This window comes from Pinus tabuliformis, chromosome 2_1 (assembly GCF_031772625.1).
Source record: "Pinus tabuliformis cultivar Carrire ecotype Pingquan chromosome 2_1, CPIR1, whole genome shotgun sequence".
Classification (NCBI taxonomy): Eukaryota; Viridiplantae; Streptophyta; class Pinopsida; order Pinales; family Pinaceae; genus Pinus; species Pinus tabuliformis.
Window position 1 is genome coordinate 88,787,075 of NC_142299.1, and position 72,089 is coordinate 88,859,163.

The window sequence follows — 72,089 nt, forward strand, 5'->3', positions numbered from 1 at the left end:
TTTTCATCCTTCTGCTCGCAGTAGGTTTCCCACCAGTCCTTGACGTGGGGGCTGCTTTGAGAAGAGCAAAAACAATCTTTTCCCGACTTGAAAATTCATGAACAGAAAAATACCCATCTAGCAGATTTAACCATTTATCTACGGCATCTGCGTCTATTTGACCCTCGAATATGGGGATTTCAAAATTAACTTGTACCTTGAAGGGTGTGGCATTTCCAGAGTCGCTGTTGGAAGCCGATGCGTCGCCTCTGGGTAGCCGCTGAAGGATCTGCGCAAAGCTATCATCATCATCGCGTTCCGTTGCGCTCGAGGGCTTCTTCGAGCAAGATTTTGATAGGATCTCCTGCCCCCTCGTCTTTCTTCTCATCCGCCATGGGAGGCCGTCGGGATTTTCGAGGCCGGTCTTGCAAAGGTTCGACCAGTTCAAGCCCTAACTCCTTATATCCCGACCTCGTTGGGGACATGCAAAGAAAAACAGAGAAAAAGCAGACCGCTCTGATACCACTGATCCGGATTTAAACAGGAACGCAACAAATTACAGAGATAACCATAAATACAGAGATGCGATAACCATAAAAATAGAGATGCAGCGGAAATAATACTTCATTTCATTACTGTTACTGTAAAATATTGAAATATGCTTACAAACAGAAATGGAAAGAAACCAGCTAGGGCGATGGTAGCTTATCTCTGAGAAGAGATGTGGCGGCTACATGCCTCTGAACTGTTCCGAATTGTATTACAATGAGGCTCGAAGGCCTATTTATTGTTGAGAAACAATGGAAAACCCTTCACATACCGAAACCTAACCCTAGAAGATGAAACGCCAAATTGTGGGCCCCGTTTGGGTAAATTGGTACATCAATTTTCCCGGGGTCGTAACTTTGGCATACGATCTCCGTTTGACGCGTACGATAGCTCGTTAGAAAGATCTATCCGAGTACTACCACTTTGGGGGGCAACATAGGGCTCGGTCGCCCCAGAATTCCAAAAAAAACGTCGTTTAGGGCCTCAAAACGGCTCCGGAAGTTCAGGACCCGAAAAAACTGCTAAAAATAGTAAACTGTGCTACAATTAAGGAAACTGAAAATGCTGAGAAAGACAATGGTGGGGGTCCAGGTGGACCTGGCAGGTGGCCACCAATATCCACCTGGATCATTCTCCCCCCTTAGGAAGCAATGGTCCCCATTGCGTTGAGTTCCTCCATCTGCTGAACTTGTCCTGCAATCTCTGATGTGTCCAGTGATGGTGGGAAGCATGGTCGACGATGGTCCACATTGAACATTTGGTGCAGGCGAAGGAATGGAGGAATGATGTGCTCAAAGCATTGTTCCCCATAGCCTTGGTACTGCTGTAAGGACCATGTCGGTGTGGTCTGAGCTTCTGATGGGTTCTGGTAAGGCGTTCTTTCTGTCGATGCCACCAGACATTGTTGCCCACCTGAAACTTGTGTGGTACCCTTTGGGTGAGGAGAAGTTGTTCCTGTGTTCTGTCATGACCGTATCCCTTTTCTGCTGCTGCTGCGTGGAGGAACCCTTTGCAGGGGTCATGGATGTAGCAACGATCTTCCCCTTATTTTGGAGTGAACCAGACAGATGAATTTCCTGGTCTGTGATATGAGCTTGCTGCCTTTCTTGGTAGTGATCAAGGATGTGGCAGTAGGTGGGGCTACCTCTGGTATCCTGTATAATGAATTATTCAAAGAAATAATGACAGCACGAGGCCTTGACTCATACACAGCATGTCGCCTCCATAAGTATGGCTGGCCTAATAGTACATCACAAACATCCAGAGGTGTAACATCACACAATACCTCGTCTGTGAAGGGTTTGATGCTGTAGGGAAGGCGGCACTGCTGGCGAACTTTCAGATCTCGTCCTTCATGAAGCCACCCGATACTGTATGGCTGTGGGTGTGGTGTAGTCGGTAGGCCAACCGCTTCACGACCTCTGCTGAAACCAGGTTCTTTTGGCTACCACTGTCGACAATGAATTGCAGCGGTGAACCCTTCACCCACATCTGTGAGTGGAAAAGACGCTCCCCTCCTCTGGATCTTCGGGCTCATTTTTCTTGATCTTGGCAGTGGCAACAGTGGCGCTGGGATCCGCATCAATGATCTGCTTCCCTTTGCCATTCCCTTGTCGGGTTCTGGCTCAGGGTCAGAATATGCATCTGATTCGGAAGCCTTCAACTCGGCCACCAACGACTGCTTGGTCCGACACTCACTTGTGTTATGAGTGGGACTCTTGTGGAACTCACACCACTTTCCTGTGTCCTTCTTCGGTTTCGTGGTGTTGTTCTTTTCTTGTGGCTTCGACGGGTTATCTTGGGTCACCCCGCCTTGGCTTTGTCCTTTGGGCTTCGGATTTGTAGATCCAAAGTCTCGCTTCTTCTGTTTGAACTTTTGCTCGATTTTGACAGCGTATCGGTATGCTGTGCCGAGTGAGGAGATGTTCAAGAACACCATCTCTTCTTGGATGTATTTGTGCAGGCAGCCGCGGTATTTGAGTACCAGATGCAGCTCAGAATCTTTGATACCCAACTGTGTGCGAAGGGTATGAAAAATGTTTGTGAACTCCGGCACATCTTGGTCTCGTCCCTGTCGCAGTGTGGTCCATTTGATGTATTTGTCCTCATAGCTTCCGACAGGGTAGTACTGCTCTTTGATGGCATCCCGGAAGTCATTCCAAGTGGGTGCGGCTGAAAATAGTGAGCCTGTATTTTCATCCTTCTGCTCGCAGTAGGTTTCCCACCAGTCCTTGACGTGGGGGGCTGCTTTGAGAAGAGCAAAAACAATCTTTTCCCGACTTGAAAATTCATGAACAGAAAAATACCCATCTAGCAGATTTAACCATTTATCTACGGCATCTGCGTCTATTTGACCCTCGAATATGGGGATTTCAAAATTAACTTGTACCTTGAAGGGTGTGGCATTTCCAGAGTCGCTGTTGGAAGCCGATGCGTCGCCTCTGGGTAGCCGCTGAAGGATCTGCGCAAAGCTATCCATCATCGCGTTCCGTTGTCGCTCGAGGGCTTCTTCGAGCAAGATTTTGATAGGATCTCCTGCCCCCTCGTCTTTCTTCTCATCCGCCATGGGAGGCCGTCGGGATTTTCGAGGCCGGTCTTGCAAAGGTTCGACCAGTTCAAGCCCTAACTCCTTATATCCCGACCTCGTTGGGGACATGCAAAGAAAAACAGAGAAAAAGCAGACCGCTCTGATACCACTGATCCGGATTTTAAACAGGAACGCAACAAATTACAGAGATAACCATAAATACAGAGATGCGATAACCATAAAAATAGAGATGCAGCGGAAATAATACTTCATTTCATTACTGTAAAATATTGAAATATGCTTACAAACAGAAATGGAAAGAAACCAGCTAGGGCGATGGTAGCTTATCTCTGAGAAGAGATGTGGCGGCTACATGCCTCTGAACTGTTCCGAACTGTATTACAATGAGGCTCGAAGGCCTATTTATTGTTTGAGAAACAATGGAAAACCCTTCACATACCGAAACCTAACCCTAGAAGATGAAACGCCAAATTGTGGGCCCCGTTTGGGTAAATTGGTACATCAATTTCCCGGGGTCGTAACTTTGGCATACGATCTCCGTTTGACGCGTACGATAGCTCGTTAGAAAGATCTATCCGAGTACTACCACTTTGGGGGGAACATAGGGCCTCGGTCGCCCCAGAATTCCAAAAAAAACGTCGTTTAGGGCCTCAAAACGGCTCCGGAAGTTCAGGACCCGAAAAAACTGCTAAAAATAGTAAACTGTGCTACAATTAAGGAAACTGAAAATGCTGAGAAAGACAATGGTGGGGGTCCAGGTGGACCTGGCAGGTGGCCACCAATATCCACCTGGATCATTCCTCCCCCCTTAGGAAGCAATGGTCCCCATTGCGTTGAGTTCCTCCATCTGCTGAACTTGTCCTGCAATCTCTGATGTGTCCAGTGATGGTGGGAAGCATGGTCGACGATGGTCCACATTGAACATTTGGTGCAGGCGAAGGAATGGAGGAATGATGTGCTCCAAAGCATTGTTCCCCATAGCCTTGGTACTGCTGTAAGGACCATGTCGGTGTGGTCTGAGCTTCTGATGGGTTCTGGTAAGGCGTTCTTTCTGTCGATGCCACCAGACATTGTTGCCCACCTGAAACTTGTGTGGTACCCCTTTGGGTGAGGAGAAGTTGTTCCTGTGTTCTGTCATGACCGTATCCCTTTTCTGCTGCTGCTGCGTGGAGGAACCCTTTGCAGGGGTCATGGATGTAGCAACGATCTTCCCCTTATTTTGGGAGTGAACCAGACAGATGAATTTCCTGGTCTGTGATATGAGCTTGCTGCCTTTCTTGGTAGTGATCAAGGATGTGGCAGTAGGTGGGGCTACCTCTGGTATCCTGTATAATGAATTATTCAAAGAAATAATGACAGCACGAGGCCTTGACTCATACACAGCATGTCGCCTCCATAAGTATGGCTGGCCTAATAGTACATCACAAACATCCAGAGGTGTAACATCACACAATACCTCGTCTGTGAAGGGTTTGATGCTGTAGGGAAGGCGGCACTGCTGGCGAACTTTCAGATCTCGTCCTTCATGAAGCCACCCGATACTGTATGGCTGTGGGTGTGGTGTAGTCGGTAGGCCCAACCGCTTCACGACCTCTGCTGAAACCAGGTTCTTTTGGCTACCACTGTCGACAATGAATTGCAGCGGTGAACCCTTCACCCACATCTGTGAGTGGAAAAGACGCTCCCCCTCCTCTGGATCTTCGGGCTCATTTTTCTTGATCTTGGCAGTGGCAACAGTGGCGCTGGGATCCGCATCAATGATCTGCTTCCCTTTGCCATTCCCCTTGTCGGGTTCTGGCTCAGGGTCAGAATATGCATCTGATTCGGAAGCCTTCAACTCGGCCACCAACGACTGCTTGGTCCGACACTCACTTGTGTTATGAGTGGGACTCTTGTGGAACTCACACCACTTTCCTGTGTCCTTCTTCGGTTTCGTGGTGTTGTTCTTTTCTTGTGGCTTCGACGGGTTATCTTGGGTCACCCCGCCTTGGCTTTGTCCTTTGGGCTTCGGATTTGTAGATCCAAAGTCTCGCTTCTTCTGTTTGAACTTTTGCTCGATTTTGACAGCGTATCGGTATGCTGTGCCGAGTGAGGAGATGTTCAAGAACACCATCTCTTCTTGGATGTATTTGTGCAGGCAGCCGCGGTATTTGAGTACCAGATGCAGCTCAGAATCTTTGATACCCAACTGTGTGCGAAGGGTATGAAAAATGTTTGTGAACTCCGGCACATCTTGGTCTCGTCCCTGTCGCAGTGTGGTCCATTTGATGTATTTGTCCTCATAGCTTCCGACAGGGTAGTACTGCTCTTTGATGGCATCCCGGAAGTCATTCCAAGTGGGTGCGGCTGAAAATAGTGAGCCTGTATTTTCATCCTTCTGCTCGCAGTAGGTTTCCCACCAGTCCTTGACGTGGGGGGCTGCTTTGAGAAGAGCAAAAACAATCTTTTCCCGACTTGAAAATTCATGAACAGAAAAATACCCATCTAGCAGATTTAACCATTTATCTACGGCATCTGCGTCTATTTGACCCTCGAATATGGGGATTTCAAAATTAACTTGTACCTTGAAGGGTGTGGCATTTCCAGAGTCGCTGTTGGAAGCCGATGCGTCGCCTCTGGGTAGCCGCTGAAGGATCTGCGCAAAGCTATCCATCATCGCGTTCCGTTGTCGCTCGAGGGCTTCTTCGAGCAAGATTTTGATAGGATCTCCTGCCCCCTCGTCTTTCTTCTCATCCGCCATGGGAGGCCGTCGGGATTTTCGAGGCCGGTCTTGCAAAGGTTCGACCAGTTCAAGCCCTAACTCCTTATATCCCGACCTCGTTGGGGACATGCAAAGAAAAACAGAGAAAAAGCAGACCGCTCTGATACCACTGATCCGGATCTTGGGAGGAACGCAACAAATTACAGAGATAACCATAAATACAGAGATGCGATAACCATAAAAATAGAGATGCAGCGGAAATAATACTTCATTTCATTACTGTAAAATATTGAAATATGCTTACAAACAGAAATGGAAAGAAACCAGCTAGGGCGATGGTAGCTTATCTCTGAGAAGAGATGTGGCGGCTACATGCCTCTGAACTGTTCCGAACTGTATTACAATGAGGCCCGAAGGCCTATTTATTGTTGAGAAACAATGGAAAACCCTTCACATACCGAAACCTAACCCTAGAAGATGAAACGCCAAATTGTGGGCCCCGTTTGGGTAAATTGGTACATCAATTTCCCGGGGTCGTAACTTTGGCATACGATCTCCGTTTGACGCGTACGATAGCTCGTTAGAAAGATCTATCCGAGTACTACCACTTTGGGGGGCAACATAGGGCTCGGTCGCCCCAGAATTCCAAAAAAAACGTCGTTTAGGGCCTCAAAACGGCTCCGGAAGTTCAGGACCCGAAAAACTGCTAAAAATAGTAAAGTAAACTGTGCTACAATTAAGGAAACTGAAAATGCTGAGAAAGACAATGGTGGGGGTCCAGGTGGACCTGGCAGGTGGCCAAAATCCACCTGGATCATTCCTCCCCCCTTAGGAAGCAATGGTCCCCATTGCGTTGAGTTCCTCCATCTGCTGAACTTGTCCTGCAATCTCTGATGTGTCCAGTGATGGTGGGAAGCATGGTCGACGATGGTCCACATTGAACATTTGGTGCAGGCGAAGGAATGGAGGAATGATGTGCTCCAAAGCATTGTTCCCCATAGCCTTGGTACTGCTGTAAGGACCATGTCGGTGTGGTCTGAGCTTCTGATGGGTTCTGGTAAGGCGTTCTTTCTGTCGATGCCACCAGACATTGTTGCCCACCTGAAACTTGTGTGGTACCCTTTGGGTGAGGAGAAGTTGTTCCTGTGTTCTGTCATGACCGTATCCCTTTCTGCTGCTGCTGCGTGGAGGAACCCTTTGCAGGGGTCATGGATGTAGCAACGATCTTCCCCTTATTTTGGGAGTGAACCAGACAGATGAATTTCCTGGTCTGTGATATGAGCTTGCTGCCTTTCTTGGTAGTGATCAAGGATGTGGCAGTAGGTGGGGCTACCTCTGGTATCCTGTATAATGAATTATTCAAAGAAATAATGACAGCACGAGGCCTTGACTCATACACAGCATGTCGCCTCCATAAGTATGGCTGGCCTAATAGTACATCACAAACATCCAGAGGTGTAACATCACACAATACCTCGTCTGTGAAGGGTTTGATGCTGTAGGGAAGGCGGCACTGCTGGCGAACTTTCAGATCTCGTCCTTCATGAAGCCACCCGATACTGTATGGCTGTGGGTGTGGTGTAGTCGGTAGGCCCAACCGCTTCACGACCTCTGCTGAAACCAGGTTCTTTTGGCTACCACTGTCGACAATGAATTGCAGCGGTGAACCCTTCACCCACATCTGTGAGTGGAAAAAGACGCTCCCCCCCTCTGGATCTTCGGGCTCATTTTTCTTGATCTTGGCAGTGGCAACAGTGGCGCTGGGATCCGCATCAATGATCTGCTTCCCTTTGCCATTCCCCTTGTCGGGTTCTGGCTCAGGGTCAGAATATGCATCTGATTCGGAAGCCTTCAACTCGGCCACCAACGACTGCTTGGTCCGACACTCACTTGTGTTATGAGTGGGACTCTTGTGGAACTCACACCACTTTCCTGTGTCCTTCTTCGGTTTCGTGGTGTTGTTCTTTTCTTGTGGCTTCGACGGGTTATCTTGGGTCACCCCGCCTTGGCTTTGTCCTTTGGGCTTCGGATTTGTAGATCCAAAGTCTCGCTTCTTCTGTTTGAACTTTTGCTCGATTTTGACAGCGTATCGGTATGCTGTGCCGAGTGAGGAGATGTTCAAGAACACCATCTCTTCTTGGATGTATTTGTGCAGGCAGCCGCGGTATTTGAGTACCAGATGCAGCTCAGAATCTTTGATACCCAACTGTGTGCGAAGGGTATGAAAAATGTTTGTGAACTCCGGCACATCTTGGTCTCGTCCCTGTCGCAGTGTGGTCCATTTGATGTATTTGTCCTCATAGCTTCCGACAGGGTAGTACTGCTCTTTGATGGCATCCCGGAAGTCATTCCAAGTGGGTGCGGCTGAAAATAGTGAGCCTGTATTTTCATCCTTCTGCTCGCAGTAGGTTTCCCACCAGTCCTTGACGTGGGGGGCTGCTTTGAGAAGAGCAAAAACAATCTTTTCCCGACTTGAAAATTCATGAACAGAAAAATACCCATCTAGCAGATTTAACCATTTATCTACGGCATCTGCGTCTATTTGACCCTCGAATATGGGGATTTCAAAATTAACTTGTACCTTGAAGGGTGTGGCATTTCCAGAGTCGCTGTTGGAAGCCGATGCGTCGCCTCTGGGTAGCCGCTGAAGGATCTGCGCAAAGCTATCCATCATCGCGTTCCGTTGTCGCTCGAGGGCTTCTTCGAGCAAGATTTTGATAGGATCTCCTGCCCCCTCGTCTTTCTTCTCATCCGCCATGGGAGGCCGTCGGGATTTTCGAGGCCGGTCTTGCAAAGGTTCGACCAGTTCAAGCCCTAACTCCTTATATCCCGACCTCGTTGGGGACATGCAAAGAAAAACAGAGAAAAAGCAGACCGCTCTGATACCACTGATCCGGATTTAAGCAGGAACGCAACAAATTACAGAGATAACCATAAATACAGAGATGCGATAACCATAAAAATAGAGATGCAGCGGAAATAATACTTCATTTCATTACTGTAAAATATTGAAATATGCTTACAAACAGAAATGGAAAGAAACCAGCTAGGGCGATGGTAGCTTATCTCTGAGAAGAGATGTGGCGGCTACATGCCTCTGAACTGTTCCGAACTGTATTACAATGAGGCTCGAAGGCCTATTTATTGTTGAGAAACAATGGAAAACCCTTCACATACCGAAACCTAACCCTAGAAGATGAAACGCCAAATTGTGGGCCCCGTTTGGGTAAATTGGTACATCAATTTCCCGGGGTCGTAACTTTGGCATACGATCTCCGTTTGACGCGTACGATAGCTCGTTAGAAAGATCTATCCGAGTACTACCACTTTGGGGGGCAACATAGGGCTCGGTCGCCCCAGAATTCCAAAAAAACGTCGTTTAGGGCCTCAAAACGGCTCCGGAAGTTCAGGACCCGAAAAACTGCTAAAAATAGTAAACTGTGCTACAATTAAGGAAACTGAAAATGCTGAGAAAGACAATGGTGGGGGTCCAGGTGGACCTGGCAGGTGGCCACCAATATCCACCTGGATCATTCCTCCCCCCTTAGGAAGCAATGGTCCCCATTGCGTTGAGTTCCTCCATCTGCTGAACTTGTCCTGCAATCTCTGATGTGTCCAGTGATGGTGGGAAGCATGGTCGACGATGGTCCACATTGAACATTTGGTGCAGGCGAAGGAATGGAGGAATGATGTGCTCCAAAGCATTGTTCCCCATAGCCTTGGTACTGCTGTAAGGACCATGTCGGTGTGGTCTGAGCTTCTGATGGGTTCTGGTAAGGCGTTCTTTCTGTCGATGCCACCAGACATTGTTGCCCACCTGAAACTTGTGTGGTACCCCTTTGGGTGAGGAGAAGTTGTTCCTGTGTTCTGTCATGACCGTATCCCTTTTCTGCTGCTGCTGCGTGGAGGAACCCTTTGCAGGGGTCATGGATGTAGCAACGATCTTCCCCTTATTTTGGGAGTGAACCAGACAGATGAATTTCCTGGTCTGTGATATGAGCTTGCTGCCTTTCTTGGTAGTGATCAAGGATGTGGCAGTAGGTGGGGCTACCTCTGGTATCCTGTATAATGAATTATTCAAAGAAATAATGACAGCACGAGGCCTTGACTCATACACAGCATGTCGCCTCCATAAGTATGGCTGGCCTAATAGTACATCACAAACATCCAGAGGTGTAACATCACACAATACCTCGTCTGTGAAGGGTTTGATGCTGTAGGGAAGGCGGCACTGCTGGCGAACTTTCAGATCTCGTCCTTCATGAAGCCACCCGATACTGTATGGCTGTGGGTGTGGTGTAGTCGGTAGGCCCAACCGCTTCACGACCTCTGCTGAAACCAGGTTCTTTTGGCTACCACTGTCGACAATGAATTGCAGCGGTGAACCCTTCACCCACATCTGTGAGTGGAAAAGACGCTCCCTCCTCTGGATCTTCGGGCTCATTTTTCTTGATCTTGGCAGTGGCAACAGTGGCGCTGGGATCCGCATCAATGATCTGCTTCCCTTTGCCATTCCCCTTGTCGGGTTCTGGCTCAGGGTCAGAATATGCATCTGATTCGGAAGCCTTCAACTCGGCCACCAACGACTGCTTGGTCCGACACTCACTTGTGTTATGAGTGGGACTCTTGTGGAACTCACACCACTTTCCTGTGTCCTTCTTCGGTTTCGTGGTGTTGTTCTTTTCTTGTGGCTTCGACGGGTTATCTTGGGTCACCCCGCCTTGGCTTTGTCCTTTGGGCTTCGGATTTGTAGATCCAAAGTCTCGCTTCTTCTGTTTGAACTTTTGCTCGATTTTGACAGCGTATCGGTATGCTGTGCCGAGTGAGGAGATGTTCAAGAACACCATCTCTTCTTGGATGTATTTGTGCAGGCAGCCGCGGTATTTGAGTACCAGATGCAGCTCAGAATCTTTGATACCCAACTGTGTGCGAAGGGTATGAAAAATGTTTGTGAACTCCGGCACATCTTGGTCTCGTCCCTGTCGCAGTGTGGTCCATTTGATGTATTTGTCCTCATAGCTTCCGACAGGGTAGTACTGCTCTTTGATGGCATCCCGGAAGTCATTCCAAGTGGGTGCGGCTGAAAATAGTGAGCCTGTATTTTCATCCTTCTGCTCGCAGTAGGTTTCCCACCAGTCCTTGACGTGGGGGGCTGCTTTGAGAAGAGCAAAAACAATCTTTTCCCGACTTGAAAATTCATGAACAGAAAAATACCCATCTAGCAGATTTAACCATTTATCTACGGCATCTGCGTCTATTTGACCCTCGAATATGGGGATTTCAAAATTAACTTGTACCTTGAAGGGTGTGGCATTTCCAGAGTCGCTGTTGGAAGCCGATGCGTCGCCTCTGGGTAGCCGCTGAAGGATCTGCGCAAAGCTATCCATCATCGCGTTCCGTTGTCGCTCGAGGGCTTCTTCGAGCAAGATTTTGATAGGATCTCCTGCCCCCTCGTCTTTCTTCTCATCCGCCATGGGAGGCCGTCGGGATTTTCGAGGCCGGTCTTGCAAAGGTTCGACCAGTTCAAGCCCTAACTCCTTATATCCCGACCTCGTTGGGGACATGCAAAGAAAAACAGAGAAAAAGCAGACCGCTCTGATACCACTGATCCGGATTTTAAACAGGAACGCAACAAATTACAGAGATAACCATAAATACAGAGATGCGATAACCATAAAAATAGAGATGCAGCGGAAATAATACTTCATTTCATTACTGTAAAATATTGAAATATGCTTACAAACAGAAATGGAAAGAAACCAGCTAGGGCGATGGTAGCTTATCTCTGAGAAGAGATGTGGCGGCTACATGCCTCTGAACTGTTCCGAACTGTATTACAATGAGGCTCGAAGGCCTATTTATTGTTGAGAAACAATGGAAAACCCTTCACATACCGAAACCTAACCCTAGAAGATGAAACGCCAAATTGTGGGCCCCGTTTGGGTAAATTGGTACATCAATTTCCCGGGGTCGTAACTTTGGCATACGATCTCCGTTTGACGCGTACGATAGCTCGTTAGAAAGATCTATCCGAGTACTACCACTTTGGGGGGCAACATAGGGCTAGTCGCCCCAGAATTCCAAAAAAACGTCGTTTAGGGCCTCAAAACGGCTCCGGAAGTTCAGGACCCGAAAAACTGCTAAAAATAGTAAACTGTGCTACAATTAAGGAAACTGAAAATGCTGAGAAAGACAATGGTGGGGGTCCAGGTGGACCTGGCAGGTGGCCACCAATATCCACCTGGATCATTCCTCCCCCCTTAGGAAGCAATGGTCCCCATTGCGTTGAGTTCCTCCATCTGCTGAACTTGTCCTGCAATCTCTGATGTGTCCAGTGATGGTGGGAAGCATGGTCGACGATGGTCCACATTGAACATTTGGTGCAGGCGAAGGAATGGAGGAATGATGTGCTCCAAAGCATTGTTCCCCATAGCCTTGGTACTGCTGTAAGGACCATGTCGGTGTGGTCTGAGCTTCTGATGGGTTCTGGTAAGGCGTTCTTTCTGTCGATGCCACCAGACATTGTTGCCCACCTGAAACTTGTGTGGTACCCCTTTGGGTGAGGAGAAGTTGTTCCTGTGTTCTGTCATGACCGTATCCCTTTTCTGCTGCTGCTGCGTGGAGGAACCCTTTGCAGGGGTCATGGATGTAGCAACGATCTTCCCCTTATTTTGGGAGTGAACCAGACAGATGAATTTCCTGGTCTGTGATATGAGCTTGCTGCCTTTCTTGGTAGTGATCAAGGATGTGGCAGTAGGTGGGGCTACCTCTGGTATCCTGTATAATGAATTATTCAAAGAAATAATGACAGCACGAGGCCTTGACTCATACACAGCATGTCGCCTCCATAAGTATGGCTGGCCTAATAGTACATCACAAACATCCAGAGGTGTAACATCACACAATACCTCGTCTGTGAAGGGTTTGATGCTGTAGGGAAGGCGGCACTGCTGGCGAACTTTCAGATCTCGTCCTTCATGAAGCCACCCGATACTGTATGGCTGTGGGTGTGGTGTAGTCGGTAGGCCCAACCGCTTCACGACCTCTGCTGAAACCAGGTTCTTTTGGCTACCACTGTCGACAATGAATTGCAGCGGTGAACCCTTCACCCACATCTGTGAGTGGAAAAGACGCTCCCCCTCCTCTGGATCTTCGGGCTCATTTTTCTTGATCTTGGCAGTGGCAACAGTGGCGCTGGGATCCGCATCAATGATCTGCTTCCCTTTGCCATTCCCCTTGTCGGGTTCTGGCTCAGGGTCAGAATATGCATCTGATTCGGAAGCCTTCAACTCGGCCACCAACGACTGCTTGGTCCGACACTCACTTGTGTTATGAGTGGGACTCTTGTGGAACTCACACCACTTTCCTGTGTCCTTCTTCGGTTTCGTGGTGTTGTTCTTTTCTTGTGGCTTCGACGGGTTATCTTGGGTCACCCCGCCTTGGCTTTGTCCTTTGGGCTTCGGATTTGTAGATCCAAAGTCTCGCTTCTTCTGTTTGAACTTTTGCTCGATTTTGACAGCGTATCGGTATGCTGTGCCGAGTGAGGAGATGTTCAAGAACACCATCTCTTCTTGGATGTATTTGTGCAGGCAGCCGCGGTATTTGAGTACCAGATGCAGCTCAGAATCTTTGATACCCAACTGTGTGCGAAGGGTATGAAAAATGTTTGTGAACTCCGGCACATCTTGGTCTCGTCCCTGTCGCAGTGTGGTCCATTTGATGTATTTGTCCTCATAGCTTCCGACAGGGTAGTACTGCTCTTTGATGGCATCCCGGAAGTCATTCCAAGTGGGTGCGGCTGAAAATAGTGAGCCTGTATTTTCATCCTTCTGCTCGCAGTAGGTTTCCCACCAGTCCTTGACGTGGGGGGCTGCTTTGAGAAGAGCAAAAACAATCTTTTCCCGACTTGAAAATTCATGAACAGAAAAATACCCATCTAGCAGATTTAACCATTTATCTACGGCATCTGCGTCTATTTGACCCTCGAATATGGGGATTTCAAAATTAACTTGTACCTTGAAGGGTGTGGCATTTCCAGAGTCGTTGTTGGAAGCCGATGCGTCGCCTCTGGGTAGCCGCTGAAGGATCTGCGCAAAGCTATCCATCATCGCGTTCCGTTGTCGCTCGAGGGCTTCTTCGAGCAAGATTTTGATAGGATCTCCTGCCCCCTCGTCTTTCTTCTCATCCGCCATGGGAGGCCGTCGGGATTTTCGAGGCCGGTCTTGCAAAGGTTCGACCAGTTCAGGCCCTAACTCCTTATATCCCGACCTCGTTGGGGACATGCAAAGAAAAACAGAGAAAAAGCAGACCGCTCTGATACCACTGATCTGGATTTTAAACAGGAACGCAACAAATTACAGAGATAACCATAAATACAGAGATGCGATAACCATAAAAATAGAGATGCAGCGGAAATAATACTTCATTTCATTACTGTAAAATATTGAAATATGCTTACAAACAGAAATGGAAAGAAACCAGCTAGGGCGATGGTAGCTTATCTCTGAGAAGAGATGTGGCGGCTACATGCCTCTGAACTGTTCCGAACTGTATTACAATGAGGCTCGAAGGCCTATTTATTGTTGAGAAACAATGGAAAACCCTTCACATACCGAAACCTAACCCTAGAAGATGAAACGCCAAATTGTGGGCCCCGTTTGGGTAAATTGGTACATCAATTTCCCGGGGTCGTAACTTTGGCATACGATCTCCGTTTGACGCGTACGATAGCTCGTTAGAAAGATCTATCCGAGTACTACCACTTTGGGGGGCAACATAGGGCTTAGTCGCCCCAGAATTCCAAAAAAACGTCGTTTAGGGCCTCAAAACGGCTCCGGAAGTTCAGGACCCGAAAAACTGCTAAAAATAGTAAACTGTGCTACAATTAAGGAAACTGAAAATGCTGAGAAAGACAATGGTGGGGGTCCAGGTGGACCTGGCAGGTGGTCACCAATATCCACCTGGATCATTCCTCCCCCCTTAGGAAGCAATGGTCCCCATTGCGTTGAGTTCCTCCATCTGCTGAACTTGTCCTGCAATCTCTGATGTGTCCAGTGATGGTGGGAAGCATGGTCGACGATGGTCCACATTGAACATTTGGTGCAGGCGAAGGAATGGAGGAATGATGTGCTCCAAAGCATTGTTCCCCATAGCCTTGGTACTGCTGTAAGGACCATGTCGGTGTGGTCTGAGCTTCTGATGGGTTCTGGTAAGGCGTTCTTTCTGTCGATGCCACCAGACATTGTTGCCCACCTGAAACTTGTGTGGTACCCCTTTGGGTGAGGAGAAGTTGTTCCTGTGTTCTGTCATGACCGTATCCCTTTTCTGCTGCTGCTGCGTGGAGGAACCCTTTGCAGGGGTCATGGATGTAGCAACGATCTTCCCCTTATTTTGGGAGTGAACCAGACAGATGAATTTCCTGGTCTGTGATATGAGCTTGCTGCCTTTCTTGGTAGTGATCAAGGATGTGGCAGTAGGTGGGGCTACCTCTGGTATCCTGTATAATGAATTATTCAAAGAAATAATGACAGCACGAGGCCTTGACTCATACACAGCATGTCGCCTCCATAAGTATGGCTGGCCTAATAGTACATCACAAACATCCAGAGGTGTAACATCACACAATACCTCGTCTGTGAAGGGTTTGATGCTGTAGGGAAGGCGGCACTGCTGGCGAACTTTCAGATCTCGTCCTTCATGAAGCCACCCGATACTGTATGGCTGTGGGTGTGGTGTAGTCGGTAGGCCCAACCGCTTCACGACCTCTGCTGAAACCAGGTTCTTTTGGCTACCACTGTCGACAATGAATTGCAGCGGTGAACCCTTCACCCACATCTGTGAGTGGAAAAGACGCTCCCCCTCCTCTGGATCTTCGGGCTCATTTTTCTTGATCTTGGCAGTGGCAACAGTGGCGCTGGGATCCGCATCAATGATCTGCTTCCCTTTGCCATTCCCCTTGTCGGGTTCTGGCTCAGGGTCAGAATATGCATCTGATTCGGAAGCCTTCAACTCGGCCACCAACGACTGCTTGGTCCGACACTCACTTGTGTTATGAGTGGGACTCTTGTGGAACTCACACCACTTTCCTGTGTCCTTCTTCGGTTTCGTGGTGTTGTTCTTTTCTTGTGGCTTCGACGGGTTATCTTGGGTCACCCCGCCTTGGCTTTGTCCTTTGGGCTTCGGATTTGTAGATCCAAAGTCTCGCTTCTTCTGTTTGAACTTTTGCTCGATTTTGACAGCGTATCGGTATGCTGTGCCGAGTGAGGAGATGTTCAAGAACACCATCTCTTCTTGGATGTATTTGTGCAGGCAGCCGCGGTATTTGAGTACCAGATGCAGCTCAGAATCTTTGATACCCAACTGTGTGCGAAGGGTATGAAAAATGTTTGTGAACTCCGGCACATCTTGGTCTCGTCCCTGTCGCAGTGTGGTCCATTTGATGTATTTGTCCTCATAGCTTCCGACAGGGTAGTACTGCTCTTTGATGGCATCCCGGAAGTCATTCCAAGTGGGTGCGGCTGAAAATAGTGAGCCTGTATTTTCATCCTTCTGCTCGCAGTAGGTTTCCCACCAGTCCTTGACGTGGGGGGCTGCTTTGAGAAGAGCAAAAACAATCTTTTCCCGACTTGAAAATTCATGAACAGAAAAATACCCATCTAGCAGATTTAACCATTTATCTACGGCATCTGCGTCTATTTGACCCTCGAATATGGGGATTTCAAAATTAACTTGTACCTTGAAGGGTGTGGCATTTCCAGAGTCGTTGTTGGAAGCCGATGCGTCGCCTCTGGGTAGCCGCTGAAGGATCTACGCAAAGCTATCCATCATCGCGTTCCGTTGTCGCTCGAGGGCTTCTTCGAGCAAGATTTTGATAGGATCTCCTGCCCCCTCGTCTTTCTTCTCATCCGCCATGGGAGGCCGTCGGGATTTTCGAGGCCGGTCTTGCAAAGGTTCGACCAGTTCAAGCCCTAACTCCTTATATCCCGACCTCGTTGGGGACATGCAAAGAAAAACAGAGAAAAAGCAGACCGCTCTGATACCACTGATCTGGATTTTAAACAGGAACGCAACAAATTACAGAGATAACCATAAATACAGAGATGCGATAACCATAAAAATAGAGATGCAGCGGAAATAATACTTCATTTCATTACTGTAAAATATTGAAATATGCTTACAAACAGAAATGGAAAGAAACCAGCTAGGGCGATGGTAGCTTATCTCTGAGAAGAGATGTGGCGGCTACATGTCTCTGAACTGTTCCGAACTGTATTACAATGAGGCTCGAAGGCCTATTTATTGTTGAGAAACAATGGAAAACCCTTCACATACCGAAACCTAACCCTAGGAGATGAAACGCCAAATTGTGGGCCCCGTTTGGGTAAATTGGTACATCAATTTCCCGGGGTGGTAACTTTGGCATACGATCTCCGTTTGACGCGTACGATAGCTCGTTAGAAAGATCTATCCGAGTACTACCACTTTGGGGGGCAACATAGGATTTAGTCGCCCCAGAATTCCAAAAAAACGTCGTTTAGGGCCTCAAAACGGCTCCGGAAGTTCAGGACCCGAAAAACTGCTAAAAATAGTAAACTGTGCTACAATTAAGGAAACTGAAAATGCTGAGAAAGACAATGGTGGGGGTCCAGGTGGACCTGGCAGGTGGTCACCAATATCCACCTGGATCATTCCTCCCCCCTTAGGAAGCAATGGTCCCCATTGCGTTGAGTTCCTCCATCTGCTGAACTTGTCCTGCAATCTCTGATGTGTCCAGTGATGGTGGGAAGCATGGTCGACGATGGTCCACATTGAACATTTGGTGCAGGCGAAGGAATGGAGGAATGATGTGCTCCAAAGCATTGTTCCCCATAGCCTTGGTACTGCTGTAAGGACCATGTCGGTGTGGTCTGAGCTTCTGATGGGTTCTGGTAAGGCGTTCTTTCTGTCGATGCCACCAGACATTGTTGCCCACCTGAAACTTGTGTGGTACCCCTTTGGGTAAGGAGAAGTTGTTCCTGTGTTCTGTCATGACCGTATCCCTTTTCTGCTGCTGCTGCGTGGAGGAACCCTTTGCAGGGGTCATGGATGTAGCAACGATCTTCCCCTTATTTTGGGAGTGAACCAGACAGATGAATTTCCTGGTCTGTGATATGAGCTTGCTGCCTTTCTTGGTAGTGATCAAGGATGTGGCAGTAGGTGGGGCTACCTCTGGTATCCTGTATAATGAATTATTCAAAGAAATAATGACAGCACGAGGCCTTGACTCATACACAGCATGTCGCCTCCATAAGTATGGCTGGCCTAATAGTACATCACAAACATCTAGAGGTGTAACATCACACAATACCTCGTCTGTGAAGGGTTTGATGCTGTAGGGAAGGCGGCACTGCTGGCGAACTTTCAGATCTCGTCCTTCATGAAGCCACCCGATACTGTATGGCTGTGGGTGTGGTGTAGTCGGTAGGCCCAACCGCTTCACGACCTCTGCTGAAACCAGGTTCTTTTGGCTACCACTGTCGACAATGAATTGCAGCGGTGAACCCTTCACCCACATCTGTGAGTGGAAAAGACGCTCCCCCTCCTCTGGATCTTCAGGCTCATTTTTCTTGATCTTGGCAGTGGCAACAGTGGCGCTGGGATCCGCATCAATGATCTGCTTCCCTTTGCCATTCCCCTTGTCGGGTTCTGGCTCAGGGTCAGAATATGCATCTGATTCGGAAGCCTTCAACTCGGCCACCAACGACTGCTTGGTCCGACACTCACTTGTGTTATGAGTGGGACTCTTGTGGAACTCACACCACTTTCCTGTGTCCTTCTTCGGTTTCGTGGTGTTGTTCTTTTCTTGTGGCTTCGACAGGTTATCTTGGGTCACCCCGCCTTGGCTTTGTCCTTTGGGCTTCGGATTTGTAGATCCAAAGTCTCGCTTCTTCTGTTTGAACTTTTGCTCGATTTTGACAGCGTATCGGTATGCTGTGCCGAGTGAGGAGATGTTCAAGAACACCATCTCTTCTTGGATGTATTTGTGCAGGCAGCCGCGGTATTTGAGTACCAGATGCAGCTCAGAATCTTTGATACCCAACTGTGTGCGAAGGGTATGAAAAATGTTTGTGAACTCCGGCACATCTTGGTCTCGTCCCTGTCGCAGTGTGGTCCATTTGATGTATTTGTCCTCATAGCTTCCGACAGGGTAGTACTGCTCTTTGATGGCATCCCGGAAGTCATTCCAAGTGGGTGCGGCTGAAAATAGTGAGCCTGTATTTTCATCCTTCTGCTCGCAGTAGGTTTCCCACCAGTCCTTGACGTGGGGGGCTGCTTTGAGAAGAGCAAAAACAATCTTTTCCCGACTTGAAAATTCATGAACAGAAAAATACCCATCTAGCAGATTTAACCATTTATCTACGGCATCTGCGTCTATTTGACCCTCGAATATGGGGATTTCAAAATTAACTTGTACCTTGAAGGGTGTGGCATTTCCAGAGTCGTTGTTGGAAGCCGATGCGTCGCCTCTGGGTAGCCGCTGAAGGATCTGCGCAAAGCTATCCATCATCGCGTTCCGTTGTCGCTCGAGGGCTTCTTCGAGCAAGATTTTGATAGGATCTCCTGCCCCCTCGTCTTTCTTCTCATCCGCCATGGGAGGCCGTCGGGATTTTCGAGGCCGGTCTTGCAAAGGTTCGACCAGTTCAGGCCCTAACTCCTTATATCCCGACCTCGTTGGGGACATGCAAAGAAAAACAGAGAAAAAGCAGACCGCTCTGATACCACTGATCTGGATTTTAAACAGGAACGCAACAAATTACAGAGATAACCATAAATACAGAGATGCGATAACCATAAAAATAGAGATGCAGCGGAAATAATACTTCATTTCATTACTGTAAAATATTGAAATATGCTTACAAACAGAAATGGAAAGAAACCAGCTAGGGCGATGGTAGCTTATCTCTGAGAAGAGATGTGGCGGCTACATGCCTCTGAACTGTTCCGAACTGTATTACAATGAGGCTTGAAGGCCTATTTATTGTTGAGAAACAATGGAAAACCCTTCACATACCGAAACCTAACCCTAGGAGATGAAACGCCAAATTGTGGGCCCCGTTTGGGTAAATTGGTACATCAATTTCCCGGGGTCGTAACTTTGGCATACGATCTCCGTTTGACGCGTACGATAGCTCGTTAGAAAGATCTATCCGAGTACTACCACTTTCGTACGATAGCTCGTTAGAAAGATCTATCCGAGTACTACCACTTTCGGGGGCAACATAGGGCTCGGTCGCTCCAGAATTCCAAAAAAATGTCGTTTAGGGCCTCAAAACGGCTCCGGAAGTTCAGGACCCGAAAAACTGCTAAAAATAGTAAACTGTGCTACAATTAAGGAAACTGAAAATGCTGAGAAAGACAATGGTGGGGGTCCAGGTGGACCTGGCAGGTGGTCACCAATATCCACCTGGATCAGAACGACTGATTACTAGGAGGTACATTAGAGGGTAATTGGAGTTGCTATTGTGGCATTGACTGGGGAAACTGCCTGTTAGCACTTGAAATTTCACCTCAGGCTGAGAAAGGTAAACCTCAAGGCTACATCAAACCATTCAGCCTCGTAGCTAGCCCTACGGGGCAGGAGAAGGCTCTCTCCGGTCAATCTCAGTAGATCTTCAATGGGATGAGATGACCAACAAGGTAACACTGATATTAGGCTAGTAAACTGATTAAAAAGGTTGATTTGGGTTTCTTAGGGTTTTTGGTGGCAATTTGAGGAGCTGCAATTTAGGATGCGGGGATTTGACACAGTTTCTGCAGGGGGGTCTTTGGGGCGAGGTAGGAACCTGTATTGATGCCTTTAGTTGAAGTGGATGATTAGAAAAGAAAGAGGAGGAGCTAAAGAGAGCAAAAAATGACTTTGAATTCTCTTTAGACAGCAGAAAACATAGAAATTAAACAAATTTAAAAGCAGAGCATGGCAGGCATGAATTCATACTTTAACACCTCATTTTTTTAATATGCAGAAGTAAAGAAAGGAGATGAAGCACATAAACACACTTACAAGTAGATTAAGATAAACATCATCAACACATGAGTCCACAAGAATCCCAAAGATGACTGCAAAACCCTGGTCTTCCTTAGCCAAAAATTGCAGAGATACAAGTGAATAATACAATGATAGCTTCTCCCTCAAGAGTCCAACCATGAAAATGAACAAGAAAGTTCATTATATAGATGATCTAACCTCTTTCCCTGCCTCCATGGGTCGAGCTCACTATCCTAGGAGCTGTTTGAACCACTTCTAAACTAAGCACTACAAAATAGGCAGTCAAAACAACTTGCCTCTATAAACTTGGAAACCAGTTCATACAATCAATTTTTACCCTTTACATGAAAGAATCTTCTAGAAGAGTTAAACAAGAGTAAAAGTACCCAAAAAGTGTCACAATTACATCCAAGAGGACAACCATCAACCTCAAAAAGTCAAACTGGAGCCAAACTGCGTTTTCTGGGCTAAACTAGTCAAATCTGGCAAAATTTCCTCAACGGGTCGTGCACATTTTCTCAACGGGTCGCGCACTTTGGAGCTCTGTTTGGAGGCCATCCCGGTGTCAGAATTGGGTGCAGGATAGCTCGTTGGAAAGGTCTCTGAGTCTACTTTCCAACCCAACTAGAATTTTTGGAGGTCATTTGACCAGTAAAAAGTCAATTCTCCCAAGACTGCTTCTGCAACTCAAAAAAGGGGCAGAAAGTCAAATTTTGCCTGTATTTTGACCTTTTGGAGGCCCAAAACCCCATAAAAACTCAAGTCCATCCATAAGCATGTGTAAATTTGCATGAAAAATCTAGAAATGTTGAGTTTTTGCAAAAGGGAGCTACGATGACAAAGGGTCTCACGGGGGTGAGACCCATTGAGAAGCCAAAACCTGTAAATTTCCAAAAAATACCAAAATTACCCAAAATTCTCAAAAAATTTTAGGATTTGTGCTGTAGCTGATGCTAGTGAGTGCCATGATCTTTGATGGATGCCTTAGCCAAGATACAGAGTGGATTGGTCTTCTTCCTTCGCCTAAGAGCCTCGGACAACCTCCTTTGGAACATTTTCATCTTGGCTTTGCATTCATGCATCCTTGCCCAATAGTGATTCTTCATGTTTCTCAGCAGCTTTTTCTCTTGGTTGGCCTTAGCCAAAAGCCTCTCCGAATGGGCATTCTCCTGAATGAGCATCGACTCTCGGTCAGCAGGCAATGGATCACCGAGTCTTCTACGGTTCAAGACTCGGTCGCTACGAATCCTCCATAGCTCATCAAGTGCCTTCTCCTCCTCTAACTGTTTGTTCCGCTGCTCCAGGTAAGTAATAGTCCATTGGGCACCCTCAAGTCTCCTCTGTAAAACATCATTTTCAGCCCTGAGATGCTGAATGATCTCCTTCGCCTCTTGGCTAGGAGAACTGGCCTCAAGATCAATCACCAAATCCTCATGAATCATGGGCTCTTTTCCCCTCTGTAGTACCTGTGCTGGTGAAGAAAGCGAGGCCCCTTCCACCTGATGTGGAGATAACACTCGTTGAGCTGAAGATGAAGGCGAGACCCCTTCCACCTGATATGGAGATAGTACTCGCCTAGTTGCTGCAAATAAGGCCCTTGGGCCTTTCTGATAAGTGACCAAAGGAGTGGAGCTGACATGTCGGGTGACCGGAGCATCAGGCTGCTGAGAAGGTCCTCCCTCCTCATGAACAACCTCAGGGGGTGAAAGGGATAACCTTGAGAGCAGAAAAACAAAACCCTATCTCTACTTGCATTTTGACATTTCTAAAGCAAATATACATGAACTTCTCATTTCAACTTGATGGCATTAAAACACATTTCCCATGCTCATTTTTCTCTATCAAGCAAAATACTTTGATGATCAGAGGCCTAACTGCAACCTTGAAGAGATTTGGGGTCATTTGGCAGCTTACTGGCAAATTTCTGTGGAGAAATCCCCAACGGGTCGCGCCCCTCCCAACGGGTCGCGCACGTTGCTTTTCTGAACTGCGGAAGAGCTCTCAACGGGTCGCGCACCACCCAACGGGTCGCACTTTTGCAGGAGTCTTTTGGAGGCCTTCCCAGTGTCAGAATAAGGTGAAAGATAGCTCGTTGGAAAGGTATTTGAATCTACTTTCCAAACCAACTGGAATTTTTCAATTTGGAGTTTATTTGACATGTCAAAAATCAAATCTCCCAAGACTGGTCAAAAAGTGCCAAATGAGGCTGCCTCAAGGAAGAGTGCTGTTGCAGTCAACTTTTGAATGCCTTCCTCAACCCCAAATTGAGCTCATGATAGCTCATTAGAAATATCTTTGTGTCTAGTTATCATTTTACCCATCAAGAAAATCATTTGGCCAACCAAGCTAGGAGAAAACTTGATTTTCCCAAGGTCACTTTAGAGGTGTCTTTGATTCTCCTGAGGCAACGGTATTCTTGACATTTCTCTCAAACCATGACACCTGTGAAAACAGTGAAGGAGGTGTTTCTTCCATGGCATGTTATGGACAAAAACCTCTTTTAGTTTCCCAAAATTCATCTTTTATTGCTCTGAAACATCTTTTGAGTGAAACTTGTCCCGATGTGTGGAACAAGGGATTTTGCCGAAATGAAGCGAAATGAAGGGGATAGGGGGCTTCTAAATTCTTGGGGAAATTTTTGGGAGTGGGGAGGGATGTTAGGAAGTAGGGGAAAGTGTAATCTCAGAGATTGAGCGAGGGGAAGGGGTCAAAAAGGGCAAAACACAGGCCAAACCTAGAAAATTGCCACATTGTAGCTAGAAACTAGGGTTTGTGCAAAATGAGGAATTTGGCGGATCTAAGGGATGGGAAGTGTTTGATAAGGTAATTTAAGGATAGGGGAAGGTGTATGAACATCAGGATACAAGTTTTTCCGATGATTTGACCATCCAAGAGAAATTGCCTTCAAAACCCTAGGAGAGGGAAATGACCTTGCCTAGGCACAACTGAAGCATGAATAAGGTGTAAAATGACTCATTCGACACTGACATGATAATGACAACCCTCTGAATGATGATAGGCTCAGCTGAATGATGACATGGACTGACATTTGGGCAAACCCTAGACCTAATGCCTAGTGACCAAATTTTGCTTGAAGACTCACTGAAATGACAAAATTTGACCTTGACACTCTGAGACCACTTTGTAAGAGCATATTTGATCACTGTAGGAAGGCTGGAAATACTAACACTAATATTGGCTCCAATGGGGATGGTAGCTCCTTGGAGGTGCCAAGAACCTCAGACCTCTGGGAGAGCAGACCAGTGCTTGCAACCATTGGGCGATGGAGTCATTATTTCGGCAAACGACACAAGACTTTGACTCATTTATTGAATGAAAACTTGACTGAAAACTGACTGAAACTTAACTGGAACTTGACTCAAACCGACTCGATAGCAAACTGAAATAACTTGAAAAACTCACTCAACAGACCAAACACAAATGACTCATGACCGACTTAAAACAAAACTTTACAAAGCTTTTGGAAAAACGGCAGCAATCCATCAAGATTTGGAATCATGATGACAACCACCTGCATACTAATGAAATATGTACAATCATGTATAATGAGCTTTCCAATGTAACCAATCCAGCAGATGGCTACATAACAAATTTCTTCTCTTGCTTATCTCGAGCAGGCGAAACGATGAACCTGTAGGCAACTCAAAATAACCACTGAAACCAAAGCTTATGATAATGAACCAGGCAACATTTATCTTTTCTAATGCTTGCAGAAAAATGCCAAAGGGATCTTGATAATCCTGAAGCACTACCTTGTTTGGAGATCCAGCTGCAAAAATATAAGTACTCGCTTCATTCTGATTTGAAAGAACAGTGGGTTGCTGATTGATAGGAAGGCACAAAGAAGTATAAGCTTCTGCCATATGAGTGTTGGCTGAAAATTCCTTGACCGTGAGAAATTTTGACATATTGTCTCTCTCAAGCTTATATTCCTCAATTTCATGGTCTAGGTCATTCTTAAACAGAAAACAATCCTCAAGATCATCAAACATGACAACCTCATCATCTTCATGAAAGAAAATATTATCTGTTTGCTGATCTATAAAACTAATTACAACACTGTCATCATTTTCAAAAGAGGAAGAAGTTTCACCAACACTTTCGTGACCATGTGCACACTGCCAATTTGCTTTAGCTTGGGTTGTAGCATGACCTTTCAAAAGCTGATCTATCTCCTCTTCAGACAAAGGAGATAAGACTTTCTGTTTCCCTTTGCTCAAACAAGTCTTGTCTTCTTGAAATAACATTTCAAAACATGAAAAATCTGAATGACAATCCTGATCTTCTGAAACTTGGAAACATTGTTGATCATCTTCATATGACATGGCAATCAAACTATCCAAATTATGATTGAAAGAAGAGTTTTCACTTACTTGAACAAAGATCTCATCTTGCTGTTCATGAGCTGGCTGAATGACCTCCTCATGAAGATCTAGTTCCGGTGAGGTGGGAGCACTTAGATTTGTAACTTCGTTTTCTTCATGCCAGCTGATCTCAACAGTCGAGTTCTTCTTTATAGGATTCAACACAAGGTATTCTTGGTCACCATGATCTGAATTTTGATCTGAAATAGCTAAGTTGACTGCATTACATTCTAAAATTGAATCTTGGCTACCTTGAACGCTGTCTTCTTCTGTGGGCAGATCTGAAACAAGCTCTTCTCTTTCATCAATTACAACCATATGGCCATCTTCAACCTGCTGATCTTGACAAGTATCCTCTAAGATTTCTATGTGCTGCTGAAACGGCTTTTCATACAGGGTTTCCATGATCTCTTCATCCATGAAATTATCATCTTCATAAAACTTCTCAAGGCTTTCAATAAAACTATAGGCATGCTGGCAACAGTCTTGAACTAAATTTAATGATGGATAAGAGTCCTTATATCGTTCAATGAACATAGCATGAAAATCCTTTAAACAGTAAATACAAGCAGGCAGCAAACTTTCATACCAAGATTGAGCTTTACCTTCCAAAGTGGCCAAGAATATCTTCATCAAGCAATCTTCAAGAAAATCGACCTTCAACTTGCGAATATGCATGTGAAATCTAACTAGATGTAAAGCAGCATCCTTCTTACCATCATCATTAAATGTAGGCAGATTCCTTGACCAATCTACCTTGGGAATCTTATTTGGAAAACCTGGAATGTGATCTCGGCTCAAGGGAGCATATCTTCTTGCAATCCGATCCATCTTGAAAAGCTCAAAGCTACTGATCTTCCTGCAGTGAAGTCACCATGAAGCATAGGTTGCTGAATTCTTAAGTGAAAAGACTCGCCAGTGAATGATTTCAGCCTTGTCAGTGTCTGATCGTTGTCCACTATCAACAATCAGATCTGAACTTGATACATGTACTGGGGTAAAATGCAAATGAAGTGATGTATTCACAAGCTCATGGAGATTGACTGAAGCAGCGTTTATCTACTAACGCTGATGTAAAACAAGAGCGTTTTCGAAGGCTACCTGGCATATCTTCAGGCTTCGTCTAAGACTTATGAAACAAACACATCAATCAACAGACAAGTTTGTTCTCCCCAGTATGGTCGCCAGTATGTTAGCGCTTGAAATTTCACCTCAGGCAGAGAAATGTAAACCTCAAGGCTACATCAAACCATTCAGCCTCGTAGCTAGCCCTACGGGGCAGGAGAAGGCTCTCTCCGGTCAATCTCGGTAGATCTTCAATGGGATGAGATGACCAACAAGGTAACACTGATATTAGGCTAGTAAACTGATTAAAAAGGTTGATTTGGGTTTCTTAGGGTTTTTGGTGGCAATTTGAGGAGCTGCAATTTAGGATGCGGGGATTTGACACAGTTTCTGCAGGGGGATATTTGGGGCAAGGTAGGAACCTATATTGATGCCTTTAGTTGAAGTGGATGATTAGGAAAGAAAGAGCAGGAGCTAAAGAGAGCAAACAATGACTTTGAATTCTCTTTAGACAGCAGAAAACATAGAAATTAAACAAATTTAAAAGCAGAGCATGGCAGGCATGAATTCATACTTTAACACCTCATTTGTTTAATATGCAGAAGTAAAGAAAGGAGATGAAGCAAATAAACACACTTAAAAGTACATTAAGATAAACATCATCAACACATGAGTCCAAAAGAATCCCAAAGATGATTGCAAAACCCTGGTCTTCCTTAGCCAAAAATTGCAGAGATACAAGTGAATAATACAATGATAGCTTCTCCCTCAAGAGTCCAACCATGAAAATGAGCAAGAAAGTACATTATATAGATGATCTAACCTCTTTCCCTGCCTCCATGGGTCAAGCTCACTATCCTAGGAGCTGTTTGAACCACTTCGAAACTAAGCACTACAAAATAGGCAGTCAAAACAACTTGCCTCTATAAACTTGGAAACCAGTTCATACAATCAATTTTTACCCTTTACATGAAAGAATCTTCTAGAAGAGTTAAACAAGAGTAAAATTACCCAAAAAGTGTCACAATTACATCCAAGAGGACCACCATCAACCTCAAAAAGTCAAACTGGAGCCAAACTGCGTTTTCTGGGCTGAACTGGTCAAATCTGGCAAAATTTCCTCAACGGGTCGCGCACATTTTCTCAACGGGTCGCGCACTTTGGAGCTCTGTTTGGAGGCCTTCCCGGTGTCAGAATTGGGTGTAGGATAGCTCGTTGGAAAGGTCTCTGAGTATACTTTCCAACCCAACTAGAATTGGTGGATTTGAAGGTCATTTTCCCAGTCAAAAGTCAGTTCTCCCAAGACTACTTCTGCAACTCAAAAAAGGGGCAGAAAGTCAAATTTTGCCTGTATTTTGACCTTCTGGAGGCCCAAAACCCCATAAAAACTCAATTCCATCCATAGGCATGTGTAACTTTGCATGAAAAATCTAGAAATGTTGAGTTTTTGCAAAACGGAGCTACGATGACAAAGGGTCTCACCGGGGGTGAGACCCGTTGAGAAGCCAAAACCTGTAAATTTCCAAAAAATACCAAAATTACCCAAAATTTTCAAAAAATTTTAGGATTTGTTCTGTAGCTGATGCTAGTGAGTGCCATGATCTTTGAGGGATGCCTCAGCCAAGATACGGAGTGGATTGGTCTTCTTCCTCCACCTAAGAGCCTTGGACAACCTCCTTTGGAACATTTTCATCTTGGCTTTGCATACATGCATCCTTGCCCAATAGTGATTCTTCATGTTTCTCAGTAGCTTTTTCTCTTGGTTGGCCTTAGTCAACAGCCTCTCCAAATGGGCATTCTCCTGAATGAGCATCAACTCTCGGTCAGCAGGCAATGGATCACCGGGTCTTCTACGGTTCAAGACTCGGTTGCTACGAATCCTCCATAGCTCATCAAGTGCCTTCTCCTCCTCTAACTGTTTGTTCCGCTGCTCCAGGTAAGTCATAGTCCATTGGGCACCCTCAAGTCTCCTCTGTAAAACATCATTTTCAGCCCTGAGATGCTGAATGATCTCCTTCGCCTCTTGGCTAGGAGAACTGGCCTCAAGATCAATCACTGGATCCTCATGAATCGCGGGATCTTTGCCCCTCTATAGTACCTGTGCTGGTGAAGAAAGCGAGGCCCCTTCCACCTGATGTGGAGATAACACTCACTGAGCTGAATATGAAGGCGAGACCCCTTCCACCTGATGTGGAGATAGTACTCGCCTAGCTGCTGCAAATAAGGCCCTTGGGCCTTTCTGATAAGTGACCAAAGGAGTGGAGCTAACATGTCGGGTGACCGGAGCATCAGGCTGCTGAGAAGGTCCTCCCTCCTCATGAAAAACCTCAGGGGGTGAAAGGGATAACCTTGAGAGCAGCAAAACAAAACCCTATCTCTACTTGCATTTTGACATTTTTAAAGCAAATATACATGAACTTCTCATTTCAACTTGATGGCATTAAAACACATTTCCCATGCTCATTTTTCTCTATCAAGCAAAATACTTTGATGATCAGAGGCCTACCTGCAACCTTGAAGAGATTTGGGGTCATTTGGCAGCTTACTGGCAAATTTCTGTGGAGAAATCCCCAACGGGTCGCGCCCCTCCCAACGGGTCGCGCACGTTGCTTTTCTGAACTGCGGAAGAGCTCTCAACGGGTCGCGCTTTTGCAGGAGGCTTTTGGAGGCCTTCCTAGTGTCAGAATTAGGTGCAAGATAGCTCGTTGGAAAGATATTTGATTCTACTTTCCAAACCAACTGGAATGTTTCAATTTGGAGTTGACTTGACCTGCCAAAAATCAAATCTCCCAAGACTGGTCAAAAAGTGCCAAATGAGGCTGCCTCAAGGAAGAGTGTTGTTGCAGTCAACTTTTGAATGCCTTCCTCAACCCCAAATTGAGCTCATGATAGCTCATTAGAAATATCTTTGTGTCTAGTTATCATTTTACCCATCAAGAAAATAATTTGGCCAACCAAGCTAGGAGAAAACTTGATTTTCCCAAGATCACTTTAGAGGTGTCTTTGATTCTCCTGAGGCAACGGTATTCTTGACATTTCTCTCAAACCATGACACCTGTGAAACAAGTGAAGGAGTTTTTTCTTCCTTGGCATGTTCTGGACAAAAAACTCTCTCAGTTTCCCAAAATTCATCTTTGATTGCTCTGAAACATCTTTTGAGTGAAACTTGTCCCGATGTGTGGAACAAGGGATTTTGCCGAAATGAAGCGAAATGAAGGGGATAGGGGGCTTCTAAATTCTTGGGGAAATTTTTGGGAGTGGGGAGGGATGTTAGGAAGTAGGGGAAAGTGGAATCGCAGAGATTGAGCGAGGGGAAGGGGTCAAAAAGGGCAAAACACAGGCCAAACCTAGAAAATTGCCAGATTGTAGCTAGAAACTAGGGTTTGTGCAAAATGAGGAATTTGGCGGATCTAAGGGATGGGAAGTGTTTGATAAGGTACTTTAAGGATAGGGGAAGGTGTATGAACATCAGGATACAAGTTTTGCCGGTGATTTGACCATCCAAGAGAAATTGCCTTCAAAACCCTAGGAGAGGGAAATGACCTTGCCTAGGCACAACTGAAGCATGAATAAGGTGTAAAATGACTCATTCGACACTGACATGATAATGACAACCCTCTGAATGATGATAGGCTCAGCTGAATGATGACATGGACTGACATTTGGGCAAACCCTAGACCTAATGCCTAGTAACCAAATTTTGCTTGAAGACTCACTGAAATGACAAAATTTGACCTTAACACTCTGAGACCACTTTGTAAGAGCATATTTGATCACTGTAGGAAGGCTGGAAAGACTGACACTAACATTGCCCAGGAGGAGAAGGTCCCTGCTAATTTGGAGCCCACGAGGAACTCAAACTAGCTTGAGGAGCCCATTGCCGCCAAGGTGGAAACTGGTATTGGGATCACATGGGTGGATAAGGCATGGACTGGGGACCCATATTAAAATTACTAAAATATTGAGATGGATCCAGAAACATACCTTGATTTCCCATTGACGGCCAAGGTTGCCATGGCTTTTTAGGTCCCATAAAGTACAACTGCTCCATCTCTTCGCCTGTCCCTTGAAAAACCGCTTTCAGTCCTGGCAAGGATGGGCATGAACTTGTCGCATGATTCAACTCACAGATTGCACACTCCTCTACAGAGTTTAATGGACATTCCCTCTGTGGGTGTTTCTTCCTGCACGTTGGGAAAAATACAGCCATAGTTCTTTCCAATTCTAGCTGTTTCTGTTTTACCTACAACATGTCTATCTATTCAGACAAGGTACTCAAGATATCAGTCCTCAGGTTGTCCAACAGATTTCCAATTTCTGCTTTTGTGACACCTCCACCAGATATTTTTGTTGATCGAATCCCCTGTTTATTCCTTGCAACTCCCCTTGAGCACTGGATGCACAACTCGCAGATGGTGTCAAAGTTCTCCTTTGATATATCTCCCTTTCCGACTATATTTAACAATTCCAAAGAGTCCTCTCAAAAGGCCCGGAGAAGGATAATTTTCAAAATGTCCTTATCCAGGTCAGAGTGACCTGATCTCTGCAATGTGTATTTAAAGCGTTCCACACAGTCTTCCATATTTTTGTCCTCTTTCTGTGTAAACTTGAAAAGTTCTTCCTTAATATCCTGTGATTTACAGTAATCCTGGTACTTCTCCAAGAAAGTAGTTTTCATCTCCTCCCATGTTGTGATAGTCCTTCCCCCAAGACCCATAAACCACCGCAGGGTTGTCCCTTTTAGCGTAGCAGGGAATATTTTCAATTTTTAAGCATTCGTTATATAATCATATCCCTGACACACAATGTCAAATTCAAACAAAAACGTGTCGGGGTCTTCTGAAGTAAGCCCATGGAAGCTGGGTAAAGCTGTTAAAGGAATGGGCTTTGTTGGTGCGCCAGTCCCAAGATCCCCAATTGGGAAGTCAATAGTAGAGGTTGTAGGTGCCATGAATATCCTCCAATACTCACTGGGGATTTCAGTAGGCTCTGCAGGAAGGGCTCTTATCACAGGGGTTTGAGTTTCCTTAACAACGCTCCCTCTATCCCTTGGTGATAGGAATGTCCCTACAAATTCTTCCTTCCTGTCACAATGGCTTGACCCTTCAAACCTCCTTTCTGCAACTTCTTCTTCCCTACTGGGATGGATCGTTTCTTCAAATGTTTTACTTGAAACTTCTTCTTCTTTTGTTACGAGCAACGGTAGCCCTTTATCAAGTGTACTGCTGCTTGTCTCTCCGGCTACTGGAAGGATCTATTGTATCGAATCAGTAGGGGGTGCTGTGAACAACACTAGTTGATCTACACTTTGTCCGTTAGATCTTGTTCGTGCACCTGGTCTCACTGCTGCACGGGAAGATGCCTCCGATTCATCTTTTGCAATGATTTTCTGGATATAAGTATTCCTTCCCAAATCCTGTCCTCCCTTCTTTGAGGCTCTCCCTCTGCCCCTCTTAGTTGGCTCTCTATTCATAGAAATTGATATGACAAAAGATGTTGATACCAAATCACAGTGACCAAGACTTAGAGTAGGGCATCAAAAGACCATTCCCTCCCCAAGACGAGAGATCACGTTGAAAGGAAAACAACTAACAGAAAAGAAAACAGGAACCTAGGGTTCAGGGCCTGGAGCAGGGCGTCAAAGGACTCCTCCCTCCCCAGGACAAGAAGCCAAACAAGAAAATAACACACATGTGAGGAAACCTAACACTTCAAGACCTGAAGTAGGGCACCAAAGGACCCCTCCCTCCCCAGGGTAAGAGATTGGGTTTCTCAAAACTGAAACAACAAAAATGTTGGAAAAATCTAAGCTTAGGGCCTGGAGTAGGGCGTCAAAGGACTCCTCCCTCCCCAAGACAAGAGATCGGCACTAATAAAAATAGGAAAATAGTAAAAGCACAAAACAAAATAAATACCTATGCTCAGGACCTGGAGCAGAGTGAGAAAGCTTGTTCTCTCCCCAGGACGAGAGATTGACCCTCTGGTTGATACAAATCGTGTCTTGCACCTTGTTAGCCTCCCCGGCAATGGCACCAAAATGTTGGTGTCCAGGTATGAACAATTTATTCACCCCCTTTCCTACATTAACTTATCAATCCAGGTGCGTATTCTTTTCAAGGTAACACACAAAGTATATGCAGGGGAAAGGTTACAATCTGTCATCGACCAAGGGTTCGCGATTACGAAATCAAAGCATTGTTGTAACAGAGATAAAAACTAATGACGGAACTGAAAAAGGCATTCACAGTAATTTAAAAAAATCTGTAACAACAATCAATAAATACACACAACAATGAACAACACACATAACAGGAAAATACGCAACACCTGATCAGAAGAGCGGGCCCAACTCTCTGATCAGGGTTGCGTTACTCACGGCGAAAGATAGAACAACAAAAAGGGTTGTACTTTATTAATCTGAGAAATGTTGTTACAATATAGATCAAGGTCTAGCTAACCCCTCGTACAGGAATGAACCGTCTTTTATATAGTACAAAAGGGAATAACATCTCTCCCCAAAACCTGGAAACTATATGCCCAAAGATATACATCAGTTCAACACAGCACCAACGCCGAGAGAGCAAGAACAGAAATGATCCAAAACGGGTTGAGAACAACTGCAAATTAGTTATGTTGTTTCATCATGGTCGATCTACTGTTGTGAATCGCGGAACTGCTGTGATATACCATGAAGTCAACGCCTGTGCTCCAGAATCTACGGTCATAACATGTTTTAGTGGTTCGCATAGGCAAAACCCTCATGACTCTACTTCATTAATTAAATATTCCAAGAGACAAAGAAAAGGGGAATTACCTCATAGTTTTAGCATAGTAAATACTTGTGAATGAATACAAAAAGGATGAAAAGAGGAGTGGAAATGCAGGAAAAGATAGGCCAGTTTGGTGCCCAACAAAAATCACTAAAATTTTACAAAGACTATATAAAATCATTGGAAATTTGAATATTTTTCACAAAAATATTGCCAAACATTTTGTATTATGGATGTTAGAGACTAGTAAGGTTCACCAAGGTTTATAATTTTTTTTTTGTTAGGTAACATGAGTCCTGAGATGACTGGTACACCTAAACTGTGGCCTGATGAGCCACAACCTAGGGGTCTAAGTTTTCAAAATCACATGGGGAGCACACCCTGCCTGGGCCACACCAACCCTTCGCATGACTAAATTTTTTCCAATGTAGTTTTGAACCAGTGAGATTTTCACCACGAATTTTCTTAATAGAGAACCTTGTCACCATTTGTTTTATGCCTTGTGGGAAAGGTTTATAAAAATTAGAATAAATTTCCAGCCTTGAAATTTTCGCTACAAATGGTAGGGTATATGAGCAAGGTACGCCAGTCAGGTCCACCATAAGTGGAGAATGACATCATCAAGTGATCCAAGTGGATATTGGTGGCCACTTGCCTATTCCACCTAATTTGTTTCTTTTTTTATAGCAGCATTTACTATTTTTAGTAGTTTTTCGGGTCCTGAACTTCCGAAACAATTTTGACCCCCTAAACAACTTTTTTTTAGGTCCACAACAAGCCCATAGTTACAAGCAAGGGCTTGTGACATACAGAGATAATATGACCAAATTAAGACCCCGGGAAGATGGCTGCCCAACTAACCCCAATTTGGCCCACAAACTCTTGGTGTTCCATCTCCTGGGGTTAGGGTTCTAGTTTTTTAACATGAGTCCTAAGATGTAACATGAGTCCTGAGATGACTGGTACACCTAAACTGTGGCTTGATGAGCCACGACCTAGGGTCTAAGTTTTCAAAATCACATGGGAAGCACACCCTACCTGGGCCACACCAACCCTTCGCATGACTAAATTTTTTCCAATGTAGTTTTGAACCAGTGAGCTTTTCACCACGAGTTTTCTTAATATAGAACCTTGTCACCATTTGTTTTATGCCATGTGGGAAAGGTTTATAAAAATTAAAATAAATTTCCCTCCTTGAAATTTTCTACGTCAGTTAGGTCCACCATAAGTGGAGAATGACATCATTGAGTGATCCAAGTGGATATTGGTGGCCACCTACCTATTCCACCTAAAATCCCAGTCAATTTCATCTGTTTCTTTGTTTATAGCACCATTTACTATTTTTAGCAGTTTTTCGGGTCCTGAACTTCCGGAACAGTTTTGACCCCCTAAACGACATTTTTTTAGGTCCGCAAGAAGCCCATAGTTACAAGCAAGGGCTTGTGACATACAGAGATAATATGACCAAATTAAGACCCCAGGAAGATGGCTTCCCAACTAACCCCAATGGGGCCCACAAACTCTTGGTGTTCCATCTCCTGGGGTTAGGGTTTTAGTTTTTTAACATTTTCCCTTGTCGTTCAATAATAAAAAGGCCCTTGAGCCTCATTGTAACACAGTTCAGAGGCATGTAGGTGCCACATCTCTTCTAAGAGATAAGCTACCATAGCTCGAGCTAGTTTATTTCCATTTCTGTATGTAAGCATATTTCAGTTCTTTAATATTAATGCAATGAAGTTTTATCTCTATTGCCTCTCTGTGTTTATATGTATATCTTTATTTTGTTGTGTTATTGCATAAGTCTGGACCAGTGGTATCAGAGCGGTCTTCTCTTTCTCGTTTTTTCTTTGCATGTCCCCAACGAGGTCAGGTTATAAGGAGTTAGGGCTCAAATTGGTTGAACCTTTGCAAGACTAGCCTTGAAAACCCCGACGACCTCCCATGGCGAAGAAAAGAAAGATGAGGGGGTAGGAGATCCTTTCAAAATATTGCTCGAGGAAGCCCTCGAGTGAAAAATGAGCACGACGATGGATAACTTTGCCTAGATCCTTCGACAACTACCCATAGGTGACACATCTTCATCCAACAACCACTCTAGAGGCGCCACTCATTTTAAGGTATAATTTAACTTTGACATTCCCATATTTGAAGGCCAAATAGATGCAAACGTCGTAGATAAATTGTTGTTGGAAGGATATTTTTCAGTTCATGACTTTTCAAATTGAGGAAAGATTACTTTCTCACTCCTCAAATCCATCCCACATGTCAAGGAATGGTGGGAAACCTACTGTGAACAAAAGGGCGAGAGGGAGTCCTCATTGCTTTCAGCCACACCCACTTAGAATTATTTCTGAGATGCCATCAAAGAAAAAGATTACCTTGTCGGGAGCTAAGAAGATAAATACATAAAGTGGACCATGCTGTGGCAGGGAAGGGACCAAGATGTACTAGAGTTCACAAATGTTTTCCATACCCTTCACACGAAGCTGGGTATTAAGGATTCTGAGAAACATTTGGTACTCAAGTATTGTGGTTGTATACACTAGTACATCCAAGATGGGATGGAGTTCCTAGACATCTCCTTGCTTGGTGCCACTTATCGATACACTATTAAGATTGAGCAAAAATTTAAACATAAGAAGCAATTCTTTGGATATGTGAATCCAAAGCAAGGGAAAGGCGCCCCCAAACCACAGAACAAAGGACTAAGTTAAGGTTGGGTGACCTAAGACAAACTATCAATGATGTGAGCAAAGAACAACACCACGAAGACAAAGAAGGAAACAGGGAAATGGTGCAAGTTCCATAAGATCCCTACTCACAACACAAGTGAGTGTCAAGCCAAGAAGCCACTAGTGGCCGATCTGAAGGCTTCTGAATCAGATGCATGTTCTGACTCTGAGTCAGAAACCGATAAGGGGAATGAAAAAGGGAAGAAGATTATCGATGCGAAGCTTAGTGCCATTGTTGCCACAACCGATCCAGAAGGATGAGCTCGAAGATCCAGAGGAGGGGAGTGACTCTTTCACTCACAAATGTGGGTGAAGGGTTCTCCGCTGCGGTTCATTGTCGATAGTGGGAGCCAAAAGAACCTCATTTTATTAGAGGTCATGAAGTGATTGGGCCTACCAACCACACCACAACCGCAACCATACACCATTAGGTTGCTTCACCAAAAGCGAGATCTTTGTATCAGCAAACAATGTCAACATCCCTACAACATCAAGCCCTTCACGGATGAGGTACTGTGTGATGTTGCTCCTATTGAAGTTTTTGATGTATTATTAGGCCAACCATACTTGTCAAAGCGACTTTTTTTGTATGAGTCTAAGCCTCTCACTATTATTATTACTTTGTGCAATAATTTGTAAAGGATACTAGAGGTAGCATCACCTATTGCCATTTCTTTGATCACTGTGAAGCAATGCAGTAAAATCATTTCCCAAATAGGGAATTTTTTTTCCCTTATGATTCACCATGAAGGTAAGAAGAAGATTGTGGCCATGACCTCTAGAGAGGGCTCCTACGCACGGGAATAATAGATGGGAAAGGTCGTCGAGGAGTATAGAGACATTTCACCTTACCCACATGGGTACCTCTACACTGTCAGGTCAAGCACTCCATCGATCTGACCCCGGGCACGCCGCTACCTAATGGATCGATCTATCGATGCTCTACTATGGAGAATGATGAAATCAAGAGGTAGATTCAAGATCTATTGCAGAAAGGGCACATCATGACAAGTTCATCACCTTGTGGGAGCCCGATCATGTTGGTATAGAAGAAGAACGAGACCTGCAGACTCTGTATTGACTATCGGGTATCTAATCCCATAGATTGATGATCTTCTGGACCAGTTCAAGGGGATCAAATATTTCAGCAGGATTGACTTGAAGTCTGGTTATCACTAGGTACTGATAAAACCCTTCGATGTTTGGAAAACTTCCTTCAAATCCAAGGAGGGCCTTTTTGAATGGTTGGTCATGCCTTTTGGGTTGAATAATCCCCCCACAACCTTCATGAGGCTGACAGACAACATATTGTGACCCTTCACCAACTCATTCATGGTGGCGTATTTGTATGACATTCTGATCTTCAACTAGAGTTTGGAAGAGCACCTCCACCATATTTGACAAGTCCTCCAAACCCCACAGCAACACAAGTTGTGTGCCAATTTGGAGAAATTCACTTTTGGTATGACCCAGGTTCAATATCTGGGTAAATTATTGATGAGAAGAGTGTGCATGTGGACCCAAACAAGATACAATTCATTCGGGATTGGCCAACCCCAACCACTCTAATAGATCTCCACAACTTTCTAGGCGTTTCCAACTTCTACCGCACGTTTGTGTTGAGGTTCTCTCAAATCAATTGGCCTTTGAGTCAAGTCACCAAGGGAGGAGTGAAAGAAAATTTCTTTTGGTCTAAATCCCAACAATAGGTGTTTTCCGAGTTGAAGCATCGCCTCTGCTCTTCACCAATGCTCACATTACTAGACTTGTAGCAACCATTTGAGATCGAGATAAATGCCTTCGACTATGCTATTGGTGCAGTTCTTTCACAATAGGGGCATCCAGTGGCATATCACAATGAGACACTTTCAGACACAGTCTAAAAGTATCCCACCTATGATAAAGAGATGTATTATGTTATGCAAGCCTATGGACAATGGAAGCATTACATTATGGGAAAGGAAATGGTCATCCACACAGACCACCAACCCCCGCAGTTCATACAGTCACAAGGGAAGTTGTTGAATGATTGCCATAAAAAATGGTCCACATACCTGCAACAGTTCCATTTGAAAATTAAGTACAAGAAGGGAAACACCAACAATGTTACAGATTGCCTCAACCGACCATCGGTCATGGCATTGACTACTGTGCTCAACTCTTGTGGGAATGAGACTACGGGGTGGCCACATCTTTATAAGAGCGATCTAGAATTCGACAACACATACTAGACGCTCTTGGAAGGAAATAAATTTCTAAATTTTCACCTCTAGGATGCACTGTTATGCCACCTAGGACACCTCTATGTTACTTCAAGCGAGCGTGCCAAGATGATTTTGGAGGTGCACTACAGTCAGGTTACTAGACATTTCGAGGTACAGAAAAGAGTGGCAATGATGCATAAGTATTTTTATTAGCCGAACCTTCGACAGGATGTTGGGAAGTACATAAAATCATGCACTACCTACGCAATTACCAAATCAACCATCATGAAGCAAGGGCTATATACTCCTCTGCCTACTCCTAGTCGACCTTGGGAATCCATCTCCATGGATTACATGTCGGGCCTTCCTTCTACTAAGCATGGCAACGACTGCGTTTTCATGGTCATCGAAAAATTCTCTAAGATGGGAAGGAGAGTATCACAACAGAAGCCATTGCTAAGCTCTTCTTTGAATGAGTGTGGGTACACTTTGGGATCCCACAGTCCATTATCTAAGATCAGGACAACAAGTTCCTAAGTACATTTTGGTCAAGTCTCTGGTCGATGTTGGATACCAAACTATTCGAAGTGGGATCCCCCAAGGACATTTTTGGGGCTAAAAGCCCATGTTTTGGTCAAATTTTGTTATAAGCTTGTAAAGACTCCGCATTTTGTGGTCGCGGAGAACGAAGGTGTCATAAGTCATAAAGGGTTGTCCGCCCTTAGTTTTGTAAAGTAGAGTCGGCTATAAGAGGTCTACCCATGGTTCGCGGACCATGGGATTGTATAAAAAGAGCTAAGCTCTAAGTAGTTTTAGAGACACACAATGCAATGAAGAAGAAAGTCATAGCTCTGAAGTAAGGAGTCTAAGTTTTGGGTCGTAGCGTAGGTAGAGGCTCTGCAGCCGAGTGCGCAGAATCCTAGGTTAGAAGTCTGCAGTTGAGTGCGCAGAACCCTACAACTGTGTGCGCATGGTGGATAGAGTCTGTAACCACTTGGAAGATATCAATAATGAGAAGTATTCTGCTATTTCTATGTCTTTGTTCCTGTTAATGCATATTGACATGTTATGTATGAATTTCCTTTATAATGCTTATGTGATGTGCGAATTTGTGTAATTATGTTGGTTAACTGAATGCAAATAAGGATATCTGTTTACACGGTGCTAATTGTGAGTGTCTAATAAGATAAGTAAGATTATTGAGATAACTTGAAAATCTGTGCAATACACTGCCTTAGCAACGTGAAAGTGTCTAGATCGAAGGTTAGGGATGCACGAAGGCCAGTTGTACCCTTTCGTGAAAGTATCGAAGGGAGGAATAAGGGGTTAGGAAGACAGATCCCTAGAACTAAGTGACCTACACGAAGGTAGGAAGAGAAGGAATAAAGCGACATCACGACCATCTTAGGGTGCAAAAACTTGGTTCCAGCATCCCCCCATACTGCTTCGGGTGAGACTTCGGTCCACGCTCTGCGGACTGATGCCGAACGGGCCAGTAGTGTAGGGATTTGTTTGGCTAATTAACACTGAACCAACTTGGGTTAGGCCCCCTCAAGCCAACAAATGGTTCCGTTGCCGGGACTGGAATCTGCATAAGAGATGTGTGATGTTGTATCACTCAAATCCAACTAAGAAATAGATCGAAGACTGGTTAGATAGGAAGGTCCATGAATTCATGACGTAGGAGAACAGAAGTCCGTGACTGACAAAGGAACAATGGCTGGACAAGTACCTATATACAGAAATACACGAGATCTTTTTCTGTTCCTTTCTGGTTGAGCTATACGAGTGGATTGCAAAGCTAGCAGACAACCAAGGAAGGTGGAAACTTGACGGTCCTATTGTTTGGACCTCGAAGCTAGTATAGAAATTGGAATCATCTAAGGACAAGATCACCCGTGCTATTGATCATTGGCTTGATTGCATCATAGGAGGATTTGTGACTGAATTCGTGGTCGACACCTCAGTCAGCTACAACGAGGCGGAGCGACGCTTTTTCAAAGGACCACGAGGTAAGTACTTGAAATCTTTAAATACCTGGATTAAAATGCTATTGTGTGAAAAACGGGTTATGCAACTACCTTGATGTTTGGAGCTACTCGAAGTGGAAAAACTTACAGGAACAAAGGAAAAAAGGGTCCTGAATATAGCCCATTGATTTCACATCCGTGAGGTGACAAAGAAGGGATAGCGCAGGTTTCTTTGCAAAAGTGCTATTCAGTTAATAAGACAAGGATTCCCGCGACTTCCACCTTCACCCACTCCACCTCCAACTTCACCACCATCACCTGTGACTTCACCTATACTACCTCCGCCTCCACCGCAGTTCAGTATGGAAAATTTAGTGAAGTAGGCTTTGTTTAAAGGCTTGGGGAATGAGGATGTAGACTAATTCTGGTTCGTTGTAAAAGCTGTATGGGAAGCTCAGGGCGTTATAGATGATAACATGAAGAAGGTGACATTGGTTAGTGATCTGTAGGATCACGCACTAACCTGGTACATCAAGTACTCTAATGATAACCCGAATGCTAGAGTAGCAGACATCCAGACCATGCTGAACAAAGAATTCAGGAGGCCCAAATATAAAGCATAGTCTATTGTGGGGTTTAAGGAAATCACGATGCAGCCAGGCGAGACACCTTGGGACTTAGATCAGAGGTTGAAGTGTAAGATCCACGAAGCTAATATGAATTTAACAGATGGAAAACATCACGAATGGTTTGTGGCTTCGCTCCTGCCTCACCTGAGTGTTGCGCTGTCACAACAGAAGATAACGACTCAGACGGAGGCCTTGGAGATTGCAATGAGACTGCATGAACACCGATGCAAGATCCAAATTTAGGGGTTCAACAGATCCATGCGCAGCTGAAAAATCTTTGCCTAGAGATGCAAAGTTTGAAGCAGGACAGAACAGTCCGACCAGAGGTGCGCGAAGAGGTACAGTGTCTAAAATGCAAGAGTCAGGGGCATGAAAAAGACCATTGTCTGGTCTTTGCGAACTATATTGCAGGAGGAGGACCAATTCCTTTGAGGCCGGAAGCTCAGGTAGGACCGAGTGCGGGGCCTGCATTGTAGTGCACTATCTGTCAGCTAGCAGGAAAACATGTCGCGAATAAATGTCATTTGTTGTAGAAGTTTGTACAGACACTGCAACATCTGTTCTGCAACTTTTGTAGGTAGGTAGGGCATGATGAGTGTAATTGCAGAAGTTATGAATTGATGATGGATATAACTCCCGCCTATAGGGTCCAGGCAGAAATGCAGCCCCATGACCAGAGTGTGGGGATGGCTCGAACGGGCTTTTAGGGGTGTGGACGAGGCCGAGGAGGAGGAGGACCTGGCAGAGGTCGAGGGCAGTTGATCTGCTACAATTGCAGAGGACCAGGGCACTATGCCCGTGATTGTACGAACCCAACATGTCTGTCGTGCAAATATTTCACTATGTTTGATCATGAAATGGAAGACTGTCCTATGCTAATAGCTAGGATACGTGACAAAGGGGCACTACCACCTCCGCTGACTCAGAACCTGTAGATGATGAGGTCTGAGCCACGCGAAGAAGACTCGTACGTAAGTATAGTGCTCTGAAGTGGAATCGCAATAGGATAGACAAGGGGAAACAACCCGAAGACATTACATGGGTTCACAAAGCTCCAGCGAAGGAGGATGGGTTCGATTTAGAGCGTGCACGTGAAACCTTCATGGAAGCGAAGAAGAGATTCACTGAGGCCTCCACCTCAGGGAGCAAGGATAAGCCTGATCAAGAGATGGACCCTTCTATGCTTACTACCTTCTTGGAAACCTGCATGAAGCTACTGCTTGATAGAAAGGCTGTAAAGGGGCTACAGGAGCTCATAAATAGATGTGCCAGAAACAATCTGACTGAGTCGCGCGTAGTACAAAAGCTTGGTAAGCATAAAACCAGAATGGGACGGGAGATGAGACTGACTGCGCATATAGGAGAGTATGAGACAGATTAAGTTATCTTGGACCTAGGGTCAGATGTGAACGTCCTACCAAAGCAGACTTGGTAATGGATGGGGAGACTCACGCTTCAGTGGTCTCCAATTCAGCTAAGGATGGAAAATCAGCAGAAGATCATCCCCATGGGATGGTTGTAGGGGGTGACTGTGGATATTGAAGGTGTGAGCGTGCTGGTTGACTTCGAAGTAACAGAAATTGTGGATGACAGAAACCCCTATCCTGTGCTCCTAGGAATTGATTGGGCTACTAATATGAACGGGGTAATCAACCTAAAGAAGCGAAAGATGATATTTGAGAAGAAACCGTTATGCGTAATAGTAACCATAGATCCTGCTGAAGGATTGCGCTATACTGAACCAGTCCACGATTATGAGAGAGATGATGATCTAGACTGTATCTATAAGGTAACAACGCGAGACCAAGATTGGGTGAATACAACAATGGATGGACAAATTACATGGGATTGCGAGAGTTCCTGTACCTCGGACTCTGATGAAGAATTAGAGCACTGGCAGAATCGATTACATGAAGTAACTACGCTGAGCTATAACATGATGACTCGGTCGTTGCGCTGTGTGTCGTCAGAGGTAAGGAATCTACCCACTTATGATGGCCTAAATTATGTAGATATCTTTTTGGATGCATTGGAGAGGGAGGTACCAGAAAAGCAGCGCTTCCAGGCGTTGGATTGGGCACTGCGTGCTACGCCCGCAAGGTGGTCTGTTACGCACAAGGAATCATGTAGGAAGATGATGAGAACATGCTTTGGGAAACCGAAGGTGTGAATGACAGACAAGTATGATGGGCAGGATGATCCGCGTGCGCATTTGGCCAAATGGGCTCAGGCTTATGGAGAGAAGCCCTAGCCTGAATGGGTGCACTTGTTCTGTCACACCTCGGATGTCATCCCGATGAACTGGTATGTAGAAACAGAGCTCTGTTATGGTACAGGTGAATGGGATATTCTACATGAAGGATTCATAATGACATTCAGTTTTAAAGACGAGTTTGACTGTATTGATGAGGCGCTACAAGAGGTGAAAGCAGCAATCTTTAAGATACTGCAGGATCCTTTAGACCTGATTTAGCCTGAGTGGGCTACTCAGCTGAGTCACGCACTAGAATTCTATAATGTAACCATTGAATAAGAGGATGAGGATCTGCGAATTATTAACATCCCAGAAACTGAGGGTCACCGCAAGGTTGAAGGTACGCAAGTTGAGAATCCTGATGTAACCGCGCTGCTGAAAACGAAATAGGTAAACATTGGTACGGAGGCAGAGCCCAAATTCGCGAATATTGGAGATTACTAGGATGACACAATGGTGGACAAGGTCGTTGAATTATTGTGTGAATACCAGGATTTATTCCCTACCAAGTTTACAGATCTAAAAGGGATAATCAGGGACCTAGGTGTTATGAAGATCACGTTGAAGCCTGACACGAAGCCAGTTAAGCAAAGGCCTTACCATCTCAATCCGAGTATAAGAAAAAGGTCCGCTTAGAGTTAGATAAGATGCTCGCAACAGGCATCGCTGAGCCTGTGGAAGAATCCAACTGGGTAAGCCCAATGGTGGTACAGGAGAAGATGCAGAAATAAGGATATGCATGGATCTCAGAAAGTTGAATGATTCTTGTGTACATGATCCTTTCTCGACTCCGTTCACTGATGAAGTGTTGGACAATGTAGGTGGCCAGGAAGCATATTCCTTCGCTGATGGGTTCTTTGGGTACCATCAGATCAAAATCACGCCAGAGGATAGGAGCAAGACAACCTTCGTGACTGAGTGGGGTTGTTTCCAGTAAACTGTAATGCCGTTTGGGTTGAAGAATGCGCCTGCGATTTTCTCACGCGTAGTCATTTATGCGTTCAAAGAGTTTATTCATAGCCTCTTGGAAGTATACTTTGATAACTGGACTATGTTTCAACTGGTGAAACTCCATGTAGCAAGCTTGCGCATGATGCTGGATACCTATCGAAGATACTAGATCACGCTCAATATGAAGAAGTGCTTGTTTTGTGTTCCCTTTGGGACCCTGCTGGGTCATGTGGTTTGCAGACAAGGACTGTTGGTAGACCCCACGAAGATCGCGGTGATACTGAACTTAGAGGTGCCAAGGAGTGTGAAATAGCTGTGCGCTACCCTAGGACATACGGGATACTACAAAAAGTTTATCAAAGGCTATGCCCAGATCACCGCACCTATGGAAAAGTTGTTGAAGAAGGATGTCACATTCTACTAGAATGAGGACTGTAAGAAGAGCCTGGATGTATTGAAAGAAAATATGGTCACTGCGCCGATCCTAGTCTTCCCAGATTGGAAGAAGGAGTTTCATGTACATGTCGACGCATCATGTATAGCACTGGGAGTAGTACTGACATAGGCTAGTGGAGAAGAATTGGACCATCCTATCACGTTTGCAAGCAGAAGGTTATCCAAGGCAGAGAAGAACTATTCCACTACCGAGCATGAGGGGTTAGCTATGGTATATGCACTCCAGAAGTTTAGACACTACTTGCTGGGAGGCCATTTTAATATGTACATAGATCATTCCGCGCTGAAGTACCTGGTCAATAAGCCTGTGTTGGGGGGGAGAATCTATAGATGGTTGTTATTGTTCCAGGAATACGATTTTGAAGTTATTCTGAAGCCTGGATGACTGAACGCGGGACTAGACCATCTGTCGTGCATCAAAATAGGGGAAGAGCCCACTAATTGGAGGAGGGATTGTTTGATGCGCAGCTATTTGTAGTGCACATCACAGATGGTAATTTTGAGGATATAATACACTTCCTAACGACAAGAACTGCCCCAGAGGGATACACTATCCAGCAAAAGAAGGAATTAGTGGTGCGTGCAACAGATTTCTCTGTCATTGCTGGGAATCTATACAAAATGGGGTCTGATGAGATATTGCGATGATATGTACCTGAGTTTGAAAGAAGTAGCATCCTTACGGATGCTCATGGGGGCGCCATGGGAGGACATTATGCAGGGAGAGCGACCACGCAGAAGATTCTACATGTAGGGTTGTGGTGGCCAACCCTCCATCAGGACTCAAAAGCGTATTGCAAGGCATGTGATGTGTGTCAAAGAACTGGAAAGCCATCGTGAAGGGATGAGATGCCTTTGAATCCACAGATGATGTTGCAACCATTTGAGAAATGGGTGATAGATTTTGTGGGACCTATTCAGCCCCAAGAAAACACGGGAGCGAGGTACATTATCACCACGATGAAGTATTTGACTCGATGGGCAGAAGCACAACCTATGAAGGATTGCACAGGTGCGACTGCTGCAAAGTTCCTCTTTGAGCATGTACTGACGCAATTTGGTTGTCCAAAGATCTTGATGAGTGATCACGGTACGCACTTTCTGAATGAGACGATCAACGTGTTGACGGAGGAATTTCAGGTATATCACTAGAAGAGCACACCTTATCACCCGCAGGCTAACGGGACAGTGGAAGCATTCAATAAAGTGTTGGAGAACGCGCTAACCAAGGTTTGCAATGCTCAGCGAAGTGATTGGGACCTACGCATACCTGCAGTACTGTGGGCTTATCGAACGACATGCAAGAAGTTGACTGGACAAACTCCCTTTAGGCTTGTCTATGGTGTTGAAGCGGTAATGCCTATGGAATATATTGTGCCTAGTCTGCGCACAACGATGCTCACATGTATGACAGATCGCGTAGCCTTGGATGAAAGGCTCGCACAGTTGGATGAGCTTGAGGAAGAGAGATTGCTAGCCAGATTTCACCAAAAGGTCCAAAAGCAGTGCGAAAAAGCATGGCATGATCGACACGTTAAGCTGCACACCTTTAAGGTAAATGACCTGGTTTTGTTATATGATATTGATAAATTTCCAGGGAAGTTCAGAATGCACTGGTTAGGGCCCTATGTCATTAAGGATATTACCGATGGAGGAGTGGTACAACTGGTCAAATTGAATGGAGAACCCTTCCCAGGAAAGGTGAATGGCAGTCGATTGAATCCATACATCGATGGTCTGGCCATGTGACTAGATGAGGGCAGCACAGTCTTAGTGCTCTAGGAAGCTGAAAGGAGGCGTGGGACTATAAACTACACTGCCTGGGTTAGGAAGTTGTGTGACTAGAGAATTGTGCAAAGAAAGGAAGTGTCACAGGGATCGCGACAAAGCGAAGGGAGCTGCACTACCCAGGGAGAAATCTTGTAGGTCGACCAAAAAGTGACCGTTAAAGACACTGCTCATGATTTGATGGTTGAAATGTGGCCAAATGGAGTGGGTGGCGACATTTAAGATGAAATTTATGGCTCAGATCTTTGAAAAACTGCCACCAATCCGGCATTAATGGATCGAATTTGGGGGGAATGGTCGGATTTGAATTCAAAATTCACTATAAATTACAAGTGGCTGTCCAGCGAAAAACACTTGGCATTTTGAGAATTGAGTTGTTGAGCTTTCAGGCACTCATGAACTGAGAATTATTTGAGGCTTTGAAAGAGACTCTATCATTTGAAAACTTACCAGAGACGTCGCGAGTACTGTTGGAAAGCGTTATGTTGGCACCCGCAGAAACTATAAATACCGAAGAAATAGCAGAGGAGTTGGCGCCGGAAATGGAGATAGATGCAGAGAAAGTTGCTCCAATAGTGGCTGAAGTATTGGCAGAAGTCCCTAAATTGTCGAGGACGCTGAGACCAAAGCTGACACCAACCATAGAGACCGCCAAGGATAAAAAAGGAAAGCAGCCTATCATACCATTGCGCGCATCACCAAGGAGAAACCCACCGAAGCCCACGGCACAGGAGAAGGGAAAGGCTATAAATTTGGAACTGGAGGAGGAAGACATTGAAGACATCCTGATGGACAATGAGGATGTGGGAGTTGAAGTAGAGGAGGTTGAAGCCCAGGGTGTAGACCCTATTACTTGGTTTCCAGAGTATGTCCCTCTGCTCAAGCCCAAGACCAAGGTAGCAAAGGACATCGATGAGAGAAAGACCCCCTTGCAAACCCCTCTACTACTGGATGAGACTGTTTTCGAGGGACCATGCTTGGCGCAGGTGCTGCTGCTGAAACTTGAAGACTGGGACTTTGTTGATCACGAGAATTTACCACACCTGGCGACCGAGCAGCTGATGCGTCACATCATTGATACGAATATTGGAATGACCACATTGGAGCTGCGGAGGTGGCTCAGAGGAGTAGACAAGGCAGGGTTGCTCAACTTGCTTTGGGTGCCGCACTACAACTGCACCCTAGTGACAGTATTGGTCATCAAGCAACTATTATGCTTGGTGCATGATGGGTGTCGGTGGCTGGAGGAGCCAATACCCATCACGGATATATTGATTCACCACATAAAGCGATTACCGTATACAGGAGAGAATATAGAGATGATATTTTGTGGAAAAGGTGGTGACCTTGACCCTGCATCCAGCATATGTGACTGTTACACAGCGATTTGTCACCGTTTGTCACCGTCCCTGTTACCCCTCTCCTACACACTGGAGGACTCATTCCGGGACCTGTGAGAAGTGACATGACCTGAAACCACTTGCATCATATTCCTCTAAGTATGAGCTTCATTTGCCCTGAAGACATCTCCTGCAAAATCTCCATGAAAACAACTCTTTTTGCATTAGCACGGGTCCTCAGTTCACTGCCCACGCCAATGAGGGAAATCCTCTAAAAAGGGCATGCTATTGGCACTCTGTCTCAGAGTCGCACTCGCGCCAACCGAATTGAGTAAAGTTTTCAACCAAAAAACTCCCGAAGGTTCTCTTCAACCCATTCACCAACTGAATCTATGTTGAGCTAGGATGGTTTGGCTTCGAATCTCCATAGAAGGGAAAGTGGTTTGCCACCTTTCATGGAAGTTTCCAAGTGATAAAGCTAATCCCATGAATAATGTGGTTGATCCTATCTCTTTCTTCTCTATCTATAAAAGCTTGCCTTTATGCCTTGAGCAAGCTAGTTGCAGTCATAGTTACAATAGCTCCAGTTCTAGCATAGAGAGTTTGAAGCTGCAAGAGCCTTCTTTGCACCCATAAGGCTAAATCTAAGTAAGGAGATTCTTGTCACCCAAAGAGAGATAGGCTTGTTCCTCATCCCAACAAGCTTTGTAATACTTGTGTAGCTGACTACCCAGCCAAAGGAGGATTTGACGTCAGAACAATGGTTGTATTCTTCTTTGTTATTTATCAATAATAGATGACTATCATTATGGTTCCACTCTCATTGTCTTATGTTTGATGTTGAGTTATATCTTTTCTGACTGATATATAATTGCATCTACTAGATTTTATGCTTGTTTTCGTGTTGTTCTTTGCATGTGCAGGCATCCAATCATGGAGATCGTGGGGATCGTGACCGGCCGAGGCAAAAGGAACGAGGGCGACATCTCTTCTACAAACACTAGCGTTGGAATCCAAGTAGGTTCTCACCATCTACTTTGTATTTGCAATTAGGAACTTGCGTGATAGCATTGGGTGATTGTTGCTAGACCCGGTCTGGGCTAGTAGGGATCGTCTCTGTCCGCAGAGAGGATTTACCTTCACAACAATTTGGCGACTCCACTGTGGAGATCTTGTTGTTTGATTTGTAAACTTTAGACGGAGCCTGAAGTACGGCCAGGTAGCCTTCGAAACGCTATTGCTTTGCATTAGCGAAGTAGATCAACGCCACTTCAGTCAATCTCCGGTTTAGTTTACGGACTAAACAGCTTGGATTTTGTCTTGTCTCTTTGGTTTTTCTTGCTTTGATTGCTTAGATAGCTTTCTGGGTTGGATTTCTTGTTGTTTCTTGCTTCCTGGTTTGCCTAGATACTGTCTTCAAGCCCTGAGTCGCTTGCTTTTGTTTTTGACTTAGCCAACTTGATTAGCGCGCTTTTTAGCCTTACAGTTGCGCCAATTGGTGCAAGTTGCTCAAAAACAACCCGCGCCAATCCCATAAAAGCGCGAGTTGCAGCCTGACAGTCGCGCCAGGCCTGTCAACTTTTCCAGTTCGCTTGTCTTCAAGCCCTCTGAGCTTGGATTTGTATTTTGCCGCATCTTTTTCAATTACTGGAGTGTGTTTGATCCTTTTTTGACTGGTTTTAGAACTTTATCCTTCGGGTGTTTGCCTCTTTCTATCGATTACACTTTTTAGCCCTAGGGCATCTAGTGGCTTTGTGCATCGAGCCTTCCGTAGGAGTCTTGGGTTCTTTGATCGTCCAGTCAACTTTGTGATTACTTTTTGCATTTGCTCAGTAGTTGTCAAAGCTTTTTTTCAAGTGATTTGTTTATTTTTCGCTTGGGTTTCACTTGGCTTCGTTTGGGCTTAGATTACATAGCTCATAGAGGTCTTTGTGCTTGGTTTGAAGGACTATTTTGGTGTTTTGGGGATTCGATTGTGTTCTCATTGAGTGAAATTGATCTTTTTCTCGGTGTTACTATCTCTCAAAATTTGTTTAGTGCACTTTGCCATTGAAACGAAAAACGAATAATCTCTTTTGTGTTGCATTAGTTAATTGAAATTAGAAGCTTTTCATTGATTAAGTGATTTAAAACAAAGAAAAGTTTTGTTTATGTGTCATTAGCTGCATTAGAGTGCTTCTTGATTGTGGTCATTTTGTTTGAAAAATTCTTAACTCTCTCGTAGTTACTATTCATCGAACGAAATGATATTCTTTGGCATATAGCTTGCATTTAGGGAATTGTGAGAGATTACATACGGTAGGACCTAGAAATTGAAACTTAACTAAAGATCAACCATAAAATGAACTGAATGAACTTAAAAACGCATTGGAACATAACGCTCACTAATTAGAGGTCTAGGCTAGAGACGTGCTCCGGCATCGTTAAACCTAGTCACTGTTGTTTCACACTACAGTTGGGTGATTCCTCCTTTTGTGACTCGATAGTGGTCTAGCACGGACTTGAGCTCCCACGTACCGTCGCGTATATAGGGGAGACCCCACTAGGTTATCATCCTTTATCCACAGGAAGCCGTGTCTGCTGCCTTACAAGCCGTAACGCACCGAACACAACATTCGGGAAGATTGACTGTCGTACGGGAAGTCCTTGGTTTTCATATGATTGCCAAGGTGTATATGCAGTTTTAAGGATTTGTTTGGTAAACCCTTTGCCTAGTCTCTCCAGAGTAGTCACATTTGATCCTTTTCGGACTCCTTAAAAGAAAAGGCTCACTTGAGCAGTTTGTCACTTCGGGCTCACAAAACATTCGAAGGCGACTAGAGTCAACTTTTTGTCATTTTCTCGACTCTTAAAACATGAAAAGGTCAAGTTGTGTCCTTGCGTCTTAAAATTTATTTGGCCGTGATAAACATTACCTGGTTAGATCTTATGTGCGTTAGTTTGAGTAGGGTCCTTTATCGTTAGACTCCCTTAGGTCTCGTTTGAAGTTTGTCATCCTGGCTGAACCGTCGACTCCCGTTGCAAGTGATCAAGGGTCTCCGTCTTCCGTTGCTCCTGAGGTACTGGTTATAAGTGATACTCTTCCTGTTATCCCGAGTATCCAACCGATCAACTCTCGCGCTCCGGACGACGAAGGTTACGAAATTCATTGGTACCCCATCTGGGAGCCTGACGAGGACGATATTCCTTTTACCCCCCCTGGTGTTTCGTCTCCAATGTCTACCTCTCATATGGATGAGACATCTCCTAGAGTGAGTGAGACACCTGTGTTGTCGAATATTGACACTCCCATCCCAGCTACTTCTCCGCTCCCCCCACGCTACCAGTCGTTAAGGGATAGGGTAAGTGCCAGGACCCCTGCTTCGACTATGTGGGATCCCCATATCACTCCCACCACGAGATCTTTTGTTTCACAAGTCCACACTACACCTGTTACTTCAGTTCCGACAAATCCAACTGTTTGTGTAGCGCATTCAACTCCGGTTGTTAGTGCCGTAACAACGTCTTCAGCCTTGAACACTGGTGCTGGTCCCCCTCACGGTCAAGTGAGTAATGGCCAGCCGACACTCTCGCCTAGAGTTGTCCACCCTGCACAAAGTGCTCCACCCTCTTCTGGTCCCGTTCCAGGAGGGGGGCCATATGATGCTTCTGGACAAGCTGTTCAGGATCCGAATGCGCAAGGTCCATTCTTTTATTACGATTCTACTGGTCAATACCTTCAACTTTCTCAACCCTTGCCTACTCAACCTTTCGTTGAGGTTTCGGTACCGTTATCCATTGCTTGGGACCCTAGTACCACCTCTTTCCATGGAGGCCAAGCAGTGCCTGCACAGCTTCAAGGACTCCCTAACCAAGGCCAGCCATCTTATGTGCAAACCCCCCAAGGGCAGCAATATTATGGCCAGTCTTACCCAGGACAATTTGGAGGCCCACAAGGACAACCCTATCAGGGACAACCTTCAGCCGCTAGTGGTCCATCTTTTACCTATCTGAGTCAACCTTCTGGTTATCCGAGGCAACCTGGTACCCAGCAAGGTTTCCCGTCTGGACAACCAGGACAACCTTACATCCAACAAGGCCAACCTGGTATCCAGCAGGGTTACCCCTGTGGACAAGCTGGACAAACTTATATTCCTCAAGGTCAACCGGCAGTCCAACAGGGGTATCCCTCTGGGCAAGGGGGGCAACCTTACATACAACAGGGCCAACCCACTACTCAGCCTAGTCATCCTTCTGGGCAAGCGGGATAGCTTTCTACATAGCAAGGCCAACCCACTGCCCAGCTTAGTCATCCTTCTGGACAGGCTGGCCAACCTCAAGGTCAAGTGGTCGTCCAGCCCGCTCAGCCATGTGTCCCGCAAGGACAACCCTCAGTTGCTCAAGGACAACCTGGTACCCAGAAAGCGCATCCTTCTGGGCAAACGGGTCCGTCCCAAACCCAACCAGGCCAACCTTCCGGCCAGGTGGTCCAAGCTCAACCTATTCAAGGACATCCTTCTGGGCCCCAGACTCAAATTTGTTATCAAATGCAAGGTGGGCCACGACCCCAACCTTCTTACCAAGCGCAGCCTTCTTATCAGGCTCAGTATGGAGCTCAGCAAACGTATGTTTACCAGCAACCCCAGGGGCAAACTCAATTTACCCCTTATCAAAATTATCAACAGATGCAGGTCACTCCTTACCAGAATTATCAGCAGCAGTATGTTGCACCTGTAGGTCAAGTTGCTAATCCATGGGGTGCTGGGGGGCAGACCCAGGGTCAACTGTCTGCATATGGACAGAATCCTTATGGACAGAATCCATATGGACAGAACCCCTATGGACAAAATCCCTATGGGCAGAACCCTTATGGGCCAGGCCCATCCGGACAAAGTCCGTGGGGGCAACCACCACCTGGTTGGAACCCTGGTACTACCTCTCTTCCACAGCCACAAATGTCCTTTAATCCTCAGTTGCCCTTCTTAGCGACGTTGGAACTTCCAGATGTGTCCAAATTGACGAATGATCCCATTCTTCATAATCCATATTGGCCACCAGTTCCAACTAAGATACCCGGTGATTGCCCGAAATTCGACGGCAAAGCTGGTGAGGACCCTCAAGCCCATGTCATGACCTATCACCTTTGGTGCTCATCCAACTCATGGCTTGATGACTCCATTCGGCTCCGCCTCTTCCAAAGGACTCTCACCGGCTCGGCCGCTAAGTGGTATATTGAGTTGAATCGCGGAACATTTCAAGACTTCAACTCGCTGGCTATGGCATTCCTAACTCATTTTCAGTTACCCATTCGGTATGAGACAGGGACACATCTCCTTACGTCTCTCAAATAGGACACGGCCACACACATATCCGATCATATACATGAATGGAGATGGCGTCGTCGCTTGATCAAATTTTGGATTCCTGATCAGCTCCTGACCGATTGGTTCATGACTTCCTTTGTCCCTGCAATTGCACGAGACATTGCCATGGGAGCTTGTGTAACTGAAGAGCAAGCTATCGTGCGTGCTTAGTACCTTGACTTGGTATATTCTCAGTCAGGTACTTTATATGATTATTTTCCAGACGCCTCGAGACCCGGAACATCCAAAGCTCCGCCAAAACCATCTGTTGACGGTGTTATTGGCTCTATAAACGCGTCTTCAAAGAAATCATCCGCGAACCCTGGGAAGAAAAAACAGAATGCTTCTAATGGAAACACTTCTCAGGGTCAATCTAATTCTGGAAGTACCTCCGAGGTAAATGTCGTTCAGTCCACCACGGCGGATAAATCCTCGAAAGGGAAAGCCAAGAATAAATCCGAACATCCCAAACAGGACTCCCCTAAACCTCCACCCGAGGAAGGAGCCAAATGTAAACCTAAGTATCCTTGTCTTATCTGTGATGAGGATCACTACAATAAAGACTGCCCTAGGCGGTCCGAAGTTAGTCGATTATTGAAAGGTGCTCCTGGGACTCCCGCTGTGCTTAAAGAACCTTTCCCTTCTCAGCAAACTCAAATGGTGGCAGATCCATCGCAACCCTCTTCTTCATTCGGCTCTCAAGTCTTCATGGCTGGGACGATTCCCATCCATTTCACTACTCGAGCGAAAGAATATCCATCTCATGCTGGGAAAGAGCTGGAGGTCCCCTCCAGCGCTCCTCCGTCCAGTTCTGGTCCACTCCACATCGAACAACCCAGCACTAAGACGATGATCTGACCCCCTCCAAAAGGTTTACTCCGGAAGTCTTCTTACAACCCGAATGCTCGTGTTGCTCAGCACTACAGCATTGTTGAGGACTTAACCCAGGCTCCGTCTGCTATGTCCGCTCTAGAAGTCCTCCAGAGCTGCCCCTCCCAGAGGAAGTCCTTGCTATCGGCCATCGGTGGCATAGACCCGGCTGACTCGGATCTGATTTATTTTGATCTCGAGGGCTATACACCGAGACTGCCTCACCAAATCGCTTTCCTTATACAGGTCATCGTCAATGGTAAAACGATTCATCATACAGTCATTAATGAAGGTGCCTCAACTTGCATCATGTCTGTTGCTTGTTGGAAAGCTATTGGTTCTCCAACATTGAGCCAGTCTCCTACGACGTTAGAAGCCTTTGATGGAAGAGAGTCCCGTCCTTACGGTATCCTCCAACGCTTGCCCATCTCCTTTGAAGGAAAGATAGTAGAAGTGGAGGTCGAAGTTGTCGACGCTAATCTTACCTACAACCTCCTCCTCAGACGTAGCTGGACATATGCCATGCAAGCCGTGACTTCCTCCCTTTTCCGTGTCATTTGTTTCCCTCATCAAGGGAAGATTGTCACGGTGGACCAGCTCTCCTTCTTCGCCTCTTCTTCCGAAGTGCCGTTCGTGGAGCATACCTCTAAATCATTCGAGAGTGTGGGAGCCAGACTCTTTAAGGATCCCGCTCTTATGGGTGTCTTTCCCCTTCCACCTCCGAATCTCGCCCCTATTAAAACGATTTCCGTGCATCAGATAGAATCTCGGGGCGATATAATGCCATTCGAGCGCAATAACAGTGATGTCAACCTTCACTCCATTTTTATTGGAGTTTGGGGGGCATGTACCTCGAATTTAGACACCATGCTAGGGGGCATGCCCGTCCCTTTATTCTCAAGTTTAATGCGCTTCGAATTGTACATGTGTGTGTGAGCTTTCATGTTTTCGGTTTGGTGTGAAAGCGTGATTGCCCCTTATTGTGTCTTTTTGCTTCTTGTGCAGATGTCGGGTGCACCTTACATTGGTTTCACTGATGGTGCCTGTCGCACCACTCGTAATTTGTCCTCTGTGGTGTGGGTGATCTATGATCCTCACGGTGAGTTGATAGATCTTCAAGGTGTCTGTTTAGGCTGTACTACAAACAATGTTGCTAAATATAGTGTTGTTATTGAATTATTAGCCGAGGCAATTAATCTCGGTATTCGTACATTGCTTGTTAACCTAGAATCTCAACTTGTCGTCCATCAACTCAATGGGCGATATTCCGTCAGAGACCGTCACATTTTAAGGTTGTACTTACGTGTTAAATTGTTAGAAAGGAATTTTGACTTTATCACATATCAGCATATTCCACGAAAATTAAACACATTATGTGATGCATTGGCCAATCATGTATTAGATAGACATTTGCGTAATTTATAATTAGAACATTATACAAGCAAGCACATAAAAGCACAATAATAAACCATAGGCATATATATATATATGTGTGTGTGTGTGTGTGTGTGTGTGTCATAATGTTTGCACCGGGTGCGTTACAAAACCCAAAAAATAATACATGTTCATCCTGATACATCCTCGGACAACATGTCCCTCAAAAAATATGCATGAAAGAAGCCTAGGAGTCTATTCGTGGTGGTGCTCATGATAGCACGTCACCGCACGCACCAAGCATCTCAACAGACGATGGATGCGGGTCGGCACCCCCACTATGTGCCTCTGGTATGCAAAGGGCACGTCCGCCAATCTAGCATAGCCTGGAATCCCTTGGGTAAGTCCCTCGAGATTCTGCACCAGCTCTTCCCCCACGGCTCCCCTTGCCTAAGGGTCAGCTGCAGGTTGGTCCCTCCGCGCTATAGGAGACAAGCCGACTGGTCGCTCTGGGCCCACATCTGCATATACATACAATTGTCATCAGAACATGCATGTATTGACAAAAAAATGAAAATACATAAAACACCAAAAAGAGAAGATCATACCTAACTCCTCTTCCCACTCCTCCCCCTCTGGCAGTGGGAGGTCTGGGTCCCCCGTGAAGTTGGTTCCCGCATATGGCCAATCCTATACCATGATCAGCTGACAGCGAAGCCATATGAAGAACTCGGGCCTCCATGACATCTGTTGGCCCCCTCCTCCTCTGGGCATCAATGCTGCCCAGCGAGCCATCCTAGGCTCTCGTGGCAATGGGTCCGCCACTACAGCTCCCTGGTACTGGAAGAGCGGCAATCATTCCAAGAAGAACGACACCACAATCGAGCCATACCCGAACTGTTTCACTCCCCCGCGCTTACACTTTGTAAGCTGCCTTTTGATATTTGTAGTCACCGTTGTAGCCCAGTCAAAAATGGTGGGGCTAAGGCATTCTGTCGCTAGTAACAGATGATTCTTGCTTGCCTCATGGGGCGCCTGTACCCCAGCTGCACGCGTGATAGTGAACAATATCACTCTAAGAGCCAAGTCATGGATGGTGGCGATATCCACCTTAGCACTGTTTTTCCCAAATTGTGCCTCTGGGCACACACAAGCCTTCACTTCACCTATCTTCTCCTCGGAAGGCCTGCTTCCGGTCAAAATGGGGCTTGCCCCTCTCCGTGACAGCCCAGTAATGAAGTACACATCAGATACATCCAGCTCTAAGGTTTGATCCCGTAAGCGGAATACTTGGTCATCAACATCCCAAGCATCCACTATGAACTGTAATAGCTCCGGTTGAGCTCGCAGATAAGAAGTGAGGAAGAACTTTTTGAGACCATAGTCTCTCAAAGCATTCATACATCCCTCATCTGCTATGGCCAAGGCACCTACGGCATCATGCTCCCTTTCTTTCCATTCCACCACCATTTTTGCTTGTTTCCTGCACCCACAAGGATGAATACATCATTAATGAAACCCTGGTAGGCTTATAAACCGGACAAATTTAAAAAATGATGGGTAAATTCAAATAAAAAGTTAGGTCGCGCGGTTGGCGCGACTGTTTCTAAAACAGTCGCGCCAATAGCGCGACACCTTTGGGTAAATCACCCCATTGGCGTAGACTCGTGTCGGATACCCGCGCCAATGGGGCGCAACCCTAAATTTTAAAATCCCCCTTGCGAAGGCTCAATCAAGGAACAAAATGCATAAAACAAGTATGGAAATGGAGCTAAAGGAAGCGCCTCTTACCTGGAACTGGCGGAATTTCAAATGGTTGCCCGGATTGGCGGTAATCGCTGCTCGAAGTTTGCTCCCCAAATGGACCACCACTACTATGCAAAACGTAAAAAGTAAAAGTAATTCTATTTTTTACATTTTCACCATATTTATAGACTTTTTGACTTGTAATTAGGGTTAAAGAGTTCTTTTTTGAATATTTTAATATATTTTTGGTCGAAAATGGATGTTACGCTTGCTTTTGGTGCTATGACAAGTCCTTTTTGCAACTTCGATGGTGAAACGAGTTATATTTTATACTTTTTCGAACTCAGTAAATACACGAAAAAGTCACTATGGATTCATCTTTCAGCTCTTTTCTAACTCGCTAAAAATGAAAAGATTGTCGGGTTTCCCCTCTTGACTCGTTAAAAATAAATAAGAGGCGGTCGTCTTTAAACCCTTTTCCGACCGTGTAAAAACGAAAAGATCGTGGGACCCTTGTCGTTTTAGGTTCGTTAATGGTTACGAAACGACTTGATGTTGATCGCTTTTTTACTTTTTCATATCGATATCACTACTCATGAAAAGTACTCCTTGATCGTAATGGTCGGGCGGTTCTTTCGAGCATTGTTTTATACTTTTTCGGGCTCGAGAGACACAACTTTACCAAAAAGGACCCCCCTGGAGTTTACTTTTCTGCTGTCTTTTCAGACTCTCTAAACAGGAAAAGACACCGAGTTCTTCCTTTGTCAGACTCGTTAAAACTTAATGACATCGGATTCCGTCGTAATGACGCCCACAAGCATATGCCATCCCCGTCAAGCTTGTTAAAAATAACTAGGGTACTCGCCAGAAATGGTGGGGAAAATGGATCCATAATCATTGTCGTATCGGGAGTATGTCGCTCTTGAACATGGCACTAGTCTACATTCGTGTCTGGGTGGGAACATCTCATCTTGTTTCACATTAGCCTCCATGGGTTTGGGTGATCCTATTTGACCTCTCATCTGCTCTTTACCTTGTCACCATGACCTTTGCTCATTTGATGTCAAATATTGCCAAGTCCACTATCGTGCCGTCGATATGTTCAAGAGAAGTTGACCTCTGCAGAATTTCAACCTCCCTCTGATACGTCACATAATTCTAAATCACCACAACATCTTTCCTCTGTCTCGTGTCAATGATGTGGGAAACATTATGGCCCACCTTTGATCAAGGTCACTTCCTGTCGACTTCAGCTCATTATCCAGGAAGCTGATCTAGAGACTCCCTTCGGTGCCTTGGAGCCTGCATGCCTCAATGGCAGGTTCTTTGTGTTCGACGAGATGTTTTCATCATTGGCCTCCGATCGAATGATTCTACGGGTGTTCGACGCCAGATCATTGATTCACACGCCGTAGATTGTACCTATAGTACCTTGAGGACCATTGTCATTATTGGTGGTACCTCTCGCGTCTGTTAACAGTTTTCATCATTGACTGGTAATCAGATGATGTTCATGCATGTTCGACTTCAACTCATGTATTCACATGCTTGAACTTGTACTCTGTTCGGGTAGAGATGGAGCGCAAGACCCTGGATTTTGTCTATTGGGATCCAGGCTGCGATTTGTGGCTTATTATGATCATTACATGACTCATTCACTGGATGGATGCGTCCATACCTTGGATCTAGATCGTTATGTACTCTCTTATGGATGGCTGCGCCCATACCACATACATCATGTACTTGAGATATCAGTTGTACTTCTTTGCGCAGGTTCTCCGGCGGCCGTGTTTTCAGTCACGCATGTTCTTGTAAAGCATTTCACCCCTCTCTCTCTCGGGCCTTATGCTTTAGGGGGCATCTGTTACACAACAATTTGTCACCGTTTGTCACCGTCCCTGTTACCTCTCTCCTACACACTGGAGGACTCATTCCGGGACCTGTGAGAAGTGACATGACCTGAAACCACTTGCATCATATTCCTCTAAGTATGAGCTTCATTTGCCCTGAAGACATCTCCTGCAAAATCTCCATGAAAACAACTCTTTTTGCATTAGCGCGGGTCCTCAGTTCACTTCCCGTGCCAATGAGGGAAATCCTCTAAAAAGGGCACGCTATTGGCGCTCTGTCTCAGAGTCGCACTTGCGCCAACCGAATTGAGTAAAGTTCTCAACCAACTAACTCCCGAAGGTTCTCTTCAACCCATTCACCAACTGAATCTATGTTGAGCTAGGATGGTTTGGCTTCGAATCTCCATAGAAGGGAAAGTGGTTTGCCACCTTTCATGGAAGTTTCCAAGTGATAAAGCCAATACCATGAATAATGTGGTTGATCCTATCTCTTTCTTCTCTATCTATAAAAGCTTGCATTTATGCCTTGAGCAAGCTAGTTGCAGTCATAGTTACAATAGCTCCAGTTCTAGCATAGAGAGTTTGAAGCTGCAAGAGCCTTCTTTGCACCCATAAGGCTAAATCTAAGTAAGGAGATTCTTGTCACCCAAAGAGAGAGAGGCTTGTTCCTCATCCCAACAAGCTTTGCAAGACTTGTGTAGCTGACTACCCAGCCAAAGGAGGATTTGACGTCAGAACAATGGTTGTATTCTTATTTGTTATTTATCAATAATAGATTACTATCATTATGGTTCCACTCTCATTGTCTTATGTTTGATGTTGAGTTATATCTTTTCTGACTGATATATAATTGCATCTACTAGATTTTATGCTTGTTTTCGTGTTGTTCTTTGCATGTGCAGGTATCAAATCACGGAGATCGTGGGGATCGTGACCGGTCAAGGCAAAGGAACGAGGGCGACATCTCTTCTATGAACACTAGCGTTGGAATCCAAGTAGGTTCTCACCATCTACTTTGTATTTGCAATTAGGAACTTGCGTGATAGCATTGTGTGATTGTTGCTAGACCCGGTCTGGGCTAGTAGGGGTCGTCTCTGTCCGCAGAGAGGATTTACCTTCACAACAATGACCCTGCCATGAAGGTAGCCATGCAGATACTAGCAGGGATAGTGATGAGGAAGTGTTGCGCTGATGAGGTGCCGATGCCTGTTGTCATGCTAGCAGACCTGTGTGCTAAAGGAGTCCAGTTGAACTGGTCGAAATACCTTTGCGGAGAGTTCCTCATGAACTGCCGCGAAGCACAGGAGCTCAGAAAGATGTTCCACTACATGTGGCTCTTGCTATCAATTGTGCTGGTAGCATGGGAGCTTCTAGAGGACAACCAATTCCCTTTGGTCGTGCTAGACCTCCCAGAAGTAGCGAAGTACGCTTCACTCTGGGCGACCAAGGATGCACGACGAGTTAAGGACATCAAGATCTTCTGGATCTTGATGGAGATGAACATTCACAAGGCTATCAATCGCAAATGCGATTGTCACCTACTGTGTACGCCAACCTACAGGGCTACACCGAATTTAAAGCAGAATTCCATCATGTATCCATCAGGGCATGAAAGGACCCTGCGCAAAAATGGTATGAATTTCCTTATCTGGAAACAGATGATGCCATTGATGCAGTGCTTGATCAATGGCCGGTAGAGTGGCACACTACCACAGACTTGGCGGTGGGCGGGAGCAAGTCTTCCGTGCAGAAGAAGAAGGAGGAGGCCAAGCTTAAGATGACACAACTAGCCAAAAAGCGAGAAAAAGGAGGCCGTTGATAAGGCCCAGGCGGAGCGCAAGGCCGCGCAGAATACATGTAGGATAGAGTAGGGCTCTGACAAAGGCGTGAGGTCGCCCTCACCTGAGATAGAGGAGGAGACAAAACAACACGGCGCAGACCCTCAAAAGACGTCCGCCCGCATTAAGTGCCCAAGGGAGCTAGAGAAAGGAGGGTCCAGGAAGAAATCAAAGGTGACCAAGACATCATTGGACCCTATCACACTAATAGAGGGTGACTTGCATGATGTCGATTACACACTGAGGGATGTCACTACGGAGGCCCTGCAACAATTTGAGCAATAACAACAGATAATCTTGGGGGCTATCGAGACACGGTTGTAGGAACTGCAGACTCGCATGTCGCATGCTGGCATAGTGTCTACCAGCCTGGCTATCGGCACTTCAAAAGTTGTCGATATGCTGCACATGAACACCTCCAGTGCGATAGTGTTGCCTGATGGAGCACTGACCACAGAGAATGAGGCTGACAGGCCCACTGTTAGCACCCTAAAGGGAGTAGGGTTGAACCTGGCAGTGCTCCTGCGAGAAATGCTCCACCTCTTACAGGATGGAGTGATTGCAGAGCTGAGGGCCTGAGAGCACCGTGCCCTCCAGGTGATCAGTGAACAACGGATCAACAACGAGCAGATGGCACTATAGAGAGATGCTTCCATCACCGCTGAGACTGAGGCGACCAATCAGAGTAAATGCATTATGCAAGTCGTTGAGGAGGCATGCAGAATGGTCCTAGAGTTGGCCATTCTAGAGGAGGATCCAGTCGAGGTACGCATCCACAAGCTAGCCACAGGGGTGCGCGACACTCGCACTGAGATGGAACGAGTTCAGTTGGAGTCGAACCTGCAAATCATATAGTTACAGTTGAAGACCCAACCTTCAACTCCACCAGAAGTGAAGGAGCAGAGGGCGACCACTGTCACAGAAGTAGTAGCGATGGTGGATAGTGCAATTGAAGACTACACACAATTGCTTGAGTAGTCATTTGAGGTCCTGACCAGCTTGCAGGAGGACCCCAATGTATAGTGGCTAGAGACGGAAGTGTGCGAGCTACAATAGCACTACGATGAGGTTAAGGGCACAACGTGAACCGTCGTGTTGACACAAAGACTAGCCAAGCTGTAGGAGGCCAAGCAGCTGAAGGAACAGGTGGATGCAACACTACACAAGGAACCAGTGCTGAAGGCACAAATAAAGCCCTAACTGGATGAGACTTACATAGTGACAGGATCTATCGAAGGCAAGCTTGCGATGCTGCAAGCGACTTAGCAAAAGCTTTAGGCCAACTGCGCAGGAGCAGTGACCAAACATATGGTTGAAGTTGCGAAGCAGGCGGTAGCTCAGTGCATGGCCAAAGTTGCGGTCATACAGGTCGAGCTGGAAGGGATTTGTGCAAAGATCTCCACACCTACCGAGTGACTCGAGGGCGAGTCACGATGTTTGTGTTGGGGGCTTGTTTGGAGTGGGATCCCACAAGGACGGTTTTGGGGCTAAAAGCCCATGTTTTAGTCAAATTTTGTAATAAGCTTGTAAAGACTCTGCATTTTGTGATCATGGGGTGCGAAGGTGTCATAAATCATAAAGGGTTATCCGCCCTTAGTTTTGTAAAGTAGAGTCGGCTGTAAGAGATCTACCCATGGTCCGCAGACCATGGGATTTTATAAAAAGAGCTAAGCTCTAAGTATTTTTAGAGACACACAATTTAATGAAGAATAAAGTCATAGCTCTGAAGTAAGGAGTCTAAGTTTCAGGTCGCAGCGTAGGTAGATGCTCTACAACTGAGTGCGCAGAGGCCTAGGGTAGAAGTCTGCAGCTGAGTGCACGGACCACTGCAGCTGTGTGTGCAAGGTGGATAGAATCTATAACCACTTGGAAGATATCAATAAAGAGAATTATTATGCAATTTCTGTGTCTTTGTTCCTGGTAATGCATATTGACATGTTATGTATGAATTTCCTTTATAATGCTTATGTGATGCGCGAATGTGTGTAATTATGTTGGTTAACTAAACGCAAATAAGGATATCTGTTTACGCAGTGCTAACTATGAGTGTCTAATAAGATAAGTAAGATGCTTAAGATAACTTGACAATCCGTGCAATACGCTGCCTTAGCAATGTGAAAGTGTCTAGATCGAAGGTTAGGGTTGGGCGAAGGCCAATCATACCTTTTTGCAGAGGTATCGAAGGGAGGAATAAGGGGTTAGGAAGACAGACCCCTAGAACCAAGTGACCCACGTGAAGGCAAGAAGAGAGGGAATAAAACGAAATCATGACCATCTTAGGGTGCGAAAACTTGGTTCCAACATCCCCTCATACTGCTTCGGGTGAGACTTCGGTCCGCGCTCTACGGGCTGATGCCGAAAGGGCCAGTGGTGTAGTGATTTGTTTGGCTAATTAAAATTGAACTTGGGTCAGGCCCCCTCAAGCCAACACAAACTCACTAAGTCCATGAATTTCCACCCCCAAATTGATGGCTAAATAGATTTCGTCAACAAGATGATCATACACATTTTGTGCATGTACATCTTGAAGCATCCACGCACATGGGATGAAATCCTCCCCTATGTCCAGTATAAGTACAACAAATCTCTTCATATCTCAACTGGGCACAACCCCTTTAAGGTGGAATTGGGATTCCAACCACTATGTCCCCTTGATGTGGCCATACCATTTGTAGCTACCCAGGCAGATTCAAATCATGTCCAATCCAAAGATGACAGGTCTGAGAACTTCATTGAGTACATTTATCACTTCCCCTAGTAGTTCCATGACATATTGGACAAAGTCAATGCTAAGTACAAGCAACGACATGATTAACATCGGGTGCCACACAAGTTCCAGGTGGGTGACAAAGTTTGGCTACATCTGTGGAAGGAACGCCCTATTGGGCCCCATGTACCATAACCAAGGCTATAGGGGATAATTCCCTTAAGGTTAGCATTCCAAAATTTCGTTGTTCTACACCCATTATTCAATGTGGACTGCCTTCGACCATACTTTCTACCATTACTGGACACATTCGACATTGCAGAACAACTCACACCAACAAAGCTAAGCCCAAACTGCATGGAACATGCCACAATTGATCAAATCATGGAAATGCAGATCAAGAACACTCGACAATAGAGGATCTGGCTATATTTTGTTGTTAAAGCGGGCCAACTCCTTCACCAGGGAATGTGTTCAACAGAAATTTCCTAACGTCAATGAGGCTTTGCATGCAATGGGGACCATTGCTTCCTAAAATGGGAGGACTGATCCAGGTGGATATTGGTGGCCACCCACCTATTCCACCTAGATCTCCAGTCGGTTTCATATGTTTCCTTGTTTATAGCAACATTTACTATTTTTAGTAGGTTTTTGGGTCCTGAACTTCTGGAGCAGTTTTGACTCCCTAAACTACATTTTTTTGAGGTCTCTAGCAATATTGTGGCAAATACTGTATTACTCGGAGATATGTTTACAACTAGGCATCGTACATGCCAAACATAGAGAATATGACCAAGTTACCACCCTGAGAAGTTGGTTTCCCAACTAACCCCAACAGGGCCCACAAACTCTTGGTATTCCATCTCCTGAGGTTAGGGTTTTGGTTGTTTAGGGTTTTCCCTTATTGTTCAATATTAAAAAGGCCCTTGATACTCACTATAACATAGTTCAGAGGCATGTAGCCACCACATATATTCTCAAAGATAAGCTACCATCGCCAGAGCTAGTTTATTTCCATTTCTGTATGTAAGCATATTTCAGTTCTTTGATATTAATGAAATGAAGTTTTATTTCCGCCGCATCTCTGTATTTATGTGTATATCTGTATTTTTTTGCGTTCCTGCATAGTCCGGATCATCGAGGAGGTGGGAAGTTGAGATGGGGGATCTAGTATATCTATGGCTATGGTTTATTTTTTCCAATGATATTGCAAGACATATAAAACAAGTTGAAGTTGGGTGAAATATTCCAAATCATGGTTTCCTACTTTGCAACATGTAGTCCTTGTATTCATTTTGGTACCCATGAGTGCTATCACAAAACCATTTTAACTCGCCCTTGAAATGAGCCAATGACAGACACATTGGTCATTGTATCTATAGGGAAAAAGCATGTGGCATAAGGTTAAATTGCATAGTGTTAAGCATCCATTGTATGGGTGCCAAGTGCCTATGAAAGGAAATGCAAGTTAAGTTCATGTCTAATGAGAATTGAATATATATAAGCTCATACTTCTATTTGTCAGGGAAGTGAGAAAATATAGTTAAGATACCTGTAAACCATAACATAAGAGTGTTGCAAAGCATTTTGGATAAATTTTGGGAGTTACAATAGCAAAAAACTCAATAATTTCTGAGAATTTTTGTTAGTTTTCAGGTCATTAACTTGCAGGACGTTTTTAAGGCCTTAAATGATTTTTTTGGGTAGTATTGATGCATTTTCATAATAGAGAAAAGAGTCAACCTCCTAGGGCCTTTTTTTAGGTTCCCTCTACATCTATAAAGGCGTTGCTCCAATTTTCACTCACTCATATATTCAAATAGTTCAAAGCATAGAAATATAAACATTCATCACATTCATATGTGAGTAGACTGGGTGTTTTAAAAGGAAAATAAAATATTGATATCAAAAATAAATATGATCTGACGATTCATTCAACAATACACATCCATTCATACTTTATGAGGAAAACACATTTGAAAAAAATCACTTGATAGAAACTAAATAAATGGTCTAGATATTAAGAGAAGTGTAAATAATTTATGTATTCAAAGATCATAAAGATTCAAAGGAGAACATTCACAAGATTTCACTGCTCATTTAAAAGTCTTGAAAGAAAACATGACATGCCCTCCTAAAAATATCTCCTTATGAGATCCAAAGAATAATTTTATAGAATTTAAGTCATCGAATAAAGTAACAAAATCCTCATAATTAAATGTAAAATATAAAGGCATTCAACCCTAAGGAACTAGGATTGGGCTCCCATGGACTAGTTAATAGGAGGGTAGCTAGAAGAAAGAGAGAAATTGTAGTTAAAGATGATCTTTACAAATAGATAAGAATAATCACAAAGTTAGATGATCAAATACTTCGGTGGAATAAAGGGAATTTCTTAAAAACATGATAAAGGACACTCACAAAATTGTAGAAGGGAAAATGATAGAATTAATCCTCTCTCTCAATTATCACCTTCTAATTGTGATTTTCTCCCTTTACAACCTTGTCTTGATCTTCACAACTACTTGAAGGTTAGGTTTTTCCTCTTTGTTTTAACTTAGTAAAGATCCATTTTGAAAATTTGAAGTTAGGAATTTGTCCTCCAAGTTGAGTCCCACTTTAGATATTCTAGATTTCCATTTATATATATGATTTTCATAAATAATTTGGTGATAGGCCCAATATTGGATAGGAATTTTATTTTAATTTTATGAGTTAATATACATAATTTTAGCCTTGCAAATAGTTCCTAGCATGTTCTTCATTCTTCTATATTTCCATTGAGCTCTAGTTTGCCCAAATTGGACATCAAGAACTCAAGTTATGGCCACAAAAGTTCATGACTCAACCAACATTGATTTGAAAGAAGTGAATCAAAAACCATTAATTTACTCTACATAAATCTTGTCCTTTTGATTTATAAATCTTCCTTACTATTCCCATATGCATTATGGGAGGGAATTTATAACTCTTTATAAAGGAATGTTCTCTTTATAGTATTTTTGTGTGAAATAGAAAGAGGCACGTAACTTTGTTTATCTTACACGTATTGTAGTTTTTGATTGGCATCTCATTTCCCGAGTGCTAATTTATTGACCATTCATCTGTGTCCAATTAATGTCTTACAAGTGTCACCATGAGATATGCCAAAAAAAATTAGGATTAAAATAATATGATAAATAATGTAATGTGTAAGTAAGGTGTGAGGGTTTAGAAAAGTAAAAAGGTAAAAATGACTAAGTAATAAAGAATGGGGTGTGTATGGAGAAAATGAATGTTTTGGGGAATGGGTTGTGCAGAGAAAAGGGTGTGAAGGAAAGGGTTATGGAATGTGCAAAGAAATGGGTTGTGTGGAGAAAAGGGTGTGAGGAGGCCCTGAGTTGTGTGGAGAAAAGGGTGTGCAGAGGAATGGGTTGTGTAGAGAAAAGGGTGTGAAGCAAAGGGTTAAGGAATGTGTGAATGGATTGTGCAGAGAATATGGTGTCTGAAGGAAAGGGTGTGTGAAATAATGGGTTATGCAGAGGAATGTGAAATGGGTTAATGTTTTTCACAACTTGGAAAATATCTAAATGTGGGAATATTCATGTAAATGAATAAGTAAAAATAGAAGAGGAGGTAAGGTATTCCTCATGAAAGTAATACTTAGTTGGGAAAATGGAAAATGGATAGATGACGTGAAGAATGGATATAATGGACATATGTGGGGTAAACGCTGTTATATTTTGTATATGACCTTTTCTCTTTATTCTGTAAATGATAGACGAAACTGAGACATAGGGATATGTTGGTTTGTTTGGGCATGACCCAGGTTCGATCCTTTACTGTGCACCAACAAATCCCTAAATCGCTGGCCCTTTCGGAAACAACCTACAAGCAGGCCACAGTCTCACTCGAAGTGACTATGGGAGGTTGCAGAACCAGGTTTTTGCAGTCTTGAGGGATACTGTGATGTGGCACTTTTATTCTATTTTTACTTTTCTTTTTCTTAATACTTATTCTTTACTTCGCAGTACTTGAATCATCTACTTAACCATGTCATAAATAACTTTAAACAATACTGGGCAGAAGTAAAATATAACCAAAATACTGAACAAAAATCAAAGATACATAACAATCATACACAAGATATGCCCATCAAAACTATACTTATTTATATTAATTATTTGAAACAAAGTATCATCCCTTCGACCTACACACCCAATTGTAGGTGCCTACGCACTCAGCTGCAAACTTTAGGCCTCCGCGCACTCAAACAGATAAAGATATTCACTTATGCTTGTATCATATCATTTCTCATGTTATTCTCGACTTACATCTTTTCTCTTTATATACTAATTACATAAAAAATATCATGGTTCTCCTCAAAACAAACAACTATTGCCCAAAAACCTATTACAAAATAAGGGGCTTCAACCCACTTCGAAGCCCCTAAAACACTGCGCAGTATATAGCTCTAAGATACCATTATTTCTTAATACTTATTCTTTACTTCGCAGTACTTGAATCATCTACTTAACCATGTCATAAATAACTTTAAACAATACTGGGCAGAAGTAAAATATAACCAAAATACTGAACAAAAATCAAAGATACATAACAATCATACACAAGATATGCCCATCAAAACTATAGTTATTTATATTAATTATTTGAAACAAAGTATCATCCCTTCGACCTACACACCCAACTGTAGGTGCCTACGCACTCAGCTGCAAACTTTAGGCCTCCGCGCACTCAAACAGATAAAGATATTCACTTATGCTTGTATCATATCATTTCTCATGTTATTCTCGACTTACATCTTTTCTCTTTATATACTAATTACATAAAAAAATATCATGGTTCTCCTCAAAACAAACAACTATTGCCCAAAAACCTATTACAAAATAAGGGGCTTCAACCCACTTCGAAGCCCCTAAAACACTGCGCAGTATATAGCTCTAAGATACCACGATTCCGCTCCCTAAAATGTGGATTTTTGACCAAAACTTGGACCAAGTTGGGTTGTGCCCAACAAGCCCCCAACACTCACGCATGACTCATCCTAAGTCACTCAGTTGCTCTGCCTCAAATCTTTGCTGTGATATGTTGTAGGCGACGTTGTACTGCTATAATATTTTTGCTACTTGCTTTTATTCTCTGCACACTTCTTCCAGTAGCTCCTCTATCACTAGTCCAACATTTTTCTGCAACACTGCTTCTTCCTTTTGTTGAAGCTCCTAGAGCTTCCCATCCACTTCCTGCAACAACTGGAGAGCCTCATCTTTCCATGGTTGATTTCTCTCCGTCAAAATTTGTTCTTCCCTTCTGAGTTCTTCTATATGCTTCTGAAGTGCCTTGGCTTCATTGATTTTGGCGAGCTTTTGCGAGACTGGCAGGGTATTCACAGTTGCCTGCATTTCCTCTAACTGCTTCTGCTGGATTTCATCTTCTATCTTTTATACGTTTGGAACTTCCTATAACGAAGTCCAAACCTACACTATTTCATCCAATACTTTACCACATTCTGCCACTGTCTCAGAGATTCCTTTCACTGCAGTCTTTAGGTTGATCTCCCTCTACTCATGCACTTCTGGTGGCGTGGATGGATGCAGCTTCATTTCCAGCTCACTGATCTTGATTTCATACTCAAATTACACATTTGCAACCTTTTTCTTTGACTCCTTGACTGCAAGGTCGAGCTTTGTGACCTTATCTTCTACAAATTCCTCATCGTGGACATCCATGTCCGGAACCTCCTTACAAGTGGATTCGACCACTTCTTTCAATCTCTGTTGTTGTAGCTCTACCTATTCCTTTTCCTTGATGTCTTGATCCAACTGTTTCTTCAGTGCATCACGCTCTTGTTCTACATCAATATTCAACTGGGAAGTTCATTTTTCTCGCTCCTTGAGCTCATGTATGATGACTTGGTGTAGTTCAAGTAATACTAGAATGGGCAACACTACCATGTTCATATTGACATGAACCAAACCTTTTGTCTACTGCTTTACTTCAGCGGAGTCGAACTCCAAAGCTCTGGTAGGTATCTTCATTATCCTCATTCCAAATGTTGTCTCTATGAGTCTTTGTGGGTGGAGTACTTGGCCTCTTTGTGCTGGTTGTCTGGATGTTTTGCGCCAATATATTCAACTCTGAAATAATTTATTCAACACCTGTCAAGAGTGCATCGTGATGATACTTATATTTGTTCCAGGACTCCTCTGTAACTTCTTGGACTTTCTCCCCGATTTCATCCAAGTCCCCATCAGTGAGTACTAGTGGCACTGTGCCCTTGGATTTATTTTCTTTTTTCTTCTTTCTAATCTTCGGTGAAGTTCCACTCTGCATCTTCTTCTTTCCTTTTTCTCTCTCTATTTTTTCTTTGGGTTGCTCTTCGTCATGCTCCTGCTCTTTTTCTAGGTCATGTTCATCCTTGTCTTTATCTTTTCCACTTCGTTCCGCATGCTGCAAAGTTTCTTCCTCTGTTTCACTATCTCCTACATCATTCTCCTTTGCAATCATCCATTCTGTTGGCCACTATTGTATCAATGTCATTAGTGTAGGAATTTACAGGGTAAGTTCCACAGAAAGAATACCAAAAAGGACACCGCTCACAACCAGATCTCAAATCAATACACCAGTATTTTTGACGTGGTTAAAACCCTCAGAGTGCAAGGAGGGAAACAGTCCACGGCCTGTCCCAACGTGGGTACTACAGGCAATTTATTAATCAAAGAATGAAAATTTACATAAGCTTCTCTCATGCACGGATTACCCGAACAATGACCCTCCATGCGCTTTAAATAGAACTCATGGACCAATCGGGTGTCAAGCCACGGATCAAGTGTCGGTAATACCGAGGTGAGAGTGAACCGTCGAATCACTACATATCGTGACCGTCGGATTGTAAGTTAAAAAATGTACAACGGTAAAGAAACACACTTTACCTAACTCTAACCTAACTCTATACTAGACCAAGTTGAACTTAACTATATCCTATGTGTCGGAATATCCTAACATCCCCCCTTAAGAACAACTTGGGATAGGATTGAAGGATTTACAAATATGACACAATAGGATAAGGAAGGAGGCACTAGAGCCTATCCCCCCTTAGTGACAACTTCCTGAACTCCAAGCATATATCGAAGTTTAGTGAACTTCGCCTCTGTGAGAGCCTTTGTGAAGATGTCTGCAACCTGATCATCTGTTGGACAATATTGCACTTCAAGAACATGGTCATGAATGAGCTTTCTGATGAAGTGCATGTGTAGTTCAATGTGTTTGCTGCGCTGATGCTGGACTGGATCTTTGCATAGCTGAATGGCACTTTGATTATCACACCAAAGTGTGGTTGGATGCTGCTGCTCAAAGCCAAACTCTGATAGGATCTGACGAAGCCACAAGGCTTCCTTACTAGCTTCCACGGCACCACGATACTCTGCTTCTGCTGACGAAAGAGAAATGGCAGCCTGTTTCTTACAAGCCCATGTAATAGGTCCTGAACCAAGAGTGAAGACATAACCGGCAGTAGACTTCCGATCATCATGGTCACCAGCCCAATCAGAATCAGTGAAACCAACTAACAGAGGAGCTGCTTTGGCACTGTAATGAATCCCAAACTGTACTGTACCTCGAACATAACGAAGTATTCTTTTAGCTGCTTTCCAATGACTTTCACGGGGGTTTTGCATAAAACGAGCAACAAGGCCAACAACAAAGGAAAGATCAGGACGAGTATGGGTTAAATACAAGAGTTTTCCGACAAGTTGACGGTATAAGGTAGCATCAACTTCAGGAGAAGTACAAGAGACTGAAAGTTTGACTCCAGACTGAAAGGGAGAAGGGGCTGGCTTACAGTCTTCCATGTGAAAATGACGAAGAATATCACAAGCATACTTGGACTGGGAAAGGAAAATACCCTCTTGGGATTGCAAGACTTGAAGACCGAGAAAATAGTGTAAGTGTCCTAAGTCTGTCATTTCAAATTTCTTTTTAAGGCTGGACTTCACATGGTTTATAAGGTTGGGATCACTACCAGTAAGAATAAGATCATCAACATAAAGAACAAGGATGATAAGAGAGTTGCCCACTTTCTTGGTGTAGACAGTATTGTCAGAATGACACCTAGAAAAGCCAGATTCTAAAAGAAAGCTATCCATTTTGGCATACCAAGCCCGAGGAGCTTGCTTGAGGCCATAAAGGGATTTCTTAAGTCGACAAACAAGGCTGGAGTCTGTTTGTATGAAGCCAATGGGTTGTTCCATATAGATTTCTTCCTGCAAGTCCCCATGCAAGAAGGCAGATTTAACATCCATATGATGGACTTCCCATTTTAAAGAGGCAGCAAGGGAAAGAACAAGGCGGATAGAGTTCATTTTGGCAACAGGGGAGAAGGTTTCAGTGTAGTCAATGCCTTCAACCTGTGAAAAGCCCTTAGCAACGAGACGAGCTTTATGTTTATCAACTTTCCCATCTGGTCCATACTTGGTTCTGTAAACCCATTTACATCTAACAAGTTTGCGTCCCTTTGGTAGAGGAACAAGATCCCATGTATCATTTGTCATCAATGAATGATATTCTTCATTCATAGCTGCTTCCCAATGTGGATGGCCTGAAGCTTCTGCAAAAGTGTCAGGATCATGATTTACTGGAGCTTGAGCCAGTAAAGAAGAGGCTCTTTCAAACTGAGAACGTGTACGTCGCTGATCTGTAGGATCACCGGCAAGATCACCTGCTGCATCCCGAGTAGCACGGACCCATCTTGGAAGTTGAGGATCCTGAGAAGGTGGGGGAGGATTATCATCCTCGCTTTCATCATCTGAAGAAGAAATGTTTTCAAAAGTAGAAGAGATAGGAAGAGGTGGCACATCCGCCGGACTAGGCTCGCAGGCCGATTTATTTTCATCAAATTTTACATCTCTTCTAATGATAACATTTTTGGACTTAAATGGAATAAGTCTATAACCTTTTACATCTTCAGAATATCCAACAAAAGTACATTTCTCACTCTTAGGTTCTAAAGCTTTATGCTTTT